The sequence below is a fragment of the Benincasa hispida genome, chromosome 1, assembly GCF_027475165.1.
Source record: "Benincasa hispida cultivar pf3 chromosome 1, pf3_genome.v1.1, whole genome shotgun sequence".
In the NCBI taxonomy this organism is placed as follows: Eukaryota; Viridiplantae; Streptophyta; class Magnoliopsida; order Cucurbitales; family Cucurbitaceae; genus Benincasa; species Benincasa hispida.
The window spans coordinates 76,416,899-76,488,987 of NC_143478.1; the positions used below are offsets into that span (position 1 = coordinate 76,416,899).

The 72,089-nt window shown below is 32.2% G+C and overlaps 4 protein-coding genes, 1 long non-coding RNA gene and 1 pseudogene across 14 annotated transcripts in view; 4 read left to right on the forward strand and 2 right to left on the reverse strand.

Annotated features, from left to right (window-relative positions):
• Nucleotides 1-7,097: 7,097 nt before the first annotated feature.
• On the reverse strand, nt 7,098-11,204 carry LOC150038732 (uncharacterized). Its single transcript, XR_016528341.1, has 2 exons — nt 8,526-11,204; nt 7,098-7,315 (listed from the first exon to the last, which is right to left on the reverse strand). It is a non-coding gene; the product is annotated as an uncharacterized LOC150038732 (long non-coding RNA).
• A 13,057-nt stretch (nt 11,205-24,261) lies between these two features.
• LOC150038733 (uncharacterized) lies at nt 24,262-33,496 on the forward strand (annotated as a pseudogene).
• A 531-nt stretch (nt 33,497-34,027) lies between these two features.
• Nucleotides 34,028-35,924, forward strand: LOC120070640 (dormancy-associated protein homolog 4-like). Its single transcript, XM_039022473.2, has 3 exons — nt 34,028-34,505; nt 34,581-34,698; nt 35,641-35,924. Exons 1-3 carry the CDS (start codon nt 34,259-34,261, stop codon nt 35,666-35,668), a joined length of 393 nt encoding a protein of 130 aa, XP_038878401.1. The 5' UTR covers nt 34,028-34,258; the 3' UTR covers nt 35,669-35,924.
• Nucleotides 35,925-42,525: 6,601 nt separating this feature from the next.
• Nucleotides 42,526-47,143, forward strand: LOC120072638 (25.3 kDa vesicle transport protein SEC22-1-like). Of its 6 annotated transcripts, none has more exons than XM_039025077.2 (6): nt 42,526-42,679; nt 43,542-43,751; nt 44,327-44,487; nt 44,596-44,742; nt 45,534-45,610; nt 46,626-47,143. In XM_039025077.2, the coding sequence occupies exons 2-6, from the start codon at nt 43,564-43,566 to the stop codon at nt 46,707-46,709; spliced, it is 657 nt and encodes a 218-aa protein (XP_038881005.1). In that variant the 5' UTR covers nt 42,526-42,679; nt 43,542-43,563; the 3' UTR covers nt 46,710-47,143. The 6 variants fall into 6 exon arrangements, 4 of the variants coding, with proteins under 4 accessions (XP_038881005.1, XP_038881014.1, XP_038880989.1 ...); XM_039025086.2 differs by having other exon boundaries at nt 42,546-42,679; nt 43,550-43,751; XM_039025061.2 differs by having other exon boundaries at nt 42,585-42,855.
• LOC120072613 (peroxisomal (S)-2-hydroxyacid oxidase GLO4-like) lies at nt 47,040-52,033 on the forward strand. Of its 5 annotated transcripts, none has more exons than XM_039025024.2 (12): nt 47,040-47,646; nt 48,564-48,712; nt 48,788-48,912; nt 48,993-49,039; nt 49,119-49,196; nt 49,308-49,432; nt 49,556-49,613; nt 49,842-49,904; nt 49,983-50,052; nt 50,227-50,327; nt 50,542-50,646; nt 51,757-52,033. In XM_039025024.2, the coding sequence occupies exons 2-12, from the start codon at nt 48,570-48,572 to the stop codon at nt 51,934-51,936; spliced, it is 1,095 nt and encodes a 364-aa protein (XP_038880952.1). In that variant the 5' UTR covers nt 47,040-47,646; nt 48,564-48,569; the 3' UTR covers nt 51,937-52,033. The 5 variants fall into 5 exon arrangements, with proteins under 5 accessions (XP_038880952.1, XP_038880978.1, XP_038880970.1 ...); XM_039025042.2 differs by having other exon boundaries at nt 47,373-47,646; nt 51,761-52,033; XM_039025032.2 differs by having other exon boundaries at nt 47,581-47,741.
• An 11,431-nt stretch (nt 52,034-63,464) lies between these two features.
• Nucleotides 63,465-72,089, reverse strand: part of LOC120085178 (peroxisomal (S)-2-hydroxyacid oxidase GLO4-like) — a 9,025-nt gene continuing 400 nt past the window's right edge. The window contains exons 2-13 of the mRNA XM_039041098.2: nt 71,031-71,185; nt 69,087-69,235; nt 68,472-68,596; nt 68,335-68,381; nt 65,801-65,878; nt 65,348-65,472; nt 64,940-64,997; nt 64,769-64,831; nt 64,616-64,685; nt 64,427-64,527; nt 64,114-64,218; nt 63,465-63,835 (exon numbers count right to left, since the gene is read on the reverse strand). Coding sequence (XP_038897026.1) covers nt 63,656-63,835; nt 64,114-64,218; nt 64,427-64,527; nt 64,616-64,685; nt 64,769-64,831; nt 64,940-64,997; nt 65,348-65,472; nt 65,801-65,878; nt 68,335-68,381; nt 68,472-68,596; nt 69,087-69,235; nt 71,031-71,177 — 1,248 coding nt within the window. The 5' untranslated portion in view covers nt 71,178-71,185 and the 3' untranslated portion in view covers nt 63,465-63,655. The remainder of the gene's footprint in view (nt 63,836-64,113; nt 64,219-64,426; nt 64,528-64,615; nt 64,686-64,768; nt 64,832-64,939; nt 64,998-65,347; nt 65,473-65,800; nt 65,879-68,334; nt 68,382-68,471; nt 68,597-69,086; nt 69,236-71,030; nt 71,186-72,089) is intronic.

Below are 72,089 nucleotides of genomic sequence, written 5' to 3' on the forward strand. Positions count from 1 at the left end.
CACTGTATACTTGATATCTTGTTGATACACTTAATATTTCACTAATACACTTTATATACTTAATATCCTATTGATACACTTAATATACTTCACTATTACATTTGATATGTTTTATATGTTTAATACACTTGATATACTTTGTTGATACGATTGATACATTTTGTATACTTGAAATATTGCTCATATCCTTCGTATACTTCACTAATACATTTAATTGATTTGGGTATACTACACTTGATGGTACTTATACACTTAATACAATTAACTATACACTCACTTTATGGATTTCATATACTTGATGAACTTGATATTGTTGTTATATTCGATATACTTGATACATTTTATAAACTTAATACACTTGATTGATAATGCATTTGTTTGTGTTCATGATAAACTTGACTACTTCAATTGTTTTCAATTTACTTAAATAGGATAATGTTTTATCGAACCTTGGAAACAAGGTTCATTACTATGCGAAGTTGCAGATATTAGAATGACTGAAAAACAAATGAAAATATTTAGGAATGGACCGTATAGGCACCTTCTTGGTATTCAAATAAAAAAATGTCCTAGACAACTATTAGTTTACCTGATTAGAAGATTATCAGATAAATCCACTAACAAGACTTTGATTTTCAATCTAGCAAGCAATATTGTGAAATTTGGACGGAGAGAATTTTATTTAATAACTGGACTAAATTTTCAACCATTTCCTCAATCCGCAACCTCCAATATCCAAGATGAATTTCATAATGATTTGAGAATTCTTTTTTTTTAACGGTATTGAAACTTTAGACCGGAACCAAGTTATTGCAACTTTTACTATAGGACTACCTAATGACTAACTCATGGCCAAACTAGCAAATCTTCTTATTTTAGATTGTTTCATCTTTTGTAAACAAATCCACAATTCAATAGATTGGAAACAACTAAAAATAATAGATGATGAAGAAACTTTGCTAAACTTTCTATGGGGTAGATTGTCCTTTAGCTTAACTGTCGAATTTGTGAATTCAAGTGATGTAAGCTCTTTTTCTTCTATGATTTAATCATTGTTATACTTCATTTGAGGTATTTCACTTAGTTTATAGACTTGATTTACTTCATATGAAGTATATCAGTATTATCTAAGTTTCTTAATCAACTTTTTTTTTTTAAATATAGTTTACAATTATTTCTCTCACCCCAACTAATGATGAACTAACCTCTCCAAACTATCAGTACTTTCTAAATGACCCACCAAATGAACTTTTGTTTTAAAAATGTAGTTTACAGTTGTATGTATTCATCATCTAAATATTGCACTTGTTTAATTACATTTTCTACATATTCATTAAAGAATAAAGTAGAGAATGAGAGTGAAAAATGGATTGAAGATAAAAATGAAAGTGAAGCTCCAAATGGAGTAGAGGGACCAATTATAAGTAATTTTTTAAACATTTTGATACACTTTGATAAAATATAATATTGGATATATCATCTGACCGATTCATTTTTATGCTATTACTTTAAAGATTGGAGAATATGAAGAACAACCAAATGGAAACAAATTACATGGAAAAGACTTAATGGAAACAAGCCTGAAATTAGTTGAAGATGTCCTTAAAATTCAAAAGATCGAACAATATATTTGTTTTTACATTTTTTGTTAACATTTTTGTTATTATCACTGATATATATGTTTTAGATAGTAAGTATATAAAATTAAGTTTACTTATACACCTTATTTCTTTTTAATAATTAACATATTACAAAGATTCAAGGGCAAGGTAGAGAAGAAAAACAAAAATTAGAAGGGGAGGAAAAAAAGATGAAAAGGAACTACACATGGTAAGTAAAAATAGTTATAATTACTCTAATTGTAATATTTGATATAATATATTTATTTTATATGCATAAGCTTACCGATACACTATTTTTATCAATACACATTGAATGACATTGAATTTTGGATGATAACACAAGACAAACACCAAGAAATTGAAGAAAAAAGTATAAAGAAGAATAATGATAAAGGAAAAAAAGTGGTAAAAAAATTTTTCTTGACTATATTGTTATTAATATTCTTTTTATTCTTTTGTATAATACTAATAAATAAAATTGTATTTTTTAGGTTATTGAAAATAGAATACTTACAAGAAAACTTCAAGACAAGTTGATGATGCTGAAAAATTTAATGTGGAGAATGAACGGCCAAAAAGGAAATTGAAACTCACACCTAAAACTATTAATTTGGAATTGGCTAAGAAGAAGAAATCTCCAGAAAAAAAAAAAGCATAAAAATCAATTGTTGAAATCGAAGCACCTAGTTTTGATTTGAAAATTTCACAAAACATATGATATACTCTTGATAAAACTTTTCTTTTTGAATATGTTTAGACTTTGGTGTTAAGACTTTGATGATAGACTTTGATTTTAGAATTTAGTTAAACTTTATCATTTTTAATTGCTAATGTATTGAACTATTATGTTCTTATATATGTTATCATACAACACTTATCATGAAATTTGATGTTAGGTTCTTTTTTGAAATTATAGTGTCCTAAATTGTTGAATAATCAAGAATGAAATATTACTATCAAATTTGTATGTAGTATATCGTCTCTCGAGTTTACTATCATCATTAAACTATTTAGATAAATCAAATCACGAATAAAGTATATTAGTTAAGAACAAATATGAATTAGGAACAAAAAGCTTTTGTGCATTGATGTACCTTATTTTGGGTATATCACCTATGTATCTTTAAACTTGATATACCTTATATCAAGTATATCGATTAAGAACAAATATGAATTAAGAAGAGGAAGCTTCTATGCATTGATATATCTTATCTTGGGTATATCAATTATGTACCTTTGAATTTGAAATACCTTACATCAAGTATATCAATTAAGAACAAATATGAATTGAAGGAAATCGAACATGAGGATTTCCATGAGCAGTGAAATAGATCATTCCAAATTACAATCATATATGAACATTAAAAATTACAGTTGAACCAGAAACAAATGGTTATGCATTCATTACAGAAATTACAGCATGATACAACAAGAAATCAAAGAGAATTCTCTATGCACGTTTGTAGACTCATCTGCACGGTCCTTGATCATGAACGCTCGAACATAGCAACCTCGAATGCTCGAACAACACGGCCGCTACATAGCACGAACACCGCCCACTCGTCCTTTACGATCGCCTCGGTTATGAACACTCCAACAACACGAATGACCTCTACAAAACCTCGACGGTGTCGAGTTGGGTATGATACCACCAAGAAGGTTACCTTGGTATTCTTGGTGTGAGAATCCAGAGGGTGGGCTCTGAGGCAGAAAAATAGATGAAACAACAATCGTGTAAACGATTGAGCAAGTGAGAGAAGACTTAACCTATCGTATAGGTCGATGCCCAATCGTTTAGCAAAAGCTAAGCGATCGTCTAGCAAAAGCTAAGCGATCATTTAGCTCATCACTTAGTTCCATGTCTATCGCCTACAAACACTACACGATCATTTACCTTTTGTCAAGCTGTCGCTTAGTAAATCCATGTTTACTTGACAGCTTTCGTGAGATTCTTTTTCTAAGAAAGAAATCTTAAAAACCAATTTTTACAAAAAACTTACTAAAATTAGGAACACAATTTTCCTTTTATCTCGCAGTTATCATGAAACCACCAATAACCTCTCATTCAATTGGTTATTAGAGAAAAAATTTAATTATTTAATCATTAATATTATTATAAATATAAATGATAACCAAATTCATACTATATTTATAACCTATAATTTTAATATTTCATCTCATGAAACATATAAACACCATAGCTCTTTTTCTATTCCATGGCACTTAATGTAAATCTCATTTACATTAATCCTCCACTAGATGTATCTCATACATCATATCGATCATATCATATATAATCAAATTACCTCTTGTCAATTCGAACATTTCAAATCAACATCAAGAACTGATCCTCAACTGAATCCATTGAGCTACCAAGGGGACCTTATGGACCTGTAGCTCAAAGCTCCAATAGTACGTGAATAACTAACTAAACTCTTTAGTCACGAGATCCACCATCCATTAACTGCCAGGCACTCCATTAAAGATCGACAGTTGAACTCTCCTTACCACAGATATATTATGTGTCCATCTTAACTAATCAGCAGTACGACAACCCTTCACAGATCGCTCAAAGTACAGCTGGGTAACCGTTATGCCCATGTAGTTACATCTAACTCCTTAAGTACCACTGATCCCTCTAATGAACATAAGTCATAATCCTACTATGACTGAGTCCTCTCTTCCAAAGAGAAGTTGTGGCCACTATGTTCAAGCCCTAGAATCAGCCCTTAAGGGAGCAATCTCTCTACTTATCCCTACTTTGGGAAAGAAGTGAATTCTATCTTGTGAATTGAGTTCCCAGCTCCTAGATTAGACAAGTCCCCAAAAAGGTAGGCATGTTGAGTTGGTAATCTGACCACTCTCACCCAAACAATCAAAGGACCGCCCTGAAAGGCAAAAGTTCCCAAAACACTCGGATTGAGGTCGTGCCACCTATGGTCGTTTAGGTGAAATGTAAGTCTTTAGTATCAACGGCATTATATACATAGTCTAGTCCATTTCGTGGTTCGGGTCTTATACAAACTCTTTGTATAGGACACCCCCGCTCGCACGTCTCCACATGAATGGTTAAGATCTACCATCTGTAGTAGTTTACAACACTTGCAAACTTCTACAAAGTGGGTCGTATCCATAGTGTCACCAGGATCAGGTATCCCACCTTAATCCTTATACTACAGACCTATTTAGGTTATCACTTAAGGCATGATCCACTTGTATATCACATATACATGCTTAAGTTCACATAAGATAACCAAGGAGCTTTGTTTATTGGATATGAGTAAATGCCATAATGAAATAACAATTATTTTATTCATCAAACAATGTGTATCTTTACAAAACAACAAGACTCCGAGAGAATTAGGACACCAATCCCAACATGAATAATAAAAGAAATAAATCAGAGAAAAAATATTCGCAAACAAAACTGCTAATACACCATTGATAATTGCTAAACTTTAAAACTATTAATGTAGGGGGATCGAATCTCAAGCGAAAGTGTTAGGATCGCCTTGCATTTGTTTTTCAATTTTATAAGAAACAAAAATAGCAACTAAACAGAATAGTAATAGGATAAACATTATACTAAGCATGCATTAAGAAAGAGTAGCAAAAGGGAAGAATGATTCTTATCTTTGTAGACTCTCGAGCCTCTCGAAATTCCTCCTTTTCTCCACACAAATGTGTTCTCAACGATCGCCGACACTAACACAAGACTGCCTTGTTATTCTCTAGGAATCCCAAGGGTTGGGTGAGTGGTCTCTAATCCTCGGAAGAGGAAGAGATAGAGAGTTTGTAGAGAAAGTGTAGAGAGGGAATTTTGGTGGCTAGGGTTCGTTTTTCATAAAAAACAATTCTTTTCACCAAAAGAATGCTTGCCCTAAATGAGCTAATAAGGAGAATTTATAAGGAGAAGAGCTGATAAAGAGATTTTATAAGGAGAAGGGTTTTACCATTTATCCAAGTAATTCCCTTTTTACCCTTGATGTTAATTAATTAAATAACACCTTATTTATTTGGCACATTAATTAAATAACTACATATTAAATCTAATTTAATATGTATAGTTATTTAATTAATATATATAAACATCATATGTTTACATGCTTCCAACTCTCTATCATTTCTTAATCAATTAATTAACATTGATTAATCAATTAAGTAACTATATTAAATCATATTTAATATAAGTTAATTAACATATAAATATCGCATATTTATATGTATACATCTCTTTAGGAATCCAATTTATAAAAATCCAATATTTGAATCTCATTCAAATATATCTCTCTTACATAATTTTAACTATATATCACATATATAATTAATTATATATTAATCACATTAATATACACTTTTCTCAATTGATTTGAACAATTCAAATCATTACTCATTAATATCCTTTAGTGAGCTAACAATAGAAGGAATCCTTTTTTTTTTCGAGGTCTTTCTGCTGTATGTCAAAAATTGGAGGCTACATTGTCGTTCACTTCTATAATACTCCAATTAGTATGGTTACCAATAGGGCAAACTAAACCACCATAAGTTGAAGACAATGCACTAGCATAATAATACTTCAAAACAAATGCATAAAGATTCAAATTAAGACTACAAATCACAATAAGAGCATGAGTACATGGAATTTCTTCAAAATCCCAAACACGACAATTACAACTAATCCAACTTATTAGAACACTGTTACCTCCATCAACTACTTGATATTCAAATTCACCTATAGTATTAACCTAAAAACGAATTATTAAGTAAAAATAAGAAATATAAGAATGAAATATAAAAGACTGATATACTCCGATAAAGTATATCAGTTCTATATTACATAATTATTACACTTTAATATAGTATATCAATACTTTACTATTATATGCAAAAAAATAAAATGTAACACTTACAATGAAACTTCTTGATTCATCAATTAGCTTTCTTATCACTCCTTCAGCCGAAGAACTCAAAAAGCTCTTCAAACATGACGTTGATTTACTCCTATCATAAAACTATTGTTGAAGCAACTCTCTAATTGGCTCAAGCAATTAATGATGCAATAGGTAAATCCCTATCAACCTTCAATGTAGAATTCAAGCTCTTGAAAATATTTGTTGTCATCATTTGATATCTTCTTTGTCTAGAGTATACACGTGGCCATCTCTCAAAACCAACTTTCTTAAGATATCCTCTAATAGATGGTTATATTGACTTAATCTATCTTATATACAACTCAAAATCATCTATTGTATAAGCATGTACAAATTGATGAAAGAGCCTATCAATTAAAGAGTCTTTGAATGACATCTTAACACTCTTCAAAAAATGTTCCTCACAAACACAATATTCAACCGATGGAAATAAAATCAAAACATCATTCGGAATACTTATATATCTATCAGAAATAATAACTAATGCCTCTCACTCTTCCAAATAAACTTTTAAATGCTCAAAAACCATCTCCAAGAAGCATCATTCTCTTAATCTACTATATTAAAGCAAAAGGGAATTTTGACTGTTACCATCCATCATTGACACCATTAACAAAGTTCCACCATGTTTACACTTTAAAAATGTCCCATCAACAGATATATTTGGTTTACAATATCTCCAACTTTCAATTGATGATCCAATAGTCATTAAAACATATTTAAAATGTCCATTCGAATCCATTTCATATGTAGTAAATAAACCTGCAAAAAAAGAAAAGAAAAGAATAGAACGAATTCAATAGATGCACTTAATAGTAAAACTGATATATTATAGATTTTATAAATCTTTTTATAGATACACTTTATAATAGGTATATGAGAGACTAATATATCAATTGTCCAGTATATCAATTAAATAAGTAAAATACTGAACACATAATATACAATAGTATAAAAATAAATAAATTGAACAATATACTAAATTAAGTGAAAAAAAACAAATCTAGATTTATTTCGTGTAGCTTTGGAAAGAAATTTGGAATCAAAAGCATAAGAACCATTAGTATCTCCTTTCAACAACTTCATAACAGATCCTTTTGCTCTCCAAGCCTTATAATAACTAACAGAAACCCCATAATTCATATGCATATAATGCATGATATCTTTTTGGCGTTAAGCGGTCGTAATTATATCTTAAATTCTCAACCGTACATTGACTAATAAATTGTGAAAATGCTTGTTTATGAGAAGAATGAACAATTATGGAGTAATTATAATCACTAATGTACTTTCAAATCATCCACAATTCATTATTTTTATAACGTGATGCTCTAACAAACCAATGACAACCATCTTGAGTACATTCCAACTCAATATATCTTGAATTGGATCTCAAAGTTCTAAACTCAAAATTAGACTTGACAGCTATAAAATGAATGAATTCAACAAAATTTCTTTACTACAAAACAAATCCTTCTCCTTAAAAGCCCATTCATCTTTAATATTATGAATATGAATATCTCTAATAACTGCTAATTCACCTCCCAAATCAACCTCAACTATGGAAGAAGAAGAAGAACCACCAATTGAAATATCCAAAAACGTATTTATAACATGAGCGACTAAAGGATATTTGGTACATTGATCCTTAACCAATGTTAAAAACCAAGAAACATCTTTATCTTCAACAATCTTAAGAACATGTTGAACATCCTTACTACCTATATCCAACAAAACTGAAAGTTCAATAGATGACTCAATCTGAAGTTCTTTACGTATCAAGGTAACAAAAGAATCAAATATCATCCTTCCATCAGCCATAACATAATTAGTTTTAGAATCCACATAGTAGTGTCTTGTAGGATTGTATCAATAGCAGCGGAAGTACAAAGATCATATAAGCATTCAAATTCATTAATTTTGGCATAATATAAAGCATGCTTCTGTAGGAAAAATGGGTTTCAAGACATACCTCTTGTAGAACTTCCTCAAAGCTTCTTCTCCAGCTACAATCTTCTCCATATCTTGTTGTAGACCACCTCAAGATATTCCCCACTATTCTCTTGGTGCTCTAGATTGAGTTGTGGGACTCAAAACAAGCTTGAATCAAGAGATGAAGGAGAAAAACTCACTGCAGCAACCTTTGTTGAAGAACCATTCTTCAAACCAAATTTTCTCTCAAAATTCTGTAGATTGCATGCCCGATTTTCACTCCAATCTTCTCATTATATTGCATATCAACATGCAAAGAGAAGAGCTACATGAGTTGCAGCTCATACTTGGAGAAGACAAGGCAAATATATATCTTCGTGTGTGAGCTAGTTAAATGATGGATAATGGAAAAACTGATTTTTCCATTTTGTGTTTTGATTTTCCAATTTTCCAATTTTATCTAAAAATCAAAATTTGATTTTATAAAATCTATTTTGATTTTAAAAAATAAAAAATTTAATTAATTTCATAAATTAATTATTAAATAAAACTTAATTAATTTAATATAAAATATTAAATTAATTTTAACACATATCAATCTTTATATATTTAAATCATATTTAAATATACAAATTCTCCTATTCCGTTTAATTCTAAAATTAAACATAATTATATCTCATATAATTACTAATTCCCTTAATTCTAATTTGAACGTTTCATATTAACTTATCACGCTATTCTAGAGCTAGTCCGTTACGAGCTAGTAGGGGGACCTCGTGGATCTACAGATCATGGGCTCCAACGATCCGAGATTAATTGGCTAAACTCATTAGACCAAATTAATCTCCATTCTTTAACTAATGGGTCATTTCATTAAAGCCCATAGTTGCTTAGATATATTATGTCCACATAATTTAACCATAATCAGCAAGTCGACCCTTCACAGGTTGTTCGTAATAACGACTGGGTCAAATATATGTTTTACCCCCGAGATTATGTCTTATTCCTCAAGTCCCTACTGATCCTCTAATGAACAACTGGTTTGTGATCCAATCACCAAACCAAACTCTCTCAGCCCAGTAAGAGGGTAGGGCCCCTTGTTCAAGACCTGGATTCAGTACTTGAGAGAACAACCTTTATCCTATCCCTTAAATCGGGTAGGCATGAACTCCATCTTGCACCCTTTGTCCCCAGCTATCTATCTGGTCTTACCCCTGAAATGGGACTCTTATTGAGCCGGCGCTGTTGAGCCAACCCTCAACTATGCAAATCTTAGGGCAATCCCGAATAAACAAGAGTTCATAGTTAGCTCAGGATTAAGATCGAGTTACCTAGGTCATCTAGGTGAAATAGTCAGTCTTAAACAGTAAACAGCGTTATAAAGTAAGAGTGACTTATTTCTTGGTCCTGATCTTATGCAAACTCATTGTATAGGACGTCCCCACTCCTCACGTCATAACATGTACGAATTAGGATCACATCGTATGTAGCACTTTACAACTCTTTGTAACAATTACAGAGTAGGCCGCATCCAATGGTGTTACTAGAATAAGGTACCCAACCTCATTCATGTACCATAGATCATTTTGACTATTTACTCGAACCTGATCCACTCTTATGTCTCCACATAAAGTTCAAGTACTCATACAATAGTCATGGGTTTTAGTTTATTGGATTTAGACTTTCATACAATTTATGAGATCAATAACAAGTATATTGATAATAGAAAATTTTTATCATTTTACAAACAGCGAGTTTTAGGACATGAAACCCTACATGTCTATCATCCCATTAACCACTATGAAAAACAATTACGGGAAGATTAACCATAACTATAACAAACTGAAAAAATATAAAAATTAAAATCAGTTATAACTCAAATTCAAAAGTATATCAGTTCATGATACATGTAATATAAATATAGCACATCACTAATATACTATATAACAGAAAAACAAAACCAAAGTAAGAAATGGAACAAAATCAGTGTCAAGAACATCTTAAATCAAAATCAACTCTAAAATTCATATGGAAACAAACAGAGAACAATCAAACAGTAAGTTAAATTTCTCATATTACCATCTATTATATGAAAAAAAAAAATAATATCTCAACTTTATATTAAACACAATTTAGGACTAAATCATAAATAGAACTTCATATAAATACGAATGGTTCCTATAAAGAAAAGGAACAAAAAAGAACAACAACAACCAAGAACAAGAATAATAAATTGTGGATGGCTAATTGCAGTACTTTAACTTCAAAACCAGAGAAAACAAAACAAAACAATCAAATCCTAAATAGTTAAAAAAAAAAAAAAAAAAATTGAACCCAAAAGTTGCCAGGATGAAATAGAAATTAGAAATCGAACTGCATGCATAAACACAAACGATTCCTACAAAGAAGAAGAAGAAGAAGAAGAAGACCTTACTGATTTTGACTAACTGATTGAAATCTTTAGAATACCTTACCGATTTTGACTTACTGATTGAAATCTCTATAAATATGTAGATTCAAATGAGCTTCACCAAGAGAAAAGAAAGAAACTAAGGACGAAGAGACAAAATACGCACATGAAGAAAAAAAGTCAGGAATAAATGAGCCTCTAGAAATATGTAGATTCAAATGAGCTTCACAAAGAGAAAAGAAAGAAACTAAGGACAACACGCACGTGAAGAAAAAAAATCAGGGATAAATGAGCCTCAGAGAGAGAGAAAAAAAAAAGAAATTAAGAAAGAAGAGAACATTTGCATGAAGGAAAAAATCAAGGGTAGTTTAGGAATAATAAAAAATTAGAAAATATCTCAAACGTATTTGGTATTTCTATATTTGAAAAGTTTAAAAAGTGGGAGCCATAATTGTTAAACCCTATTTTGGTGTTGCTACCCGATACCATTTCCCTATATATATTGTAATTGTTTAGGTATTAGGGTTTTTGTCTTTGAAGGTGTGGTACAACTGTTTCTCTTCTCCTCAATTCCTCTCTCCTGTCGTCTAGCTCTCCATCTGTCATCTACCTCTCCTTTGTCCATCGTCTCCCTTGGTCGTCTCTCTTTCGAACTTTCAGTCCCATCTCCTTCATCTCTCTTTTGAATCTTCAGCTTCAACTTCCATTTCTTGTCTATTGCACTGTCTACCTTTCCAACTCTTCTTCTTTTAAGTTCCAATTTCGTGTCCCTCTCGTCTCTAGCTCTCTCTTTCGATTTCTATGCATTTCAACCATTCCATCTACCTCTCAATATTTTGCTTGGCTTCATTCGTTATGTTCGATTTCACGTTGATTTCATGTCCGCCGCATCATCTATCTCTCAATCTTTTTGCTTTGGATATTTTGTTCGTCTGCTTTTATCATTTCGCTCGTCTACTTCAACCCAAAATCCCTACCTAATCCAACCCAAAATTTAAGGGTTGGGTTGGAGACCCTATTTAGTTCATTCAAGTGGTCAATCCGACCGATCCGAAAATTCAGGTTGGTCCAAAAAATTCTCCTAACCCAACTCAACTCAACCTACGTACATCTCTACATACTATTGAGTAGTGAAGACTGACCTAACAATCATTTAAATATTAGTTATAATCATATCATAGTATTGTTTGAAATTCTTATTGAATATAGAAGAATTAATTGAGGATTTTCTTTGAAGACAAAACTTTTATATGTTTTCCAATCATTATTTAAATATAATGTACCTATTTTAAGGTATTTTAAAGTACATACTTGTTGAATAGTGGTTTTGAACAATTCAAAATGAACCCGTCCCCTACCTCAAATAATATTTTGATATTGCGACATTCATATGACAAGAAGAAGCCCGGAAAAGACAAGTTTTATGGAATTACAAGAAATTAGATTATGAAGAAGAAAGAGAGAAAGAGAGGGGGGGAAATGAAAGAAAAAGAATTTTGATTGGATTCAAATGAGATCCAAAACAATTTAAATGCATCATAGGCTACATTTATTTTTATACGTTTTGTGTATTCCATTTAATTGTTGAATCATAGTTTGTCACGTGACAATCTCTTTCTTTTGTTTAAAATATTTTGATATATCTTTTTTATGTTTGAGATTAAAGAGTGGGATGCAGAAAGATGAATGCATCCAAAATTTAAAATGTCGATGTTAACGAGAATGTCAAAGTCTCAATTTTACGAAATTATCGATGAAGATATCGATAAAATTGACGTTGATGTCAATAGATATCTCTAAAAATATTATAAAAATAAAAAATTCAAAAAAAATTAAAGTAACTTATAAATAAATATTTCACGCATTTTAAACAACTTAACACGTTAACTCTTTATATTATACATACATTAATAACATTTTGATATTTATATTTTATAGATTTATAACGATATAACGAAAATATCAATTCCTATCACTCGTCTCGATAATATCAATGAAAATTTCAACATGTGAATAGAAATTTAACATCAAATTGGGATAGACTTTTCACAGGGCAAAAAGTCAAAAGAAGGCAGCCATAAATTAAAGGATGAAAAACAAGAGGGGCCTAATAGTTGGAATATTTTGGTGAAAAATACATGTGTGACTGAGAAGTGAGAAGTATGTCTTCTTGCTATCGGTCTGTCTCTCTCACTTTACTCGGTTAATACCCAACACTCATTAAAAACACAATAATTTAGATGTATAAGATGTTATTATATATTTAATATTTATAAGTGTTTTATTGTGGGGTCATTCTCTTATCCCTCTTTGAAGAAATTATGGGTTGAGTGAATAAATGTACATACTTTAAGGCAATGGACCACCTTTGGATGTTTACATTATAACTAATTCAAAGGTTATCACAAATCTAAACCAAAGTTCTTCCACTAAAAAAGGAGGATTAGGTTAGATATGGTTTTTTTTCTTTTTTTTTTTACTCCTTTTTTTTACCATGTCTATGTAGTGATGACTCAAAGGTATGTTACTTTATAATAAATTTATGATATGTTGAATGTGTTAACTATATGTTTTCCCTTTGTCCCATGGATAATAATTTTGAAATTTTGGAAAATGTTAATATTGTGGTATTGTATACACGTCAAACTAAACAACTTCATTCCTCTTTAAATGCTCCCCAAGTTTTTGTTTTAAACATTTTGTTTGTAAAATTATAAATATATGGATTGTTTTTGAAGATCATGATCACTTTAAGTTATTACTGAAAATGTGTTATTAAATTGAAAATATTTTGAAAGAAAAATCTTCAATCAAGTGTAAGTGTACACCGTTTACAAAATAGTGAAAAGATTGGAAGAATTTCAAGTTATCTCTTAAAGGAATAGTTTTTCAACCAAATTTCTAAAAACAACAAAAATATTGCTCAAAATTACAATTCTAGTATTGAGAAAAAATTTGTAAATATGTGATTTAAGTATGTTAATAATGTATCAGTAATATATTTACATTCATTCAAAATGCAATTACAAGTATACTATTAGTATATTAGTAGTTTATTAATATTCAAAATTCATTTTAAAATATAATATTAGTGTATTTATAGCATATCAATACTCATTAAAAATAAATTTCAAATATACCATTAGTGTATTAGTAGTGTACCAACATTGGTGTATCATTTAGCATAACGATACTTCTTAAAAATACATTTGTTCTAATATATTTCAAGTGAATATTAGTATATCAACATTCATCAAAATAGTTACCAACAAGACAAAATAAATCATTATGAATTGATGATAATGTGTAGTAGAAAAATAATACTCTAAAACAAATGAACAAAAATTCAAATTAAGTCTACAATTAATAATAGACGTATGAACCCTTATTAGTATAATAGGCATATTTTCCAGGTATAGAATCTCAATAGAATGAAGTACAAGGTTTCAATAGATCAAATAAAAGACCTCCTCTAAGTTTGCAACCAAAAAATAACCAAGATAAAATTATTTGAATTTGTTGTGTGTTTTGAAATAAAGATGATGAACAAAAAAATAAAATGCAGAAGAACAAGTAAATTATGTAAAAGGATAATGAGAAGGATTCAAAATCATTAGGGGTATTGTGCTCACCTTGTGCCCCGCAATTACTTTGCTCAACTAGAACCATACACAATTTGACATGTGATTATATACGCTCACATCTTTTTTTTTTCAAGTGAGATCAAGGGTTAAACTGTATGCGATCAAATTGCACCCGCAATATACACTAACTGACACTTAGCAACATGAATTAAATTTGACGCCTATTCAACCTTTTTTTTATAATTACTCTAGGAGAGTAAATAGTGAAACACACTTTTTATCGTTAATTTAAAACCTAGATAAATGAACATGTAATTTGAATGACTCTATAGGAATTACCTTATTTTTAGGGGTCAAACAAAATTATATTCAATATAGTATGCTAACCTAGGTGGTTAAGCTAGTTTAACAATAAACAATAAAACCAATAAAAAGGGAAAAAAAAAAAAAACAAGTGAATAGTAACAAAAGTAAAGGATCACAAGTGGAGCTTTTATTCCATATTTATTTGAATCTCAAGATAATAACAACTGTAAATTTAAAAAAGTACAAAAAGTGCTCCAAGATAAATGAAAATAAAACAATAGGTAAATGACAAACTAAAACTCCTCAAGAAAAAGAAAAGTACAAGGAAGATGAAAAACAAAACAACTCTCCATGTTGCTCCATAATCTACAATATTGAGTTTCTCGAAAGAGGTGACACTTGATGATTTGGTGGAAGAGATTGATGTTTTTTATAAATCTACAAGAGCTATGATTCCCTTATATTAATGGAGATTTAATTTGATTTGATTCTGAAAAATATTCTAAAGAGATTAACTATTTTTGTGAGATTAGGTTGTGTTTGCATCTTGGGCACATCCTGATTCAATATTGACTCTTTTCAGCTACTTACATTCGATCTTCTAATCGGTTGCAATTGCAATTGGAGTACAATTTTGATAACTTTATGTAAATTAAATAGCATTAAAACATAAGAACAACTCAAAATTCCTACTCGTTTGGCACTTATTAACTTTATTTTACAAATAACGGTTAAGAACACATGTTGAGCTAGTTTTTACATAAAATCACTCACAATACTATAAAATATGACATTAAACTCATACTTTTTCACTTAATAACTTAAAATTTTAAGGCCGAATAACTCTTCTAAAAAGAGTTATTAGTTTATAGATAGTAAATTTGGTATATCAAATATATATTACATGATTTTTTGTATATTAGTTGACTATATATCAAATATAAAACACATTAGTTGATCGAAATATTAAAAATAAAATATAATAGATACGTTGATCAATGAGGTAAAATTGGAATGGTAAAAAATGAAAATTAGATTTAATATTCTTTTCAATATTTGCAAAATTCAAAAAATTATTGTTGAGTTTACAAATGTGAAAATGTTGTTTTTGCTATCCTTGCAACTTCTCTAAAAAAAAATAGTTTATATATCTTACTTTTTTTTAAGTGTTTTAAATAGCAAGTTTATATAAGTAATTCGTTGATTATAAATATAATATATGCTTTTCTTTTCCCTTATTTTCATATTTTGTTGATTTTTTATTAATCAATTTAGATCATTTTTTATAATCCTTTTCTGGAGTATTTCTTATAAAACAGTTTTTAATTTAATTGTATTTATAACATACTTTTGATCACCCTGAGATTTAAGTTAGATTTCATTATTGCATTTGGGTCCATAATTTTATTTTAGTCCTTAAATTTTGGGATAATCTCGATTATAGTCCCTTCCTTTCCCTTTTGGTCCTTACGTAAACATTTTGTTTTATAGGGCTGATTAGATCATTTATTATTGTTATTTTAAAATCGATATGGCTAAATAATAATAATTTTGACTTGTATGCATAGTTCAAAATTTTGGTGATTTTTTCCAAATTTCTCAAAAATTTTCGAAATTTCATAATTTCCATCGATATTTTGATATTTCCATCGAAATTTCGTTTTTTTTTCTTTTAGTAATTATCTATACTACCTCAAGAGAAGTACTAGGAAAGTTTTTTCTCTTTTGCCATAAAAACTTTTTATTGTTAAGCAATCACATAATTTCATTTGAATATTTTTCATTGAATTTTCATATCATTTCATCTCAAATTTAAATTAAGGTGAATTCTTTTAATTTTTTTCTCAGGCTCTATATATCTACTTGTAGAGTTATTTTTTCTTTTTTCTTTTTCCTTTCTTTTCCATTATGTTAGGTTATATTTGATGTTGTGCTTTTGATCTCCCTTTTACGTTTAATGTTACGATTTTTCTATTTTTATTATGGTATATTACACTAGTTTAATGCTATAATTTTTAATTTTTATATTCACTTCATTTTATAATAAATAAATTACAATTATTTTATATGCAAATACTCCACGTCCTTAAATTTTGTAATTAATTTTTAATATTTTATATTTTTTTGTAATTATTTTTCATTTTTTTAATTTTTTTTTTTTTTGTTCTCTCATCAACATTTACACAAATATTTTACAATATACATCTAAACGTTATCTTATTTTATATAAATGGTGATAAAAAATTGTCAAGTATAGTTCGATTAAGCCACAATCAAAGTTTTATTAACTAATTATAACAATTTTCATCAATCTCTATAAAGTTTCCCAAAATTTACATCGACATCAATATTAGTATAAAATTGGGACCTCGATATTTTCATGGATATCTGTATTTCGAACCTTGCTTATAGATTGTTGATTTGGCAAAAATATTATTGTTATTATTATTAAATAAAAATAGATTTTTTTTTCTTCCTTTTCCTTATTTCATCTCCTTTTCTCCCTCATCCCACATCCTTGCCTGTCACAGCCCATCGCTATCACAACCGCTTGCATCTTCTTCTCTTTCCTCTTCCTCCTTCCTTTCTCCCCCTTATATTACCAAATATTATAGAAACAAATGGTTTTAATTTGTGTTCATTTCAAATCTCAACTTCTTTTCTTTTCTGGAATATTTGGGGAAGATGAGGAGAGGGGAGGGAGGAAACAAAAGAAGGAATAGTGAAAACAAGAGCGAGAAGAAGAAGAAGAATATGAAAGGAAAAAAAAGAAATAGGTGATGACCAAGGATAAAATAATAATAAAATACATTTATTTTTCAGACCAACTTCTTACAAATTTAAATTAACATATATCTTTTAGCCCTATGTCACATAAAACTAACAGAACAAAAAAAAACAAGATTATCCCAAACTTCGAGAGTTAAAATGTCGAGTTTGAAAACTTAAGGATCAAATACAAACTCACTCTAATCTTAGAGATAAAAAATGTAATATTTTCTTTTATTTATTAAGATTTAAAAATAAACATGTTTGATCATCTAAAATTATCCAAACTCGTATGATCGTCTTGAATGAAATTTGAAGGAGAGTGTAAATTGATACACTCACGAAAGTTTTTTATAGTTTAAATTAGTACAACTATTAGTTTTTTTATAGGTGAAATTGGACCTAACGAAATATGCCTAAAGTTAGTAAAAGAGGTTGGACTTAGGCAAGGTCAACCAATCATTGATCCAAGGAAGTATATCCCTAACCTATGTAGGATAAGTAAAAATACACATCATCCTCATTTTAAGAGGAAAAGATAAACTCCATATATTATTATAACTCTATGTGAGGGACTTGAACTTGAACTTCATATGGAATTGAAACTTCTGACTTCTTCTCCATTCTATAATTTTTCATCTTCGACATTAGCATCAGAGCCTTCTTTGTTTTGTAGGTCCTTCCTTCTCCAAACTATTAATTTACCATTGTTGTTGCGTGGAGGTTATGTGCATTTTTCCTATCTAGATTTTAACATCAATAGTTAGCACTCTCTGTGAAGACGAGAGCGCTCTACCTATATATTCTAAAATTTAGAAAAACACAAGACCTGCAATTTGTTCGCAATCAACCAAAGGGAAAAAACCTTAGGGCAAAGAACATTGGGAAATTTCAAATTCGTAGCCATAAAACTAAAGAAAAGATAAACACTATACAAGAAAAATCTTATGGTAAAAGACATTGGAGAATTTCACCCCATAATTAAAAAAACAATAAAAAAGGTAAACCCTGGAGATTAAAATAAACAAGATCATGAAAGAATGCAAGATAATAGGGACTTAGATTGGAAGAAAATATTGAAGTGCCTTTCACCTTGATAATTCTACCAAATTGGGAATCCCAGATAAGTTTTACTTTAAACTCAAAATTTTCTAATGCTACATTGAAAATTCATAATAAGTTTGTTTAAACCTCATATTATTAATTAACTAAATCATGCATGACATATAGTTATTTTATTATAATCCTTCGTGCAAAATTATGTGCTCTAGAAAATAGCTCCCAAGTTGAACTCTAAGCATCCAATTAACATTTGAAAAGTTGAACCATGAAGTCCAGCTTAGGAGTGGGACTAATGTTGAAGGCAAAATTGGACCTCACGAAATACGCCGTAAGTTAGGAAAATAGGTTGGATTTAGGCTCAAATAAGTCTAAGGCCAATTAATCATCGATCCAATCAAGCCTACTCCTAACTTATGTAGGATAAGTAAAAATACACCCCATCCTATTTCTACAACGAAAAGGTACACTCCACGTAATTCTCCCTATAAATATGTTATAATAACTCCTTGTGAGGGAACTTGAACTTGAACTTCATTTGAAACTGAAACTTTTGGCTTCTTCTTCATTCTTCAATTTTCTATTTATGAATTTGGCATCAGAGTCATTTTTCTTTGTCTTGCAGGTTCTCTCTATACTCTATACTTTTAGAGAATGATAATTTTCTTCATTAATCATAGTAAAGATACATATATATAAGCAAGTTAGAAACCCTAATCTAGGAAATGTAAAATTACAATAAATGATGAATATACATAATAATATAAATTTTGTATTATAACATTCCCCCTCAAGTTGGAGCAATATGTCAATCATACCCAGCTTGTTGCATAGATAACTTATTCTTACTCGATTTACAACTTTGGTAAGGTTATCTCCCAATTACTCTCCAGATTTCACATATCTTGTATATATTAACCCTTCTTATATGTTTTCATGAATAAAATTATAATCCACTTTAATATGTTTAGTTCGTTCATGAAACAATGGGTTGGATGCAATGGGAAGTGCAGCTTGATTATCACACCATAATTTAGCTGGCATGGTAACGTTGAAGCCATCTTAGATAAAAGTTGGTGTATCCACACTATTTCACATATAGATTATGTCATAGCTCTATATTCAACTCAGCACTCAAACGTGAAACTACATTTTGTTTTTTACTTTTCTATGACACTAAGTTTCCTCCTAAAAAAACACAATATCCGAGGATGATCTCCGATCTTCTCGAGATCCAACCCAATCAGCATTTGAAAAACATTCAACCCTTGTATGACCATGATATTTATACAAGATCCTACATCCAGGAACAACTTTTAGATAACATAGAAGTTGTTCTACTGCAACCCAATGATCCACTATAGGAGAAGACATAAACTGACTCAAAATACTCACAAAATAAGTGATGTCTAGTCGTGTCACTATTAAATAGTTCAACTTTCCAACTAATCTTCTATATCTCTCGTGATCTTTAAATAATTGTCCTTCTCTAGTGAGTTTCAAATTTGGTATCATCGAAGTACTACATAGTTTGACCCCTAGTTTACTAGTCTTAGACAACAAATCAACATATTTTCATTGTGACAAATAAATACCTTTCTTGCTTCTCATTACTTCAGTACTCAATACTTCAATTGCCCCCAAATCTTTGGTATGAAATTGACCCTGAAGGAATTTCTTGAGAGAAGATATACCTGATACATCATTTCCAATGATATCATCAACATATACAACCAACAAAGTAATACCATTTTCAGGTCGTCGATAGAATATGAAATGGTCAGATGTACTTTTCTTCATACCAAAATATTCAAGTGCTTGACCAAACTTACCAAACCATGCATGGGGACTTTGTTTTAGTCCATATGAATATTTTCTAAGGTGACACACCTTATCACTCTTCCTTTGAGCAACAAACTCAGATGGTTGCTCCATACAAACTTCCTCCTGAAGATCACCATGTAGAAAAGCATTCTTAATGTCGAGTTGATGTGAAGACCAACTATGAGTAGTAGCCATAGAAATAAATAATTGAATGGAAGCTCATTTTGCAACGAGAGAAAATGTATCATAATAATCAGTCTCATAGATTTGAACATAACCTTTGGCAACAAGAATCACCAAGACATTGTTCCGTCAGGATTGACCTTTATAGAATGGCCAGATCATCGAGTCAATAAGCCTACCATTTTGGCGATTCTTCTAATTGGGGAGTTGAGAACATAACTACACAAGATGGAATTCGCTCCTTCCTCAATGTCAGGGTAAGTAGATAAATTGCTCCCTTAAGGGCTAATTCCGGGGTTTGAGCAATGTGGCGCCACACTCTTTCCTGACCCGAGAGGGGTTTGGTCATAGTTAGACTATGACTTATTGTTCATTAGAGGGATCAGTGGTATATAAGGAGTTAGATGTAATTACAAGAACAAAATGGTAATTTTGGTCGAGCTGTACTTACGAGCAATTTATGAAAGGTCATCGCACTATTGATTGGTTATATCCAAAAGATACAAAAATATATATATAGTGCGAAGAGTGCAGCTGTCGGTCTTTAGTAGAATGTCTGACAGTTAATGGATATTGAATAATTTAATTAAAGAAGTTTAATTAATTATTCAAGTACCATTGGAGCTTCAATCTACAGGTCCATGAGGTCCCCTCTGTAGCTCAACAAGAATTTAATGAGAATCAATTTTGGATTAATTTGAATTGTTTAAATTAAATGAGAGAATTAATTCTATGTGATATAATTAATTTAATTTAATTATATATGATATAATTACTATAATGTGTTTGATACATTATAATATAAAATTTAGTTAAGAGGAAATAAATATTTGAATATGATTCAAATATTAACTATGTGAATTGGATTGATATAATTGAATTCAATATAAATGAGATTTATATTAAATACCATTATTGAAAGAATTAAAACTTAGGTTATATTGTATATGATACAATATTAAACCATAGGTTATATGTTATATATGATACAACACACACACACACATGTATGTATGTATATATGTATGTATGTATGGTTTTAATTTTCAATTAAAATTAATTTATTAATTATATTAGTTTTAATTTAAATTTTGAATTTTAGGGAGGGAAATAGTTTCTCTCCCCTAATCTCTCTCAACTCACGTAATGAATGGGAGGTTACAAGAGATTTTGTGAGTGATTTTCTTTTTTACAGAGGGAATTACACAGAGAACAATACAGAAGGATTCTCTGGAGAAATCCAAAATTCCTCTCTCTCTCTCCTCTCAATCCTTCTCTCTCCCAAAATTCCAAGAGCCTACAACTCCTTGGATTCTCATCCTAGAGAATACAGGAGACTCCAATTGGTGATGGCCATTTGGATCGATCGTTTTTTGTTCGTGGCATTTTGGAAGAGGGAATTTATGAAGAAAGGTTCTTCAAGGGTAAGTTTTCTCAAACCTAATTTTCCATTTCTTTAATCTTATTAGCATGCTATAAATTTAGTCTAATGTATAAATTTGTATTCTGTAAAATTTGATTCTAGGAAAACAAAAAAATTGGACGATCCACGTTTCCGCTCAGGGCCATCACAAGTTCCTTCAGAAGAACATCCCAAACAAAATAAACATAACCAAAGATCTTAAGGGCAATAAAAAAATAAAGATTTCATAGGAAAAAGAACATCACCATTAAAACATGTATTTGAAAGTAAATACATATATCAGCCTAAAAAGGCTCTAAAACATATATTTGAAAGGATAAGGCTCGGGTTGTTTCAAGTAGATGTCTATTCTTTCTTTCAGCAATTTTATTTTGGGATGGAGTGGCTGCACAAGAGGATTGATGAATGATGCCATGATCACGTTGTTGGGGTTGATGCCCTAAAGTCTCGTGTCCTGTGGTTTGTAAACAATATATACGAACACTAGTGATTGTTAATATATGATATTTACTTCACATCTTGCTGTTTTGCTCGGTTATTTGTTTTATTTTCTTTACCACAAACCAATAAACATAAAATCCCTAGTTATCTGTATGTGACTCAAGCATGTATGTGGTGACATACAAGTGGATCATGTCTTGGGTGATAACCAAAATGGTCTGTAGTATATGGATATAGAAGGGAAACCTTATCCTGGTAATGCTACAGACGCAACCCGCTTTGTGGAATGGTCACAAGTGTTGTGACTTGCCACAGATGGTCTAATCTTGATCATTCGTGTTGGAGACATGCGAGCGGGGGCGTCCTATACAAAGAGTTTGTATAAGACCTGACCACAAAGTGTTAATGTCTCGTTATATAACACCATTCATGGCAGAGACTTCACTTCACTAGGATGACCACAGGTAACATGACTTCAATCCTGAGTGAGTTGGGAACTCCTGTCATTGAGAGCGGTCCTTTGATTTGTATGGGTGCGAGTGGCCAAGTCGCTGATTCAAATCTACTATTTTGGGGATTCGTCTGATTTGGGAGCTGGGAACTCAGCTACACAATATGGAATTCACTCCTTCCCTGAGGCAGGGGTAAGTAGATAAGGGCTGATTCCGGGACTTGAACGATGTGGCGCCACACACCTTCTCTTAGCCCGAGAGGTGTTCACACATAGTTGGACTATGTTGTATTGTTCATTAGAGAAATCAGTGGTACTTAAGGAGTGGGATGTAACTACAGGGGAAAAACGGTAAATTAGCCCAGTTGTACTTACGAGCATCTTTGAAGGGTCATCGTATTCATGATTGGTTATATCCGATGGACACAGAAATATAGTTGTGGTAAGAAGAGTTCAGTTGTTGGTCTTTAATGGAATCACTGACAGTTAACGGATGGTGAATCTCGTGGCTAAAGAGTTTAGTCAGCTATTCCCGTACCGTTGGAGCTTCGAGCCACAGGTCCATTAGGTCACCTGCGTAGCTTGGATAAAGTTGAGAACCAATGTTTGTGTTAATTTGAAATGTTCAAATTGACTAAAGGAAGTTCAATTATATATGATATAATTGGACTGGTTAATTATATATGATATAATTGGCTAAATGTATGAGATACATTATTTTGGAGGAAATTAGATATAAATATGATTTATATCAAGTAGAGGAGAAAATACTATAGTAGATATATGATATCAAACTATAGGATATAAATATAATATGATTATATTTATTAATTAAATTAATTGATTAATTATTTGATAATTAACTGATTAATCCACATTCGGACGTGGGAAGTGGGCTGCGAAGGTTATGGTAACCGGCGGGTTAAAGCTATGAAAATCGTTTTCATTTTGTTATTCAATCGTGCATTCGTATCGCCCGTGCCTAAAAAGAATCCGTGAAAGAGCGATCGCGAGAGCCTATACGATAGAAGCTCGTTCGTCTAAACGATCATCTAGTTCACACGTTCTCTAAACGATCGTATACATCTTTCCTAAACGATCATTCAGTTTTTCCTAAACGATCGTGTAGCTCTACTATACGATAAGCATTTTCGCTATACGATAACAGAGTTCATCTCCCACTTGCTTATCGTCTACACGACGTCTTCTCCTCCATCCTCTACCAAACTCACCAGAGCCCACTCTTTGGGTTTTTGACACCGAGGATACCCGGGTTTCTCTTGTGGTGGTGTCGTCCTCACGGCATTGTTCATGTACGTTCAGATCATGCTGTTACAGTGGACAGACTCGCCGGGTGCTGGTAGATCGGTGGGAGGTTTTCCGCTCTTTTTGGTTAAGTCGTTCGAAGAGTGTTTTCATCTGGTATGAACCCTTTCCTTGTGTTTTATTGTATTCTGAGCATGCCGATTATGAGTTTAATATGCATAACTGTTTGTATGGAATGTATATCGTTTATGTTTTGATCACTGTAAAATCGGAGCGATCTAAGCCCGCTCATAGAACTCTCGGTATGAGATCTTTCAATCAGTATCATAGCCAGGTTTTTGATACTCCAATTTCATTTGTTGCAACGCGAAATAACGTATACATTCATGGTGGGTGCATTTCTACGCTGTTTTAAATGTTAATACTGTTGTGGATGTGCCGATTAATGGATGTTTTCGTGATGAATTGCCTCGGTCTGTTTAATTTCCTTTTACGTTTGTGGTTGTTTATAAAGGCCCCTATGTTTTTGGGCATAAATAATCGTAATCAAGTATGTATTCAAAGTGTTTGAAGTCTTGAGTCATTCGTCGAAATTATGGGCAAAGGTTGCAGCTTTTCGAGGAAGGAGATGATCTAGGGTTGATCGCATCGTGCAGAAAACGTTCTATGTGATCGTTGTCCATCGCATAGTGAAAATGAAGGACTATGCGATCGTGGTTGAACGCATCGGTTGAATGATGGGATATGCGATGAAGAGTTGGTCGTATCAGGTTGACGATCGGGCACGCGATCACTGGGTATCGTTTAATGCACGCGTAAGCTAGACGATCGTTTAGGTCAGCAAGCTTCATCGCTTAGTAACTGACTAAACGATCGCTTAGCATCGCAAGGTAAATCGTTTACCAAGTTGCACACGTCGGTTAGACGATCAGACGCTCGCGTATCGTTTAAAGCGTGCTAGACGATCGTTTAGGTCAGCAAGCTTCATCGCTTAGTAATTGACTAAATGATCGCTTAGTAACTCAAGGTAAATCGTTTACCTATCATCGCGCTACACGATCACATGGACGATCAGCCTTCGCAGCCTCGTCTCGTCTACGCGATTGTTTACTAAAGTTTCTATCGTCTAGTGCGCACTGAACATCGTCTACCTACTGAAGATTACTACATAATGGAGACCTCCTAGCGGTTCAAGACCCGGTTCGCCTGTGAACCAGTTTGCTCGATGAAAAATGTAATAGATAGGGTTTCATTCTGATTTTTTTTTTGTTTAAAGGCTCATCCCGATCCATTAATCTATTTTTTTAATACATGTGATGTATGTTTTATATGTCATATAGTATGCACATATAGTAAATCCCACCTTAGGTTATGCATTGATCATGCATCATCTCTTTATTGTAATTGTTATAATTTAGAGAAGCATGATTTTAATTATGTAAGAGCATGCTCATGCATCATATAATATAAGAGTTATATTTATGCATGCATAAAAAGCATTGACATGCATCATCTTTATATTATAATTGTTATAGTATAAGGGTGAATGATAGCATGTTTGCTAGGTTATTACACGTTATATAAAAGTTATATAGTAATGACCGGACATTGCATGAAGCATGACACATAAGTTACTTTATAATTGTTATAAACGCCTCGTTATGCGCAATGTTTTTTAGTTGTTTCTTTTTAAGAGTTAAAGAGAAATTAGAACTAAAAGAAATAAGAAAGACATGCATGCTAACTTAGGTTTAATTCATGTTTTAGAATGTTTTAAAACTTGGATCACATAGACCTAAGATCACGGTTCTAATATGTTTAGCAACCCTAAGGCTTTAATCTTTTAATCAGTTTAATAGGATTAAATTGGCTAATAAAACGTAAAGTATAGCAAATCTATCTATAAGGGAGCTTTTGTCTAAGGCAGGTTCTGTTTAGGCTGGGGTATTTAAGTTGACGGAAACGTAATACCCCTTCCTGGGAACTTACCTGGAAAGGTGAATTATATAGATTTGATGCATGCATGCAAGTTAAGGATAGTCCATTAAAGTGTTTAAATGTGACTACTTGAACTTGTTTATATTTCATAAACAAACGTTGTTTACGAGCAGGCTTTAAAAAGACCACTTAGACTAAAATCAGTAGCCAGTAGGCTTTAAAAAGATCAAGTCGTATGGCTTTGACTAAAACGTTGATAAACCTTGTGTCTACAAGAAGATCATCAACACTTCAGTAGTCTTCTTAGTGTTATATGTAGACGATATCCTATTCATTGGGAATGATGTAGGTCTACTGACTGCAGTTAAGAACGGGCTAGCGACCCAATTCCAAATGAAAGATTTGGGAGAGGCTTAGTTTGTTCTAGGTATACAGATCCATTAGCTTTAACCCAAATCTTTCATTATATGATCATCCTCTAGGAAAGTAGCGTTTGTTGAAACAAACACCCTATTTTCCGTCGAATCATAAAAATAACCCCCTCGTGTACCTTTGGAGTAGCCTACAAAGAGGCATAACCTCGACCATGGTTCCAACTTCTTGGGATTACCCTCAAACACATGTGCAGTACAACCTCAAATGCGGAAGTGACATAAACTAGCTTTACGCCCGTTCCACGACAATAGAGGTGTTCTTGCAACACTCTTGGAGGGAATACAGTTGAGTATGTATACCACAGTCTCCACTGCCCAAAACGAGTCCGGTAAGGAAGCGTAACTGATCATCGAGCGAACCATGTTTAACAAGGTCCTATTTCTCCTCTTCGCTACACCATTCTGCTGAGGTGTACCCAACGCTGAGAGTTGGGAAACGATTCCATGTTCTATCAAATAGTCCTGGAATGCCGAGTCCAAAAACTCTCCACCTCGATCTGATCGAAGTGTTTTAATCTGTCTATCTGATGCGTTTTCAACTTCAGCCTTGAACTTTTTGAACTTTTCAAAGGATTCAAACTTCCGTTGCATAAGATAAATATACCCATACCTGGAGTAATCATCAGTGAAACTGATAAAATACTCAGCCACCTCGGGCTCGCACATTCATAGGACCACAAATGTCAGAATGTACTAACTCAAGAGGCTTCTTGGCTCTATAACCTTTTCTAGTAAAAGGTCGTTTAGTCATCTTACCCTTAAGGCAAGATTCGCACACAGGTCAAAAATTTTCTTCTAACTCACTTAGAAGTCCATTCTTCACCAATCTTTCAATCCTATTGAGATTGATGTGCCCTAAACGAAAATGCCAAAGTTGGGCATTTTCTTTGGGAGAAATTCGTCGACGTTTTGATTGAGTTATGGCAGTTCTGAACAATTCAGTATTATGGAGGGAATTAATGGCTAACGGCCTTAGCACATATAAATTTGATTCCAGATTTGTTGTGCAAATAAAAACACCATCTTTATGAATAAACGCTTTATCCACATTAAAAGAGATAGTATATTTATATTGCAATAAATACTTTACAGAAATAAGGTTCCTCTTTAATTCAGGAACAATATAGACATTATTTAAAAAAAGAAACCTATTCTGTAAAGAATTGGAGTCCTCCCACTACCACAGCTGAGACGACGTGCTCGGTTCCTACTCGCATCATCATCTCACCAGCCTCTAGTTATCGCCAAGATCTAATCCTCTAAAAAGAAGAACAAACATGGTTAGTGGCGCCTGAATCAATTATCCAAGCTGAATCATCATTCTCCACTAAACAAGTTTCAAGAACAAGTAAATCACATTTACCTGTATTGGCCTTGGCCTTAGTCTTGACTGCTTTCTTCTCTTTCAGATACCGAGGACAGTTCCTCTTCCAGTATCCATCTTGGTTGCAATGGAAACACTTTCCCTTAGCAACCTGTGGATGCCAACTTGGGGCGACAGACAGTGGGTTAGCAGGTGCCTTCCATTTTCCTTTACCACCCTTTTTCTTCTTCCCCTTTGCAGAGTTAGAAACAGAAGGTGCAGACTTCGTTCCTGAGGTCAAACCTCTATGGAACGTCCTTGAGAATGAAGCAACATTTGCCTCACCCTTCTACCTTTCCTTACTTTTCAGTAAATATTGGTATGTCTGCAACTCGTTGAGGAGAGTTGTAAGGTTACATTTCACTTTGTTAAGAATCACATTGCTAACAAAGTGCAGGAAGCTCTCTGGCAAAGAATGCAGGATTATGCTAACCTGACTGCCCTCATTGATGGTAGACCCATTCAACTCTGCCACATTGAAGCGACCATCATGTTTTGCACATGTTCACGAACAGATGTGCCTTCTTCCATTTTGGAGTTAAATATGTATTTAAGAGCCTCATGCATAAGCTGTTCAGAAGGTTGTCTAAACATCCCTTGTAGGGATTCCATGATCTCACACGCTGAGACCTAGGCTCATGTTTCTTAGGCAAGACTTCAGAAAGACTTGCCAAGATGTAGGCTTGGGCCTTCTCATTCGCCTTTGTCCATCGTTCGTATACCTCCCGAACATTTCAAGCGGCATTCGGAGCTGGAATAGGAGGACAAGTCTTCGTGAGAGTGAACATGAGATCCTCGATGATCAGGATCGTCGCGATCATGTGTTTCCATGTTTCAAAATTATCACCAGTAAGCTTTTCGGCGCTTAACAATGATAACAGCAGCACAAACCCAACTGAGGATAGTTGAAAAAGATGCCTCACGCACCAGCGTGTGGTGACAGAGACAAATCCTTCTAATGGCCTGTGAGCTTCATGTGTTGTGTTTTTCGGCGATGGAAAATAACACGGCAAAATAGGAGGGTGCTCCTCTTGATTTGGGTGATGTCGACAAACGGTCACTCAATCTCGATGACCCAAACGTAGACCCTAACTTTGTGAGAAGCATAAACCCTAACGCAGCCGTCAAACGAATATTCTAAGCCCTAGAGGACTCTGATACCATGTACTCTGTACTTTTGGAGAATAATAATTTTATTCCTTAATCAGGGTAAAGATACATTATATAGGCAAGTCAAAAACCCTAATCTAGGAAATGTAAAATTACAATAAAGGACGAATATATATAATAATATAAATATATATTATAACACTCTCTTCTCCAAGTTACAAATTTTTCGTTGTTATCATGTGGAGTACTACAACAAAATGGATATTTCATGACACATAAATAGTAGCAAATTATCCATCATTATACATATTTTATTGACATTTCACAAATGTAATGAAATGTATAGATATGACATTGGGATATTGACATCGATTAAACTATTTTGTGACATCCAAAAAGTGTCACAATTAAAGTATTATTGACACTATAAATTTGATATTGTTCATTTTTTTGTGATAGATTCACAGTATCAATATAATAGTTTAATTGATAGAGAAATCAACTTTTATATCATTTATTGACAATGAAAATTTGTCACAAAAAATATTATCATGACATATAATAAATGTCAATAAATACTTATTATTAACTGCATTGAAAAGTCATGTAATATCCAATAATACAAATTTTTATGTGTCATCAATACATTTTTCTTGATGGTAGATCCAAAGACTAGTCTAGATATGTGTTAATAACAGTTTTTTTAGAGTCATAAAAATTTGTTTTGGTTGTGAAGTCAAGTGCATTTTTGCCTCTCTGAATTTTGGCATCAACCATTCCAAAATTTAGAGATATAAATCTATTTTTTTTTCAATATATATTTTTTTTAAAGCAAAGATAAAGAGCTAACAAATTATGGGTCTTCTAGGTGAAGACAGACGGTTGAGATGATTTTCTGATGTGTTTCAATTTTTCATTTTTATGAACTTTTCAATTAAACTGTTTTTATTTTCATTTAAAAAGAAAACGAGAAATTAAGAATGATAAATGAAAAAAAAAAAAAAAAAAAAAAAAACCCTTAGTTTTGCTTTCTCTGTCAAAATCATAATTTCCAAAGTATATATTTATTTTGAATATATATATATATATATATATATATATGTGTGTGTGTGTGTGTTCTATAACCAAAAATAAGAAATTATAAGGGTTGAAATAGAGGGTAGGTGATAAGGATCTCAGGTAGAAAATTGATGGTCTATCACTACAATCCAATTTGTATTTACATTTTTCTATTCTATTTTACTCTACTTTATTTGTGCCGTTGGTACTTTTTACGATTTTGGTTTTGTCTCCTTGTTGATCTTAGACCATAATAAAAAAAATTAGAATATTTAAAGTGTTGAGTTGAGTTGTGAAGTTTATAAATTTATGAAGATAAAATTTTTCCATATGTACAAAAGAGAGAAAAATGAAAAGATGAAGATTACTCGATAATTTACAAATTTTAATAATAAATATTATTAAAGTTAGTGGAGTTGAGTTCTTTAACATCTACTTATGAAGTTGGTAGGCCAAACATCCTTTTTTATATTTTCTCATAAATGGGAAAACAAAGAAACAAACATTAAAAAAAAAAAAAAAAACATTAGTTATTGATATGATATTTGAATAAGATTTTTCCTTTTTTTAATAAATGATATTTGAAGAGGTTCTTATATATTTACCTAATATTTAAAATGTCGATACCAATATAAATTTTCATAATTTTATATAAAAATTGATCAAAATATCAATAAAATGTCAATTTAGAACAAAGTTATTAAAACTATATATAACTAATAAATCAACCTTTTATGTTTTTTAAATAAGTTAAAATAGTTATTATTTATATAGCTTTTCTATATTCATTGATTTTCTTAGAAATAATAGAAATAACGATTTATCGGATGTCGAAGGGATAGAAATGGAGAAATATTGAGATATGACAAAAATTTAATACTATATAATATATGTATAATAATATATTATATTCATTCAAAGTTAAAATGATACTTCCTACCATGATGCTGACATGTGTGGGCCCGATTCCTGAAAATAAAATTTTCAAATTGTTTTCTATAAAGAAAAAAATTAAATGGTTTGAAATCTTATCCAGTGACGTGTAAAATAAAATATAAAAATGAATGGTCGGATTTCTATTTGCCATGTCGCTGTCGATGTCACTGCTTAGTGGGAAATTTCTTTCCTGCTTAGTTGCCTTCCCATTTTGTTGTAGGTGAGACCCCTTCTCATTTGGCTCGGCTGGCTCAGCTGGCTCAGCTGCAACTCAATTTATCAGCTCCATTTCAATTTATACCCTCTGTCACATTTCATTTGACTATTATTTTGTGAGACTTATAATTTGAGTCAATTAGACTCTTAAATTTTCATAAATCAATCAAGTTAAATAATTTATTATGACCACTTTTTAAAATTATCAATGTATTAATTCTCAAATGTGCATAGACTTCTTCAAATATCAGTTTCACAAAATTATTTATTAGAGTAAATGAGAAACTTTTGTCTAAGAGTCTTAAATTGATTCATTTATGAAAGTTTAGGGGTTTAATTGATACAATTATAAATTTTGCCTTATATTTTTTCAAAGAAGGTAATAGATGGTGTAAATTGATATACTTACAAAAGTTTAGGAATTAAATTGATAAAATTATACCTGATATTTGACTTTAAAGACACCGGTATTTGAACAATCACATCCTATTAGGGGTGTGTGTGGGTTAGGCTGAGTTAGGTTCGGAGATTTTTGGGACTAACCAAAAAATTCGGGTTGGTCAAGTTGGCTACCCGAATTACCCAAATAGGGTCTCCAACCCAACTCAACAACCCTTAAAATTCGGGTTGTTGGGTTGGGTTAGGTTGTCTGATTATTTGTTTATTTTCTTTTTTTCTATTACATTTTTTTTCTTAACTTCAAATACTAAAATTTGTGTATAACAAATACTAATAATTAAAATTTCATAAAACTCAAATGTTAAATATCAAAATCCAAGATATCTATTACAAGCTTCATATAAACATCATAAAATTATATATGAGTTATAATCTTTATAAGTTATAATGTGTATATATATATATTAATAATACTATAAATTCGGGTTAGGTTGGGTCAACCCAAATTTTTAAAAATGTAACCCAAATCCAATCCAACAAAAAAAAAAAAAAAAATCAACCCAACCCAACCAAGAATTAAAACTAATCCAACTCAACTCTTACAATTAGATTGGATAATCCGGATTGTTCGGGTTGTCGGGTCATTTGAACATCCTACATCCTATTAGTGATTGACAAATAACCTAAAAGATACTCTATTGTCTCTCAACTTTCCGTAAAATGTCTACAATTTTGTAGATGATATCATGTATAATATTAATATTTTTACTTTATACATGAATCACATCTTTATGTGTGTGTATATATTTTAAGAGAGGTTATATAGGAAGAATATTTACATGCTCTTTTACGGTGAAAAATAAAAGTAGTAATTAATACAGTGAAAAATTCATCCACTCGTATGACTTCATAGCAGATATATAATGACATTAAAATAAAAATTTTGTATTATATACATATTACAACAATATAATATTAATATATTAATTCGATAATTTAATTACTTTAACAAATTTGTTATGCACACTTTGTCCAATTTCTGTACAAATGGTCAAAACATATGGCAGACGATAAATCCTCTCATATGTTTTCACATTGATGAATGACATCTTCCTGACAGGGTGATGAGACATTTCGATTTTCAGCAAGATATCCCATTGTCTTGTAATACTAAACCCTGAACTGGAGATTGGTCTGAAAATGTTGCACATTTGGTAGTGTGATAGTACTATCGTGTAAGGTGTATTGTAGTGGGATTTCTATTGAGTAGTTTGACAAGGATGTCACTCAAAACTACATCAACTGGTATAATAATATCACAAGGCGTTATGTTACTCGTTTGGGAGCAGCTGTGTGTCATCTGGTAAATAAATGAATATTATCTAATTATTTTTAATATAAACTTATTTTAAATATTATCTAATTGTTTTATAATTCACAGAGATCGAATAACAATAGACTCTGTGATGCAGCAAATGATCCGAACCAGGTTCTTGCTATATGCAGTGACAACCAGAGCTATATGGAGAAGATACATTATATATACGATATACCTATTGTTCATCCACCAACTCCTAGACGTAGAGGACCTGTTCGAGAAGAAGAAGATGAGTTCGATGAGGTTGCCCACAATGTGGAAGAATTGCCCCCTATGATGCAGATGCAGAGCCAAACTGATTATGTTAGTCCGATGATGATGATGCTAGCATTTGGTTTAGGATATTATGATTCAGAGGGTGGTCCATCGTCTTCATACGTGTATGAACATGATCGCGGTCGTGGAGAACATAATGAATATTTATATTATGAAGCGTCTGCATAGGTACCAGAGCAACATTAAGAGGAATTAGAGCAACCTCAAGTTCAAAATTGACGACGGCAACTAGCTCGAAATCGATGATGTCCGCCTTGTGAGACACATTGATTTTTTTAATTATTTTTATATAAATGAGACAATAGTTTTATTAATATATAAATATTTTAATTTACACTTTATTATTTTTAAATTATGAAAGAAAACGTGAATGAGATATTATTTTATATGATATTTTTTAGAATTAAGTTAAGAAGATGGTGATAAAAAATAATAACAAAAGGAGGTGTAATATTAAAAATAAAAAATGGAAAATAAAAAAATTATGGTAAGTCGAATTTTGAAGACCCGACATCCTTTGTCAAGTTTCCAAGACTCGACAAACTAAATTAAAATATATATATATATATATATATATATATAATATTTTTCTAAATTGTTTTCAAATAACCTTATTTTTATAAATAGTTTAAAAAAGGACAATATTATCCTAATTTTTTCAGTTAAAAAGTTATTAATTAAAAAAGGGATTATATAAATGGATGTGAGTGAGAAAATCCAGATTGGAAGCTGCAAAGCCATATAGAAGCCGGGAAGGAAAGAACGCCACTCAATCCCAATTCAATCATTTAACGAGAAGACTTTATTTATTTATTTATTTTTTATTATTATTATCCCTTTGTCTTCGTTCCTTCATTTTGTAGTTGATATTGTTCATTATAAAGCAAAAGCCTTCACCAGGTTCTTCTACAACCTTCTTAGAAGAGAGATAATCATAATTAATTAAAAATGAGTTTTCTCCAAAAATTATGGGACGAAACCCTCGCCGGTCCGGCTCCAGATTCCGGCCTCAGTCGGCTACGTAAGTACAATTCTTTCTCCGCCTCCAGATCTCCGCCGATGTTATCCAACGACGTTGTCTCAAATATTCCTCCAAGTATCCAAATCCCTAGCCCTACGCTCTCTCAGAATCAAACCTCCTTCCCTGAATCGCCGATCGCCTCCTCATCCACGCCGCGGACTCCACCTTCCACTCGTAAGTAGTTCAATTATAATTTTCTGTTCGAATCGAATCTCTTGATTTTGATGGAATCCGACGGTGCTGATGCAGCGCCAGAGACACCCCGAGGAGACGATATGAAGAGACTTGCAAGAAGAAGATCCATTGATTATCCTCGCCGCCGTCCTCTCGAAGGACCTGAACAAACTAGCCCTTCTGTTTATGATTGGTTAGTTTCTTTCCTCCTTTTCTTTTCTTTCTTTTTTCTCTCTCTTTTTTTAAATTATCAAAAATACCCTTAAACTACTAAATTAAACATATACTAACGTATTTGTGAACCATACTTATAGCTGTATCCCATATTATGAGATTTATACTATTTTTCACTGACCTTGATTCGACATTTACTTTCTTGATGTTTGTTGTTTTGTTTACTTCAAGCAATTCATAACTAGATACAACTTATATGAATTTAATAGCAAAAGTTTTCGAGGGTCGTTTTGAAGAAAACTTCAAACTTCAAGAGTTAATGAATTTTTTTAAAAAAAAAATTAGGGGTATAAATGAAATAAACTTCATAATTGAAAGGTATTTTTCATCATTTAACTTTTTTTCCTAATAAAATTATAATATTTTGTTTAAGAAATTATTAATTGACAGTCCATAATTTTTTTAAAAAAGTTTTATAATAGATCCATAAACTCTTTCAATTTTGTGTTGCATAAATTCTTAAACGAATCAATCTTGTACTTGATTAATAGATTTTTAGCTTTCAATTTTGTGATTAATTGAACCTTAACTTGGTTAAAATAAGTTAATCATAAAATTAAAGTTCAAATCTTCAAAACTCCACTTATTGTATTAGAAAAGACCATTAACTTGTTGACATTTTCTAATTAAAAAAAATGAATATTTTATGGCTCTGTGAGACATTAAATTGATATTTATAAACTTTTGAAAATTTAGGAAGTAGACAAAAACTGTTGTTATAGAGTTGTCCCTCTTAGTACAATTTTTTCAATATATCTGGTTATCATTTGAAAAAAAAAACCTTTAAAAACTATTTTTGGAAAACAACTACAAAGGTTTTTTAATTTTAAATTGTTGATGTAATATATTAGAAAGTGAAAGATATAAATGAATTAACATAATTGATGTGATAATTATATAGGATCGTAATAACTGCATTGGATCGTTGACGAACAAGAGAGAAGACCAACGGAAGAAGAGAATGAAGGCTGTAATTTCATGAGGATAAAGTAAAATATCTCTTTTTCCCACTACTATTTTGTTAATATTAGAAGGAACACAAATTTCCATGTACAATATATGTACAGAGTATAATTAGTATATAATAGGAGGATGTACCCGAAAAGACGGATAAAAGGCTTTTTGTATTTGTATATTCAAACTTTCAGTTAATCGCTTTCTAATTTGTATTTTGTTCATTTTCCATTTTCTGTGCAGAAATTAGTCTATTTATTTCTAAATATAGCAAAATATTATTGTTTATAACTGATAGACACTAACAGAATCTATCTTAATCAATCACTAATAGATAATATCATTTTGCTATATTTAAAAAAAATTAGGAATTTTGTCATTTAAAATAATTACTCTGATGATTCATTTCAGTGTTATATGTTTTACTTTTTACATTCTTTCAAATTATTATAAATTAATTAATAGATATTAATATTAAAAATTGATAGCAAAGTGTAGTAAAAATTTAAGGTTAAGAATGTAAATCTTGAAATTTTAAAATCAAAGTAAAAAGAAACTCAAAGTTTAATTATAACATTTTGAGACTTAAGAAATAAATTAAAATAATAATAATAAATTAAAAATTAAAAATGTAATATTTTGAAATCTAGGGACCATGTTAAAATTAGACCGAAAAATTAGGGATTAAAAGTTATTGTTTCCTTATTTAGATGAGTTTGTCTTATTTTGGGTCTCGTTGGTTTACAATTTTTTGTTTTTTTTTTTTGTTTTTTTGGTTTTCTACTTTTTTTAATTAATTGTGCGATTGGTTTCTCCCATTTTTTAATTATAACTTATTTTTTTAGATAAACATTTGAATTTTTAGTTACTTTCTTTAAAATATTTATATTAGAAAAACTACGCCCGTATTGATAACTATTTTATTATAGGTTTCTTTTTAAAAAATATATTTTTTCAAACACTATGCCTCTTTTGATAATCATCTGATCCTATTTGGTAACCATTTCATTTTTTTTTTTTTTTAAAATTAGATCTATTTCCTCCCTATTTCTTACCATGATTTGTATATTTATTAAGTACAATGGTTGAATTATTAGCTAAATTCCAAAAATAGAAACAATTTTTTAAAAGCTATTTGTTTTTAGTTTTCAAATTTTGACATGATTTTTTAAATCATTGGTAAAAAAATAGATAACAAATGAAGTAATTTGGAGGTAGAAATAGTGTTGAATGTCTATAGGCTTAAAAAAAGAAAAAAAATCAAAAAATCAAATGGTTACCAAATGGGGTCAGTTTCTTAGTTTTTGAAATTTGTAATTGTTTTCTATGACTCTTTACTATATGTTTCTTCTTTTCTAACAAAAAGTTCGAATTCTTAGTCAATTTCCAAAAACAAAAATTACTTCCTAAAAATTATGGTTGACAAAATTCCTCGTGGGGTCCCGTCCAATTGGGGTAGGGAATCTCCGGTATGATTGGGGATGGAGTCAAACCGAGGACCTCTTTAGGGTCCCCAAACCGGGGATGGGGTGAGGATAGGGAGGGTATCCCCGCCCCGTCCCTGACCCCGCCTCAATTAAATTTTTAATATATTTTTCTATATATATAAATAAAAGTAGCTATTTTGCAGTTTGTTTTATGCAAACATCTTTTGCTTAGGATGCCCCACTCGCATGTCTCTACACGAATGACTTTTGAATCACATTGTTTGTATCAATATACAAAGAAGGCCGCATCCTATTGTGTTCCCAATAGATCATTTTAAGATCATTTTGGTTATATACTTAAAATTTGACCCTTTTTTATATCTCTACATAAAGTTTAAGTATTCATATTATAGCCATGAGTTTGTTTATTGGATTTATAAATAAATGCAGTTCAATAACACTTTTATTGAATGAAGTCTCAATAATACCTTTTATTTTTTTTTTGTAAATAGAATATGTTCAATATTTACAAACTACGAGTTTTAGGACATTTTCAACACTTCTCATGCAATGTCCAACGCATAGGCCTCCCTTAGATGTCACTCCGGCCTATTGCATGCTTATGCTCCCCAAGTTTCCTCACATTAACGCATGTAACCTAAGTTGGGCACATGGTTAGTTCAACAACCAACCTTCATGCGTCCAACACCTCCCTCATATGTCCATGATGGTATTCTCAATGCATGCTCACCTAGACTTGGATGTTTGGTTCCTCAACTCAACCCCTAATTCAACTCATAGATTCTTCTTGAGCCTCAAGCACAAACATGCGTCCACCTTCTTCCAAACATGCGTCCATCTAGGGTTTTGGGCTTCTTTGGTGTAACTTCCTCCCAAGGGTTTGCCTTATGCTTCCATCTTACTCCTCCTAGGGTTCCAATGGAATGCATTAGTCTTCCCATTCACTAACCCTAGCCTCTATGTGCCCATCATCTCTCTATGCGCCAAATCTTCTTCCTCTTCCTTCTCCTTTGGCTCCTATTTTCTCTTGTTAGGCATAGTCTTCCTTCATACTCAAGGACTTATCCATATGTTCCCCTTATCTTACTTCTCATTCCATGTATGCGCTCATCTATGCACCCATATGGCCCTGGATGTGCCAATTGCTCCATCTATGTGTCAAAACCTTCTCTCTTTAATGTTTCTTCATCTTGTGGTGTCTTATGAGGTCCAACACTTAGCCAATTTTCTCCTTCCAAGAGTCCTATGTGTCCATCAAGCTTTCCTTATGCGTCCATCTAGTTTTCAATGCATGGCTCACTTAATTCCCCTCATAGCATAGCTTCCTACATCCCCTAAGCATCCAAGGACTTCATCTACTCCCATGCTATGAACTCAACCGTTACTCTCATGGCATAGTTTAGACACAGTCAAAATTTTGGCTCCAAATCTTTCAAGCTTTCAACACTTAGAAAGTTTACTTCCTCCACAGTTTAGAGACTTAGCCAAACTTCTCCAAAGCTTGCACTCCAAGCTTCTTTTACTTCTAAGGGAATTCTATAAGAATGAGGGTGTTACAAGTGAAAGAACTCATATTGAAGGAGATCCTTGAGTAGAAGCGGATCGTCCAAATTCCATTTTTATTGAAAACATAATTTACAGTAAACATACAAGATACGCATTCAAAATAAATTACAGCATGCTTAAACAAGAAAAGGGTTCAAGATACATTACCTTTGAAGACATTTTCTCTTCACGTATCCCTTGAACAATCACGAGCCTTGAACATAGCAACCTTTTGAAGACTTTCTTCAAGAACTTCTCGAACCAAACGGGACACAACCACAATGAGCCTTTGGTATTCTCAGGGTGAGAACCCAAGAGTGGTGGACTTTGACTATTTTGGTTAGGAGGGATTGTTTGAGTTTTGGAGGAAGAAGACTGAAGAACACACAAAACACTTCTGTAATTCTCAATTGTACAACAAATCGCAATGTTCAAACGCTGAGGAAGAAGAGAAAACTATTTTCTTTTATTCCTTTTGCCACAAAATTGAATAACCACCCACTAAGGTGGTTGGAGAGAAAAGAGAAAGTTATTATCCAAAATAATAAAATAATATAAATAAATATGATAACTAACTTATCGTATTATATTTATATTAAACTATATATTATATCGTATAACATATAACCTATAGTTTTAATATCGTATCACATACAACATAAACTATAGTTTATTTTCTCTATTTTATGACATTTAATATAAATCATATTTATATTAAATTTAACCACTATGAATCACATTCATAGAAATATATTTGAATCTCATTCAAATATTTATTTCCTCCATTAAATTATAATGTATCAAATACATTATGACAATTATACCATATATAATTGAAATAATTTAATTGTATCATATATAATTAAATCTCTCTTATGAATTTGAACAATTCAAATTAACCCAAAAACTAATTCTCAACTAAATTTTTTTGAGCTACCAAGGAGACCTTATGGACCTGTAGCTTGAAGCTCCAACGGTATGTGAATAATTAATTAAACTCTTTAATTACATTATCCACCATCCGTTAACTGTCGAGTACTCTACTAAAGATCGATAGCTGCACTCTTCGCACTACAGATATATTTCTGTGTCTATTAGATATAACCAATCAACAATACAATGACCCTTCACAAATTGCTCGTAAGTACAGTTAGGCCAAATTACAGTTTTGCTCCTGTAGTTACATTTAACTTCTTAAGTACTACTGATCCCTCTAATGAATAATACATCATAGTCTCACTATGACTAAACCCCTCTCGGGCCAAGAGAGGGTATGACACCACATTGTTCAAGACCCGGAATCAACCCTTAAGGGAGCAATTTATCTACTTACTCCTGCTTCTGGGAAGGAGTGAATTCCATCTTGTGTAGCTGTGTACCCAGCTTCTCAATCAGACGAATCCCCAAGGCTTGTTAAGTCGGCGATCTGGCCATTCTCACCCATACAAATCAAAAGACTGTCCTCATAGGCAGGAGTTCACAACTCACTTAGGATTGAGGTGAAATGTAAGTCTCTATTATGAACGGTGTTATATAATGAGACTAAACATTTCATGGTCCGGTCTTATATAAACTCCTTTTTATAGAATATCCCCGCTCGCATGTCTAATACATGAATGATTAGGATCATATCATTTGTAGCACTTTACAACAATTGTAATACCTACAAAAAAGGTCGTACTCATAGTGTCACCAGGATAAGGTATCCAACCTTATCCATATACTACATACCATTTAGGTTATCACTTAAACATGATCCACCTATATGTCTCCACATACATGTTTAAGTTACAATGATAATTTTGGATGTTAGTCCATTGATTTGTGGTTAATGCAATTAAAATATCACATATTTTATAGATAAAGTGAATAAAATATCATATATTATTAATCACATAAGAGTTTGTTCATATAAAGTTTACAAACTATAGGACCCTACGAGATTTAGGACATCAACCCCAACAACAAGTACTTTATTTCCTTTCCTAAAAACAAAGTATATATTTTGAAGAATGGGATTGAAATTGGTTTTTCTTCAATAGAAAGTAACTTGTATGTACTAAGGTCATTAGTTACAAAGGCTGTCCCAAATACTAAAATGTTTAGAACGACAACGATAACTAAAAGATAGAGTTTCTTCTAAAGAAAACACCTAACTTTGACATCTAAAGTTAGGTCACATTAATTTCAATAAGATTGAGAGATTAGTTAAGCGTGACCTTCTAAATGGTTTAGAAGAAAACTCTTTACTAGTATGTGAGTCATGCTCTGAAGGCAAAAATGACAAAATGACCTTTTACTAAAAAAGACTATAAAGCCAAAGAGCCCTTGGAGCTTATACATTCAGATTTTTGTGGTTTAATGAATGTAAAAGCAAGAGGATGGTACTAATATTTCATCTCTTTCATAGATGATTATTCAAGGTATGAGTATCTTTATCTAATTCAACATAAGTCTGATGCTTTTGAAAAGTTCAAGAGTATAAGACTGAAGTTGAAAACTTGTTAGATAAAAAGATAAAAAAATACTTTGATATGATCAAGGTGGAGAGTATATGGACCTAAGATTCAAGAACTATATGATAGAACATGGAATAACGTCCCAAATCTCAGCACCTGGTATATCTCAACAAAATGGTATATTAGAAAGCAGAAATAGAACCTTGTTGGACATGAGTCGGTCTATGATGAGCTATGCACAACTTCCTGACTCATTTTGGAATATGAAGTGAATACTGAAGTTTACATTTTGAACAATGTTCTATCAAAGAGTATTTCTGAAACACCTTTTGAGTTTTGGAGAGGTCGTAAAGGTAGTTTACACCACTTCAGGATTTGAGGATGTCTGACACATAAGCTGATGACAAATCCAAAGAAGTTGAAACCTCGTTCAAGAGTGTGTCTATTTGTAGGCTACCCTAAGGCAACGAGAGATGGGTACTTCTTCAATCTAAAAGAAAATAAAGTATTTGTATCGACAAATGCCTCTTTTTTGGAAGAAGATTACATGATGGACCACAAACTACAAAGCAAAATAGTATTAAGTGAAATTTCTAATGAAACTACTGAAACTTCGACGAGAGTTGTTGAAGAGACTAGTAAATCAACACAAGTGGTTCATCTAGTTAAGTACATCCATCTCAAGAGTTGAGATTGTCTTGACGTAGTGGAAGGGTTATGAACCCACATGTTCGCTACATGGGTTTAACAAAAACCCAAAAACCCAAAAACATCACATCTGATGATGGGCTTGAGGATCTATTATCTTACAAGCAAGCAATGGAAGATGTTGACAAAAATGAATGAATTAAAGCCATGAATTTATAAATGGAGTCTATGTACTTCAATTATGTCTGAAAACTTATAGATCAATTTGATGGGCAAAACCTATAGATTGCAAATAGATCTACAAGAGGAAAACGAGTGTAGATGGTAAGGTATAAACCTTTAGACTGGCGGCAAATGAAAGTGACATTGTATTCATTTTCATGCAGAAATATGTACACAGGGAAGTAAATAAATCCTAACAAATTAGCATGTATGCTTTCAAAAAACTTCTTAACTAAATAACAACTTGTCCAAAATTCATACAATATGACCTAACCTTTGTTCTATTAGTAAAAGTTATGTTACATTTACAAATAATTTTAGATGGTATTAGATTTGCTATTATTTTACTGAGATTTTTGTAAATATTTTTATGATTGATGATTCGTTCCTTACAAACGTATGAAATCTAGCATTCTGCTTAAGTCAGAGTACTATTGTATTAAAGGGGTCATATCTATGATATATGATGGAGTAGTGCATTCTAATGTAAGTAAAATGTTAGATTTTATTGAGGACATATCGCTAGCAAATAGGTATCTTAAAAAAGGGAAAAAAGAAGACCTATTTTCATGGGCAAATGGATTTCAATCCCAATCACAACATGGTCCTAGACGTTCCGTGAAGTGTGAGGCAGTGGCTGCCCGCGTTGTGTAACGTGCTGTTCGTATGTATCGCAATAACAAATTCTTGTACACTTTAAAATTCAGTTTTTCACCATTCCATTAAAATTTCAATGCAATTCTTCCATTTAAATTTCTATCTTTTTGTTATTTCCTCGCATAATTTCACAATCCTTTAAATTCCTCTAAACCAAATCAAAACCCCAAATGCAATAATCAGGTACGATTGAAGTTTGCTTTACCTTACTGGTTTCTTTCTGATGTTGCATTTCTACTCGTGCAATTTAACATTGCAACGCACAATGGACAATCGGATAGTGTTTCCGCTGATCACGCTTTCATGATTTTCGTTTTCGAATTTCATTCTGGATTGATTTTGCATCGTTGTTTTCTTTGATGTAAATGACTTCGTTTTCGCTGTGAATTGTAATTGGGATTTCGAATTAGTCTGTGTTCTATGTAATTATTGTTTGATCGAGGAAACTATCGGTTAATTTTTCGCAAAACGTTATCCCAGATGAAGAACACACTTCTTCAGTATAAGTTGTAGTTACGTTGATAATCAGATGGATCTCATTCTTAAAGTATTTTCGTTATTCAGTTCGATTTGGAATTACAAGACTTGTTATTCTTCAGTCTATCTATTTATTTTTGAATCTGCAGTGAAAGGGGGAAGGGTCCTGGAAATATGACCTCACTTTAATGTTTGAAACAAATGTTGAACATTTTGAATCACTAATATGTAATGTCTTATGAAATCATTTTTTTTAACGCAATTTATGTAATTCGAGTAAACTCCCAAGCATATTCAAATTTTTGCTCCTTTTTTTTTTTTTGTGTGTGTGTGTGTGTGTGTCCTGAAACAATTTGACTAAGGTGCTGGTAGTGTTTCAAATTTTATAATAGTTGTGTAGGTGTTAAATCAAAGATGGTGAAGTTGACAATGATTGCCCGTGTTACTGACGGCCTTCCTCTTGCTGAGGGACTAGATGATGGTCGTGATTTGAGAGATGCTGAGTATTACAAGCAGCAAGCCAAAGCGTTGTTTAAGAACTTATCAAGAGGACAGAATGAGCCTTCCAGGATGTCCATTGAAACCGGCTCTTATGTCTTTCAGTATCCTTGCAACATGCAATATTGTTTACCGTGCAATCTTAGATTTGAGTATCAAATGCCTTTCTACTTTCTTGGGTTTATATTTGTATATTTTAATAAATTCATCCTTATCCATTCAGTATTTACTTGAGATGGGCTTTGAATTATTTTTTTTGTTTCTCCAGTTTGAATTTATGTGATGGATGATATCAATGCCCAAATGCTTTTTTAGTTACCTATGAATAACGACCCTTATTCTCTAATTTGTTCGGAAATGTTTTTCTATTTATTTTGGAAGGTTTTAGCTTTTAACCCTTTGGTTGACTGACAATGACTATGAAAGGGATGCTTGTTCTCCTCTAATTGGGTTAGGGGTCTCCGTTCTGTTCTTCCTTATTCTTTTGGACCACCATTTATGCAATACCAAGATCATAGTCTAAAGCAGACTTTGGACTTAACACCAACCATAATGCATGGTTGGAACTGAAACTTTCATGAACTATTGCACTTGAGTCCATTTCTTCCTATATTTATTGCCACTATTCATACTATTGTCGTAGAATTGTCGGATTTTATGCTTCCTTGATGGCATTCAGTTATATAATTGAAGGGCGTGTTTGTTATCTGACAATGTGTGACCGTGCGTACCCAAAAAAACTTGCTTTCCAGTACCTTGAAGACCTTAAGAATGAATTCGAGCATGTTAATGGGGCTCACATTGAAACTGCTGCTAGGCCATATGCATTTATCAAGTTTGGTGCGGGCTGACTTTCTTAATTCCCTTTGTCTTCATTTCTTCTACAAGAACCTTGTTCTCTGTGCCTCTTCTTCTGGATTTGATCTTTCTGTCTTTTATGTTTAAAAGATACATTCATACAGAAAATGAAGAAGCTGTACCAGGATACCCGTACCCAGAGGAATATTGCAAAATTAAATGATGAACTCTATGAAGTGCACCAAATAATGACTCGAAATGTTCAGGAAGTTCTTGGTGTTGGTGAAAAGTTGGATCGTAAGATGTCTTTCCCTATATGCTTCCTCTCTCCAGCTTTTCTCTTCACACACATGCTCATACAAACAAAAAACCAAGGGAGAGGAATAAATTTCTTGTTTAGTTGCTTCTTTCATTCTTTATTGTATTATGCCTATGTTAAGTTATAAAGAGCCGGTTCTGAAATTTGTGAATACAAGCAGTGTGCAAGGTGCAAGGAAGTGAATAGTTGACAACTTGTTTCCTGTTTCCCACAAGTGGGACTAGTTTCCTTTTTGTGATGGTTGGGGATTTTCGTTTTCTGGGTAGGTGGAGGGTTGTATGGGATTTGGGAAAGAAGACAAGAGCCTCTCGTCTTGCTTTACACCAGTATATCTGCGTTTTGTTTTGAAACACCTAAAAAATATAAATATAGAACTTTTACACCCCGTATTGCTTCTTCATGCATTGGCTGGTTATATCTTGTGGTCAATAGTTTACTAGATTGTAAAATACATTCTATTTCTACTTTTATTGAAAGCATTCTCAGCGTATTTGCATCCCTTGTGACTTGATGAGTTGGGAGGATTTCAATTTGAACTTGTTTGAGCAGCTCTTTTGATTAGGTTTGGTCTAATCTTCTGCTCATGCTGTTCTGATTAGCTTAAATATTATTGCAGATTTAAGTGAAGAGTCCTGCTTCCTTATTTTGTTCAGTTTCTGATGAATATAATTCCGTTAAGCACATGAAGTTTTATTTCTTTGTGCCTGGAGTTCTACTATAGTGAGAAACAATATGCTTTGGTATTCTCTTATAATTACAAATTCTGCAGAGGTTAGTGAAATGTCCAGTCGATTAACATCAGAATCTCGCATTTATGCTGACAAGGCAAAAGATTTGAATCGACAGGTTAGTTTTGTCATTTGTGTGGTTTTTCTCCCAACCCACTTATGGAAAAGTCTGTTTGTCTTATATATGAAATGAATGTATACTGTTGTTGCAAGTTTTAGGAACAGGTAGCCGCAATGTACATTACACACAAAGACTTCTCTAGAGATCAATGAAGTTCTCAAAAAAGATTTCTATTATATCCTGGTCATTTTAATAGCTCCCAATTTGTATCCCTCCTATATTATGTGTATTGTTTTGATTTTGGATTATTACAACTTTCTTGGAATGAATATTTAGTGATATGCATTGGGAAGTTGTGAAACCTTAAAAGATTAACTGAGATATTAAGTGTTGAAGCTGAATATGGACTGAGCTTCAATGCTAAATGTCTTATAAGAAAAAAAAGAGCTTCACTACTAGATGAATGTTGTTGATATAGACCTCTCCTGAAAAGATTTTTCTTTTCTTGATAGGAAACAAATTTTATTGATGTATGAAATTTACAAAAAGAGGCCATAGCCCAAGCCAATGGAGTTAAACATTTCTCCAATGGGTCAAAAGGGAAGAAAAGGTGTATGAATTAAAGAAAGAAGTGCTTTTACACCAACTCATAGCATGAAAGATAATAAGATTGAAATAGCTATCAAAAGACCTTCCTTTGTCGGAGAAGAGGCGTTTATTTATCTCCTGGAAAGATTTTCATTCCTAAATTGTGTTCAGAGGCTGTGTTAGACACAATGATAAGCTTGAATGACGCTTGTTTTCTACAATTTGAATAAACATTTATAACGATAACCTGTCAAGTGGGATTGTTTTGAAGAGACGTAAAGTTATTCAGGTCTGGGAGGCCATTTTGCTTTTCTTCATTGAAAACTCTGAGGGAGGTGTCTCTATGATATACTGGGGTTTCTAATCTGATGCTTCAGAAAATAACCCAATAAAACTATAATTTGCCTGGTGTTTTTAGAACTCTAGAATATACTAGTAGCTGATAAGTACTGTTTTAACGTTCTATGCTTTCTTCTATTTGTAGGCTTTGATTCAGAAGTGGGCTCCTGTAGCTATCGTGCTTGGAGTCGTTATTCTCTTATTCTGGGTGAAATCAAAGATTTGGTAACCCAATTCCCGATTCTTGTCCGGATTATTTTGGTGCTCCTCTTCAATGCCGTGGATTGCTGCTTCCATTTTTGGCGTAATTCTCCAGAATATGGAGTCCGTGTTTCAACTTCCAAATTGGGATTGTAGTTCTTGATGACTGAATTAGAATTTAGAACACACGTTTTGTATGACAGGGGAAAGGTGCTCCCTCGTCCACTGTGAGAATTCCTGCCGCTTAATAGTCAGGCTAGAGGAAAATTACATCTTTGTATGATAAGAATTGACCATTCGTATATCTGTGCCTTTCTTTTCTCCACTTTTGTGGTGGTGGGTGAGGGGGATGTGGATTGAACTGCACTACTTCTATTCTATATTTTCTATAGGATGGTATTCCTTTTGTGTTGTTTTACTTGAATGATATTGAATAAAGATATAATTCTGCACGCAGCTAAACCCAGAATCTACTCATTTTGCTTCTATTTTATGAATTTGTTTAAGGAAGAATTAGTCTTGGCACATCTCTGGAATGCAACAGAGGTGATTTTTCGTGCGATTGATAAGTGATAACGGGTTTTAATGTTTGGGCTAGGTCTATTTGATGTTTGGCCCATACTTATACGAGCTTGTTTGACAAGAAGAATAGCTGGCCTTGATATCGGGATTATCAATGTCTAAATTGTCTGGCATGCAAGGGATTATCAATGTCTAAATTGTCTGGCATGTTCCACCACTCATTGGCATCAGCCGTCAGCATCGGTAATATTTATGAATTTAAGACAAACCAGAGTGGTTGGGAAGGCACGTTCACAAAATTAATTTGATAGATATTTTCTAAACTTGCACGCTTTCGTTAGCGATATTTCTGTCTTCAACTGCTACTTGAACTTCCCGATCCATTCTCCACTGAAGGCTGCACTTTCGAGACTGCAAGCTTCGGTCCAAATAACGACATCAAGGTACACTGAATTCAGCTTTTTGAATTGTTTGGGGCAATGATCATGTTTTTCTGTTTATGCACAAGTGGCCAAGTGTTATTCCTTAGATTACATCTGTAAGCTCTACTCTCTGTAGATCTACTGTTTTCTTAAGTGAGTTTTCATGAAGCTTACTTGTATTCCATTTCATTATGAGTAATAAAGTTCGTGGGTCATCTTGCTTTTCTTTGGTTGTGATGCCTTTATAATGTTTATTGCTTCAGTTTTACCTGTCAAGAAAATCACCCTCTAAACTAATTATCAATTAATATTTGTGACTTTGTGTGTACTGTTAATTTGTCATGATTATTTTGGCTACCCATTACGTTGGTACTGTAAGTTTCAGTCGGGAAATTGGGGACCTCATATCTCCCCGTCCTCAATAAGTAGATTAAGATCGTTGTAGAGAAAATAAAGTTGTAATATTACGTGAGAAATTATTTCCAAAGTTTCTCTCTCTTTTTCTCCTCCCAAAAGAACATAAAAGAACACAACTCAATAGTTGAACTTTTGGCAAGACCCTCCTATATTCTTCAATTGTTTGAACAACATATTGATCCATCCTTATTCCTTACTAAAGAATTATAATAATCCGATTATTGACCAAATCGTAAAACAACCATTACAACTATGCCTTCTGTTCTGGTTTAAGTACTTTTCTTTTACTTGATTACTGGGTGTTGTGGAGAACTCACTCTTGCCTCAATTATTTGGATGCATTATCCAAAATTCATACTACCAAAAACTCTTATTATTAATTTTAAGAAAGTTGAGAAAATTCTCTTAATTCAAACCACTGTGCTTCAAGACCTTTCGTGGCTACTAGATCTTCTGTTACTCTTTTCCTAACAAATTTTAGTATCAATCACTGGAGGATGTTCTGGTCTCTATTTTGTCAGGGTAAAATGTCTTCTGAACCAGTGAATGTGAATGACTTCAAAGAATTGGCTAGGTTGGCACTTCCAAAAATGTACTATGATTTCTACGCAGGGGGAGCTGAGGATGAACACACACTTAGAGAGAACATACAAGCTTTCTATAGAATCACGTAATTTTGAAGCAAACTAATAATTATTTTGAAAAAGTCATGCTATATGTTATTCATGGTTTCTATGGTTTATAGGATCCGACCTCGAGTTCTTGTGGATGTGAGCAAAATTGATATGTCAACAACCATATTGGGACATCGCATCTCCACACCTATGCTAGTTGCTCCCACTGCTGCACATAAGTTGGCCTTCCATGAAGGTTAAGCCCTTTGATAATTTTGCTTAGTTAAGAACTGATTTTCATTCTACTTTGTCTTGATCATATATGTGATCTTTCAGGAGAACTAGCCACGGCCAGGGCAGCAGCTGCTGCAAATACTATAATGGTACACTAATGTGACTACAAGCTATAAGTTGATTTACTCGTGCTATTTGGTAATTGAATATAGATGCCATCGTTTGTAGGTTCTGTCCTACTCCTCGACCTGTTCAATAGAGGAAGTTGCCTCTAGCTGTAATGCTGTGCGTTTCTTCCAATTATATGTAAATGACACTTCTTTTGCACATTTTAATATCCCTTTTCAGTCCTTTCCTGTAGCAGCAATCCAATTGTTCCCAAATTTTTAATTTAGTTTCTCATTCTGTAATCATTAGATTTTCAGAAGGCGCGATATCTCGGCTCTGCTTGTTCAAAGAGCTGAGAAATTTGGATACAAGGCAATTATCCTGACTGTTGATACACCTCGGCTTGGTAGAAGGGAGGCTGACATAAAGAACAAGTACCAATGCTTCACATCTCAGTTTCTTTCCCTAGAATATTTTTTATTCCTATCCTGCATACCAATTGCATGCTATTCCTTGGTTTTTGTCTCATCTGGAAAAGCACTTGGTTAAATTTGTAGGATGATTGCACCTCCAGTGAAGAATCTTGAAGGCCTCATTTCTATCAACGTTAACACTGTGAGTAATATTTTGATCATCTGGTTTAGAATGTTAGAATTACCACTCACAAAAACAATGGAGGAATTATTTTTATCTTACTTGATCAGTAATCTGGGATGTGCATACATCCAAGTTCTCTTTCACTTTCCCTCAAGCGTACTACCATGTATCTTAATTCCATATCAAATTCTAAAACCTCATTTCTACTACTCCTAGGCTTATTTACAAACTCACGATCTTATGCAGGATCAAGGTTCAAAATTAGAAACTTATGCCAACGAGATGTTGGATGCATCTCTGTGCTGGGAAGTATGTCCGATGAACTGCTCAGGTTCCTTGTATATCTATTTTCTTTCCAGTTTAGTTATAACATTTTACCATCTACAGGATATAGGTTGGTTAAGATCAATCACTACTCTTCCAATTCTGATAAAAGGGGTTCTCACTCATGAAGATGGTAAGTTTAAGTTAGGTTTTTGAATCAAGTAAAGAACCTTCTTTTATATCATGTGAGTTATGTTTCTAGTTAAAAAACACGAAAGAAAAGAAAGAAAAAAAACAAGAAATAGGAAACAAGAGTTATTAAACGGGGCCTTAGTGTCTAGTTCTTTACATGCTTGATGATTGGCAGCAACAAAAGCTGTGGAAGCAGGTGTTGATGGAATTATTGTGTCCAATCATGGAGCCCGCCAACTCGACTTTGCTCCTGCCACTGTTTCTGTGATTGAAGAGGTATGTTTCATTATGTACTACTACTATATTAGCAAAAGATGTGAAAACAGGGAGATAAAATTAATTTCCACATGACTTCAATTGGATTAGAATGAGAGACAAGCTTTATGAAGTATAGTTGAAAAACATTATCCAACATCTACATGGTTGCTTTACTAAATAACTGTAATAATCTTTTATCAGTATGGTTGTTTTAACAGGAATTTTGATGCAGGTTGTTCATGCTGTCAGGGGTAAAATTCCTGTGCTCTTAGATGGAGGTGTGCGGCGAGGTACAGATGTGTTTAAGGCATTAGCCCTTGGTGCCCAGGCAGTCCTTGTAAGTACTATACCCCCAACTAAAACATCATAAATTTTAGGTAAATAGGCCCTGGATTTTTTTTTTTTTTTTTTAATTTTACTTTATGTCCGTTATTCTCTTTCTATTCAATTTTTTCAAAATTCACAAAGGTACTACTAAACACAAAATTGAAAGTTTATGGTTCATCAAATATAAAATTTAATTTTATATCTATTTGATACGCTAATTTTTAAGAAATTTGTAGATATTAGAATTTAGTGGACACAAAGTTAAAAGTTGAGTAACCAATTTGACATTTTTAAGGTTCAAGAACATATTTAATACAAAATTGAAAGTTTAGTGATTTATTAAAATACTTTTTAACATTAGAAACCACATAGATACAAACTTTGAAACTTGAGACACTAAACTTTTAATTTAAAATAGTTTTCATTCTAGGTTAAAAATCACTTTTAGTCCCTAAACTTTCATAAAAGTAACAATTTAGTTTCTAAACTTTTATTTGTAATGATTTAGTCCTTCAACTTTTTATTTTGTAACAATTTAGTTCATAAACTTTATTATGTAACAATTTAGTCTTTATACTTTAAAATTTGTAACAATTTAGTTCCTATTGTAGAAATTAGTGTTAAAATTTAATGAGATTTCTTTCATAAATAAACCGATAAACAAATTAGAGATTCGATATTTTTATGAAATACAAAGTCTACATCATAAAATAATAAAAATTGACATCATCGATAAATTTGTTTGCGTTAGAGACTAAATTGTTATGAATTTAAAAGTACAAGGATTAAATTGTTACATATTAAAGTTCAGAGACTAAATTATCACAAAATTGAAAGTACAGGGTCTAAATCGTTACAAACCAAAGTTCATAGACTAAATTGTTACTTTCATGAAAGTTTAGGAATCAAAAGTATTTTTTAACCTTCAATCTAAGACTTACTCTTCTATTCGCACACAAAAGGTATTCGATGTTAAATAAAATCATGGGGTTGTTGGTTTCAACTTATAATTTAATTATGTTTCTTGTCTCTGAGAAACAATCTCTTGAATAGTGGATTCTTTGATTATATGGGCGTGGATATTCTTTATCATGTTAGAATTGGCTGTGATTTGATTCAGATAGGGAGACCAGTTTTATTTGGGCTAGCAGCAAAGGGAGAGGAGGGAGTGAGAAAAGTGTTGGAAATGCTGAAGAATGAGTTAGAGACAAGTATGGCCCTTTCTGGTTGCCCATGCATCAAGGACATTACTAGAAGCCATGTGAGGACACACTATGATAAACTACAGTCAATGTTGTAATGTCTCTGTATATAATTTAAGCATAGTTGATTTAAGGTGTGTTTGGATTGATATTTTATATAATGAGTTTGAGAAAAAAAGTCATTTTGAGTTAAAAGACTAGAAATGAACTTTTAGAAGACAAAAGAAAAGAATTTTAAGTGACTAGAGATTGAATTTGAGGATTGGTGATTGGCGACCACTTCGTTGATTCGAGGACGGTGGTTGGGGCTTGAATTGTGACGACCAGGATCGTAAATTGGAGATCAACAATTAGAGACCATCACCCGACAATAATTGTTGTCAACCACCCCCAACTGCTGGCGGTCAGGACTAGTGAACAAGGACCTCTCTGACAGTGGTTGGGATTGGTGACTAGTGACCCCTTCGAAAATTGTTGAGACTTGTGATAGCAACCACCTCGATTTGGGAATCAGGACTGGGACTAGGAACTGATGACTAATGACCACTTTAGTGACAGTCAATGGTCGTCGATCCCGAGCCCTTTCCCGGTTGCAAATGATTGCTCCCCTGTACCTTGTCTTTGGTTGTTGGTTACCTGTCCTTAGTCCCATTTGCTAGGGGAGTTGCATGTCATTGATCCCTCGTCTTGGTCGCTGGTTTTCAATCTAGTTGTCGATCCCCGAATCATAATCATTGGCCACTAATTGTTGCTGTCAATTGTTGGTCACCAATGATTGGTGATTGGGGCTAGAGATCGGGATTGAGGATGGTGTTGCCTTGCAATATGGTCTTAAAATATGCGATCAATTATGTGCAAGTATACAAAATTTTAGTATTAGGTAGCGAGTAAGTTATCATTTCTACAAAGAATAATACCTAGTTTTTACTAGGTGATATCTAGTGGCCGTTTAGATTGAAGTTTTCTCAATGCCCAAGAATTAAGGATGTATGGGAATAAAATTATTTGGAATCAAGAATAATGCTATCAGAATTTTGTGAACAAAAATTGTGTTTGTGTTTAATTTATGAAATTAAGCATGGAAATCTTATTATAATTGTAATAGATTAATAATTTAGTGAATATAAATTGTGTTTGTGTTTAATTTATGAAATTAAGCCTGAAAAACTTATTATAATTGTAACAGATTAATAATTTAAAGAATAAATAATATTCAATATTTCAATAAAAAAATTAATTAATTATGAATCAATAATAATTTCAATTATAAATATTTGAAGATTATCATTATCATTATAAATATTTAATATTTTAATTATAATTATAAATAGTTTAATAATTTTATAATTAAAATTAACCAATTAATTCATTTTATGAATGTCATACTAATTATAATCTAACACTTAATCATTTTTATTATTAATTAAGTTCAACATTAGTAATTTTTTTTTTCTCTTCACTATTCATACATTCAAAACGTTTGCGAAAACCTTTTCTCCAAACCTATTTTCTAAAATTGTTTTCTCTTAAATGGGGGTGGAGGTCACTCGGTATTCCATCGGCGATCTGTGTTTGAATTGGCTAACTTGTTTGTGAGTGAAAACAAGTACCTCACAATTGTTAAGTGAAGCTTTTGAAAGTGCAATTGTGACACTTTGCACCATAGTGGAGATTTCATATTTGGAAATCTCCACTTTGTAATTTTTCAATTTTGTTTTTGTTTTCAAATTTTGTTTTAAGATTGATTTCTAAAACCAATTTCCAAATAAACCAATTTTATTTTTTTTTATTAGTTTTATATAAAAAAAATTCAATTAAATAATTTTTAAATAAAACTAATTAATTAAACCTTTTAATTAATTTTGTTAATTTAATATCTAATATTAAATTAATAAAATACCAATTTCACTATAATGAATTTAATTTCATATAATTAATATAACTTTTAATTAAATAATATAAGAAAATATATTTAAGTGGACAATATATTATATAAAAGGTGAAGAAAATGAGATAAAAATATGATATATTAATAAAGAATACTAAAAAGTATTTTGTAAATATGATATGTTTATAATGAACGGAGTAATAAAAAATAATTACAATAAATAACTAACTTTTTATAAATAACCCGTGATAATTATATGTTCATAATAAATGATCAAATTAAAATTAATCTTCATAAATTACTTGATTATTAAAAAAACAATAAAGTAATAAATTACTATTATTGAAAATGAAGTTATATGTGGGAAATGAGAAAACCCATAGTTTTTTAAGGGAATGGAAAACACTTATGAGCAGTTTGGTTGGAGGGAAAAGAGGGTGGGAATGTGGACTTACAAAGCCCATGTTTGGTTGGTGGGCTTTGTTCATTTGCCTTGGAAAAGATAAGTCCTAGGTTTTTTTTTTCCCACACAAAGGAAGGAATTGAATGCCCATTAAAAAGTGTGGGTTTTCTTTTCTTCTTCCCTTTCCTATCATGAAATTTCTTCCTTCCAGCCGTGAAAATCGACCTCTCTACTTTGATTGCCGGCCATCTCTCTGCTTCGGTGCTAGCCATTTCTATACATTGTTCTGCTTCGATCTCTCTTCCTCTCTTCTCGCCGGCGTGATTTTCTGCTCCTCTATTGGTACTTACAATCTTTCCATCTCCATTTATGTCTTTTTTCTCACTTCAATTTATGTCTTTATTCACTGTTGTCTCTCTTCCTCTCTTTAATCTCCAGTCACTGATTTTAGCATTTGGTACTTAGTAAATTAGAAATTAGATCCATGGTCGAAATTCACTACTGTCGAACACTACTATCTTTATTCACTATTGTCGAACACTGCTGTCTTTATTCACTACTGTCGAACACTGCTGTCTCTCTTCCTCTCTTCAATCTCCAGTCACTGATTTTAGCATTTGGTACTTAATAAATTAGAAATTAGATTCATGGTCGAAATTCACTACTGTCGAACACTGCTACTTTATTTACCACTGTCGAACACTGCTGTCCCTTTTCCTCTCTTCAATCTTCAGTCACTGATTTTATGTTGTAAGAAGGAGGAAGAAAGGGAGGCTAAACGATCATTGTCAAAGACTAAACGATCGTTGAGAGGTGAAGGCTAAACGAGGCTAGACGATCGTTGAGAAAAAGACTAGACGATCGTTGTCAAATATCTAGACGATCATTGGAAAAAAGGTAAACGATAGGACAAGCGTCTACACGATAGCATTTGGTACGTGGGGTCTTCGTGGGTGACCATTTAGTGTTACCCAGCGATCGTGTAGCAGAGCTAAACGATCGTGTAGTGGAGCTCAGCGATCGTATAGCATTTGGTAAGCGATTGTATAGCATTTGGTAGGCAATCGTCTAGCATTGGGTAGGCGATTGTATAGCATTTTGTTACTCAGCGATCGTGTAGCCGAGCTCAGTGATCGTGTAGCATTTGCTAGGTGATCGTATAGAATTTTGTTACTCAGCGATTGTGTAGCAGAGCTCAGCGATCGTGTAGATAATTTAAGTGATCGTATAGTATTTTGTAAACGATTGTGTAGTGGAGCTCAGCAATTGTGTAGATAATTTAAGCGATCGTATAGTATATTTTTAAGATATAAACTAGCAAAAAATAAAAAAATGATGAATGTAGAACAGTAAAAACTATAGCAAACAGTAAATCCTGTAACAATCGGGGATTTTGAAATAATGTTGATTGTAGCTAATTGAAAACTATAAAATAGTATTTACTGTAACAAAAAGTGGTTATTATAGCTTTAAGACCGTCCTTATCCAAAACGTCCCTTAAGAAATCAACTCTAAAACGAAATAATAGATGGAAAATATGGGTTGGGATTAGGCAGTTCTGGGTGCTTCTATAAAGTGAAATGTTGGAGCAATAAACCTTGCCGTCTCAAACCACCAGCAAATCTCATGGAATCTTTCCGTAAAATCACCAAACTGAAAGAGAAAAAAACAGGCATAAACCATCGTGAAAGAAGTCAAGGGGTTCAGCCCCACTTCAAATCTAATGAGCTGAGTTCTCATGTGCCAAAGCTAAACACTCGAATTCCTCCAAAATGAAATGTTAGACAAATGCTCCAACAAAAATAGTTGCTGGAAAGATGCTCCATCAAAAGCCCTACATCTTAACATATACGCTTACTTGTGAAAAACACTAAACATTCAATCAGGATCTTGAATGCTCTCATAGAAACCAAATGCTGACCTTCTCCTAAAAATAAGGAGAAAACATGCATAAATTAAAGGAACACTAGCTAAGATGTAGCAAATCACTCAAAACACTAAGCCTATAACTCTCTTTTTTGAAAGTTCCATTCTCAGAGGTGGTCGTCAGAACATGTTGTCGGAGTAAGGTGATGGCAGTCACCAACGTGGTTGTTGCTGGAATTAGGTGACAATAATCATCGGAACATGTTGCCGATGATGATTGTCATTGGAATTAGTCATCGGCAATAGCCAATGGATGGAATCGGTAGAAACATTGGAGTGAGAGAGAAGGGAAGATGAAGTTCCTAGATAAAAAACATATATACTCTATGAAACTTATTCGTGATTTCAAACACTTGTGGGTTGCTAAATTTGTAAAACCATTTCTCCGTGCATTGATGAACATTTTAGCACATAATTGCAATGCTAGAGAATTTGATATATATATATGCTGAAATGGTAAAAAAATGTCATATAAATATGTTAATGTACGAAATTCCGATTTATATGCTTTTGCTGATGTTTTAGGTTGCTTCTTCCTTTTTCCATCGTGTAGATTTGTTTCTTCTTCAGTCGAGGGTTTCCAGAATTGATTAACCTCAAAATTATATGGTACTTAACTTCCAAATGCGTCAAAGAGAACTAAAACCAAATAACTCACATACAACTATTAATGTACAACTTTGTTAATACATTTAAGTCTTATGGAGATCCCTTGGTGTGGTTACAATTATACTCATTTCTTCTTATTATACCCTATATAGCTTGATTGAAGGGGGTAGTTTTAGAGTCTTAATGAAGGGAAGGAACAAAAAATAAAAAAAGAGGGAAGTGTACAAGGATAACCTATAGAACAGATTCTCTTCAAGTAAGGTCGTAACAGAAAAGAGAGGAATGGAAGAGGAAAGTGATCATTGGGTGTAGATAATCGTTTTCTATTCATACTAACGATAGGGCATTTGTTAACTTTTTTTTTTTTTTTTGAAAGGTTCAAGTTATTAATGTAAAATTTGAAAGTTCATTTGTATTTTTAAAATTCTTCATTTCAAAAAAAATTTAAGAATATTAATGAAATTTTAAAAGTTGAAGAACCCTTTAAAACAAAAAGTAATTGATTTATGTAAGCTTGCTTTTTTTAAAAAAAAAAAAAAAAAAAATTAAAACTTCACATATTAGTTGACAAACTTTCAGTATGTTTACATTACAGAAGTTGCCTAATGTTGGAAAACATATTGAATTTTTGGAGTTACTGTTAATAACTTAAAACTGCAAATTAGTTTTTGAGTTGGTCTAGTCAATTCTTAGTTTCTAGGAAATAGTTGAAGTTATTTTTAGTTGTAGTTAAGTCTAAGTTCCTATTCTTGTGGAGTTAGTGGGATTAATTGCTAACATTGTGGAATCTATTTTTAGATTCAAGATATGTATTTATATGGAGTTTTCTAGAATGAAATAAACACACTTCCCATTTTTCTCATTTCCCTCTTATTAGTTAGAACAATAGTTGTAACAACCCAAATTTATACGTATACACTGCAGGAAATTAAATGTCAAATGTTAAGCAGGACGAAATTTTATTTAAAGGGGTGGTAAATGTAATACCCTAACCTTAATTTAGAAAGTAGGAAAACAAATAAAATATATAACTAAGAATGAAAAATATATAAACTTAATAGGAAAATTGGATGGAAATTTAGAATTGGAAAAAAAAATAGGAAATTTATTAATTATCCTAAAATAATGAATAAGGGGGCAGAATCAGGGAGGATTAATTAGAAGTTGGACGTTAGCTAATTCAGGAGACAATGGGCAGTAGATAACTTTTTGTTTGGGCACTACTCATTGGAAGAATTGAAGGTGAATTAATTGCCCATATACTCTTAAAATTTGAAAGAGTTAAAAAGGGTAAGTGGAATCCACAAGCAGTGAAGGCAACCCACGCGTGAAAACTAGCGAGATTGGAGAGAGCGAGAGTGGGAGCGAGAGCGAGAGTGAGAGTAAGAGCGAGAGTCACGAGAGCAAACCAGCGAAAAAGCTGGAGAGAGCGAGATTCTGAGAACAGAAAGAGCGAGATTTGGACAGAAGCATGGATTATGCGTTGAATTTGGCCACAATCTTATAGATTATACATGGAAAAACCCTAAAATTGAATACAAACAAAGAATGATGATGTAAGGGCAAACGTTAGCCAAGATTAGGTGTCTTATTGAGAGGAATCCTTAAACCCTAAGTAATTTTAAAGAAGCCACATGTAGGATGATTTGTCACATTGAGAAGAGCTGAAAACTACTATAAATAGGACCCTTTGCCTGAAGATTTAACACATTCTCAAACATATCTCAGTAACAAAGAATCGTGTGAAAGAGTAAGTGTGAGTGAGGAAGTTCTGTGAGGCTAAAAGAGAAAAGCTCGGGTAAGGTGCTGCCCAAATTTCCTTCTAGTTTAAAAAGGGAAAGCTTTACTAATCAAATCATAAAGAATAATAAGGAATAACTAGATCACAATAAGTAGTTTATCTCACCCTCTCTTTAAATGTTCTATGGTAGTGTACCTTTATTATGTTGCATGATTATGTTAATTATTATATTGCATTACATGTTTAGAACACGTTTCTCTACAAGGAACCCCATGCATTATGTTTGTTCACGATTACGTTAAAATCAAGTTTTAATTAGGTGTAAGTTATGCTTTCAGCCTAATCTTACGTTTATGTTAATGGTTGATGTTGGATGCGACTCTGGCTCTACTGACTGCATGACCCGCTAATCATCAGATGGGTTAGTTTTCGCTTAGGTCCTCATCTTCCTATCAGGGCGGAGAGATTTATGTTGGAAGTATAACCGACCACCACATGTTATTATACGTTTTCGGTCCCAACCATATGTTTTCATGACATGTTGCTTGTGATTGTGCATTTGGTCACTACCTTACGTGAGAACTACTTACTGGGTATATTATATACTCATCCTATATTTTTACAGACTTTGTAGGTAAGGACACAGCGTAGGTGGTAGAACTGGACGTCGCTCAAATGGCCAACCATCAAACTTACTATTATAGGCACATGCATTTTGTACCACCACGCTAATGTTATATGGATCCTGATGTTTTGATAAATAAACTTTTTATATAGTTTTTCTTTCTAATTAATAAAATTTAGATATGTGCTTTGAAATTTTCACCAAAACTCAACTCATGATAGAAAAGTCTAAGTATGCATGTCGTAGTGGTCGGATCATAATGTGTAAGGATCCGGTCGTTACAATAGTGGTATCAGAGTCCTCAATTCTTAAGTGATCTGTGAGTGAGAATCAGTGCAATATCTTCGAGAGAAACTGAGTGATACACCTGTGAGAGTTGTTAGAGATGGAATTAGGATCAAACGGTCTTTCTTCATTGGCTCCACCTGTGTTTGATGGTGAAAACTACCAAGCATGGGCTATCAGAATGCAAGCCTACATGGAGGGTTATGATTATTGAGAAGCTATTGAGGAAGACTATGAGATTGCTTCACTTCCTGATAACCCAACAATACATCAGATCAAGACTCACAAGAAGAGGGTCATTAGGAAGGCAAAACTTCGAGCTTGCCTATATGCAGCTCTGTCTCCCGCCATATTCAACAAAATTATGGCCTTGAAGTCGGCAAAGGAGATCTGGGAGTTCCTTAAAAGTGAATATGAAGGTGATGAGAGGATTAAAGGCATGAAAGTGTTGAACTTAGTGCGAGAATTCGAGAGATTGCAAATGAAGGATTCTGAGTCCATTGAAGAGTACTCAGATAAGTTGATTGGGTTTACTAACAAGGCAAGAGTATTAGGAACCGATTTATCTAACAATAGATTGGTTCAAAAGATTCTAGTTTCAGTACCTGAGAGATATGAAGAAACCATTGCTTCCTTAGAAAATACTAAAGATCTCTCAGAACTCAAGGTGATAGAAGTGGTTAGTGCTTTGCAAGCACAAGAGCAGAGGAGATTGATGAGATAAGAAGGAAGCACCGATGGGGCATTGAAAGCTAGAGTGCAGCAGGGAGAAGGTGAAAGAGAGAAGAAGGGGAAAGGGAAGAAAGGAAGTGGCAGCAGTAGTTTAGAGTCGGCTGCAAAGGATGCTGGTAGTACATGCAAGCACTGTGGGAAGCAGAATCATCCACATTTCAGATACTGGAGAAGGCCAGATGTGAAGTGTAGAAGATGTCATTTATTGGGGCACATTGAACGATTCTATAAGGAAGCAAAAACTTAACAGCAAGGAGGAGCACATGTTATAGTATAGAAAGAAGAAGATCAACTCTTTATGGCTACTTGTTTCTCATCAGTCACGCAATGTGATGGTTGGTTGGTTAATAGTGGGTGTACCAATCACATGACAAGTGATAAAGAGTTGTTCAAGGACCTTGACACGTCATTTAAGTCAAGGGTGAAGATAGGAAACGGTGAGTATCTAGAAGTAAAGGGGAAGGGCACAGTGTCAATAGAGAGCTGTGCTGGAACTAAGTTGATTACTGAAGTGTTGTTTGTCCCAGAAATTGATCAAAACTTGTTAAGCGTTGGTCAATTAGTATAGAATGGATTCAAAGTGTTGTTTGAAGAAGGAAAATGCCTCATTTCTGATTCCAATGGGAATGAGTTGTTCAAAATAAAGATGCAGCACAAGAGCTTTTCATTGGATCCACTTGAGAAGGAGCATATAGCTTTCAAGTGTCAAGTGAATGACACTGAGTTATGGCACAAAAGGTTGGCGCATTTTCATCAGAAAGGGTTGCAGTATCTGCAGAAGACTGAGATGACACTAGGAGTACCAATTTTGAAGGAGCTGAAAATAAACTGCAGAGCTTGTTTAACGGGGAAGCAAACAAGGCTGCCTTTCAAGAAGTCACAATGGAAAGTAACTGAGAAGTTGCAGCTCATCTACGCTGACTTGTGTGGACCTCAACCAACTCTCTCACTAAATGGTAGCAGGTATTTCATTATCTTTATTGATGGTTATACCAGAATGTGTTGGATATATTTCATGAAGTATAAGTCTGAAGTAGCTAAAGTGTTTCTGAAGTTTAAGAGATGGGTTGAGAATCAAAATGGCTGTAAGATTCAGGTGGTAAGAACTGATAATGGGATTGAATATACATCGTAAAGGTTTAATTCCTTCTGTGAAGAAGTTGGGATAAAGCATCAACTCACTACTCCATATTCTCCACAGCAAAATGGAGTTAGTGAGAGAGGAAGAACAGAAGTATTATGGAAATGACAAGATGCTTATTGCATGAGAAAAACTTGCCAAAGGAATTTTAGGCTGAAGCAACAAACACAACAGTCTTTCTATTGAATAGACTACCTACGAGGGTATTGAGAAGAAGACACCTTATGAAGCTTGGTTTGGTACTAAACCAAAATTGACAAATTTGAAGATGTTTGGCTGCTTATGGTTTTCTTATGTTCCACAGGTGAAAATAGACAAGTTGAGTGAAAATGTCGAACTAGGAATCTTTGTAGGCTATAGCATGGTGTCCAAAACCTACAAGATCTATCAACCTCACACAGAGAAGATGGTGATTAGCAAAGATGTTCAATTTTTGGAGGATGAGGAGTGGGATTGGATAGAAGAAGCAGAGGTGAAGCAACAAGAAGTCTCTCTGGATCCTAATGAATTAGTTGGTGATGCACCAGTTAGAGGGACTAAACTATTGAGGGAGATGTATGAAAGAAGTAGTGTAGATGCATTAGAGCCTGCAGGATATGAAGAAGCTAAAAGCGATATGAAATGGATAGAGGCAATGAAGGAAGAGTTGAGTATGATAGAGAAAAACAATACATGGGAGTTGGTGGAGAAGCCTGCAGACAGGAAAGTGATTGGAGTCAAATGAGTTTTCAAAACCAAATTGAACCCAGATGGCTCTGTAAACAAGCTCAAGGCCAGGTTAGTGGTAAAAGGGTATGCACAAGTCTGGGGAATTGAGTTTTTTTTAGACTTTTGCACCAGTTGCAAGAATGGACACAATCAAGTTGCTACTGGCTGTGTCAGCCCAACATGGTTGGAAGGTGTATCAACTAGATGTGAAGTCAGCATTCCTAAATAAAGTGTTAGAAAAAGAGATATATGTTGAGCAACCAGACAGATTCATCATACCAAGACAAGAGCAGAAGGTTTATTTGTTGAAGAAGGCTCTCTATGGGTTGACGCAAACTCCTAGGGCATGGTACAGCAAGATGGATGATCACTTGCTGAACCTGGGTTTTGTGAAGAGTCTAAATGAATCCATACTCTATGTGAAGAAATCAAATAATGCTATTGTGATTGTATCTCTTTATGTAGATGATTTGCTAGTGATAGGAAGTGATGATGTTCAAATAAAGATATTCAAGCAAGAAATGATGAAGGTGTTTGAGATGACTGATCTAGGTCTGATGCATTACTTCCTAGGTATGGAGATTCAGCAAAGGCAAAATGAAATGCTCCTCTGTCAGAAGAAGTATGTAAGAGAGATATTGAAGAGGTTCAATATGGAGGAGTGTAAGAGTGTGAACACTCTAATGATTTAGAAGGAGAAGTTGCAAAAGGATGATGGAGAGGAACCTGCCGATGAGAATGTGTACAGAAGTCTAGTTGGATGCCTCATATATCTCACATCCACTAGGCCTGACATTATGTACATTGTAAGTTTCTTATGTAGATTTCTTCAGTGTCCAAGCAAGAATCATATGGTTGCTTAAAAAAGGGTTATGAGATATCTGAAAGGCACACTGTCTTTTGGGATAAAATTTAGTAAAGTTGAAAATTTTGAGTTGCAAGGCTACTCAGATAGTGATTGGGCTGGGTCATTAGATGATATGAAGAGCACCTCTAGCTATTGTTTCACTTTTGGCTCAGGATGTTTCTCATGGTGTTAAAAAAAAGCAAGATATAGTGGCTCAGTCAACTGCAGAAGCTGAGTTCATTGCAGCGACGACAACAGTCAACCAAGCTATTTGGTTGAAGAAATTGATGCATGACTTGCATCTGAAGCAGGAAAAGTGTGTAAAGGTGTTTGTGGATAATCAAGCCACTCTAACCATTTCATTGAATCCAGTCTTTCATGGAAGGACCAAACATTTTAAGATCAAGTATTATGTTATGAGAGAGATGCATAAGGAAGGAGAAGTGCAGCCGGTACATTGCAGCTCAGAAGAACAAATAGCTGATATCTTCACTAAGTCTTTTTGTGTGAGTCATTTTCAAGCTCTTAGGAGCAAGTTAGGTGTTTGCAGTATTTGAGTTAGGAGGAGAATGTTAGTAACTCGAAATTGCAAATTAGTTTTTGAGTTGGTCTAGTCAATTTCTAGTTTCTAGAAAATAGTTGAAGTTATTTTTAGTTGTAGTTAAGTCTAAGTTCCTATTCTTGTGGAGTTAGTGGGATTAGTTGCTAACATTGTGGAATCTATTTGTAGATTCAAGATATGTATTTATATGGAGTTTTCTAGAATGAAATAAACACACTTCCCATTTTTCTCATTTCCCTCTCATTAGTTAGAACAACAATTATATATTAGTTTTGCATAATTCCTAGCCCTCTTTCTTCTTTTTGTAAGCCAAGCAAGGTAAGAGTTGCTTATATTATCAAGCAAACACATCAAAGCATTGACTGTAGCTTATCATAGTGTGTCCTCACATGGCTTCTAGTAATGTCCTTTACACATGGGCAACCAGAAAGTGCCATACTTGTCTCTAACTCATTCTTCAGCATTTCCAACACTTTTCTTACTCCCTCCTCTCCCTTTGCTGCTAGCCCAAATAAAACTGGTCTCCCAATCTGAATCAAATCACAACCAATTCTACAATCAGAGAGAATATCCATGCCCATTTAATAAAAAAATCCACTTTTCCGGGGAATATTTCTCAGAAACAAGAAACAAACTTCGATTATTTAGTTAAACTTTCAACTTTGTATCCAAAAGATTCTCGATATATTTAAATTTCTTTAAAGTTAACTTTAAAATTGAATTTTATGTTGAATGAAACTCTAAACTTTCAACTTTGTGTTTAGTTCGGGAATTTTGAAAAAAGGTTGAGCAGATAAAGGAATTTTACAAGAACTGCATGAGCACCAAGGGCTAGTGCCTTGAACACATCCGTTCCTCGCCGCACACCTCCATCTAACAGCACAGGAACTTTACCCTTGACAGCATGGACTACCTGCATCAAATTTTCTGAGTTTAAAAAAGCATGCACCACTGATGAATTATTACTACAATTATTGGTAAACTATACTTGATAAAGCTTGTCTCTCATTCTAATCAAGTTGAAATTAGTTTAAGCAGAAATTGGAGTAATTTTTTGTATCTCCCTATTTTCACATCTTTTGTTAACTCAGATAAGTGTAGTAGTACATAATGAAACATGCCTCTTCAAGAACAGAAACAGTGGCTGGAGCAAAGTCTAGTTGGCGAGCTCCATGATTGGACACTATAATTCCATCAACACCTGCTTCCACAGCTTTTGTTGCTGCCAATCATTGAGCATGTTTAATGACTCATAAACCAGAAGGAAACTAAAGAAGCCTCAGTTCTCGATTCTAATATCTTAAGCTTACCATCTTCATGAGTGAGAATTCCCTTTATCAGAATTGGCAGAGTAGTGATTGATCTTAACCATTCTATGTCCTGTGGATACTAACATATTACAAACTAAACTCAAAAGCAAATAGACATACATACAACAATTCAAGCAGTTTTATTGCACATACTTCCCAACGCAGAGAAGCATCCAAGGTTTTGTTAGCAAAAGCTTCGAATTTTGAACCTCGATCCTGCGTAAGTTTATTGCAAGACGTAAATAAGCTTAGGATTATGCTTGAGGGAAACTAAAAAGGCATACCCCAGATTAAAAACTTCCTCCATTTTGTATTTGTACTCACACAGCCAACGTCAATACTTATGAGGCCTTCAAGGTTCTTCTCTGGAATTGCAATCATCCTACATATTTAATCAAAGATTAGACAGAAACCAAAGGATAGCTTAGGCCTCCTTGGTAACCATTTTATTTTTTGTTTCTTGTTTTTTAAAATTAAGCTTATTTCATCACTAGTTCTTAAAATGATCTGCATCTTTCTTTAAATATAATGATTGAATTTTTAGTCAAATTCCAAAAACAAAAATAAGTTTTTAAAAACTACTCTTTTTAGTTTTCAAATTTTGACTTGGTTGTTTAAACCATTGATAAAAAATAGATTATAGAAGAAGAAATTTGGAGGTGAAAATAATATCTATAGACTTAATTTTAAAAAATAAAAAAAATAAACAGAGAATGTGAAAGGTATTGGTACTTGTTCTTTATATCAGCCTCCCTTCTACCAAGTCGAGGAGTATCGGCAGTGAGTACAATTGCCTTGTATCCAAATCTCTCTGCTCTCTCTACTAGTTGCCTCGAGATATCGCGCCTTCGGAATATCTGATGATTGCGGAATCAGAATCTAAACTAGGAATATGTTTGGGAGTGATTCTGAAAATAGGTACAATCAATTTTATCATTTTAAAAAATTATCCTTCAAGTATATTTTTGATCATTCAAAAAACCAACTTTGATAATATGAAACTACATTGAAAAGTGTAAATTAAAAAAAAATTGAATTAATTTTGAGTGATTAAAGACATGTTTCGAAATGATTTTTTTTGATAAAAGTGATTTTAACAATCTCAAAATCATTCTCAAACATGTCCGGTTATAGTAAAGGATTGAAATTGGAATAGTAAAATGTGCAAAGGAAAGTATTATTTACATATAATTGAAAGAAACGGACAGCATTGCAACTAGAGGCAACTTCCTCTATTGAACAGGTTGAAGAGTAGGACAGAACCTACAAACACAAACCAAAGTAATTTCAATCAACCGAATTACACTAGTAAAATAACTTCTATTTTTTTTCCTTTTACTAAGTACAATTTAGGGTAGAGGGATTCAAATCACTGACCTTGTGGTTTCGATTTGGCAAATTAACTTCACTAACTTTTAGGACTGTTTAGATTAAGATTTTATAGATGTTCGAGAATAAAGAATATATGAGAGTCAAAGACGACTATGTTTGGTTATATATAGGAATGAGAATAGGATATCTGAGAATTTTTTATACCTTTTTATGCGATTATAAAGTTTAAAACCTTCATTTATTTTTATTACATTAAGTTACTAAATCAATTTTAAACCATTAAAATTTAATAAAATTTACCCACTTAAATTTAATAAAATTTACCCACTTACCCTCTAGTTTAATATATTTATTGTCAAATGAAATTTTTATATTGTACATTTATATTATCAAATTTTATCAAAAAAATATTGGTAATTAATTTAAATATCAATTTTTTTTTTGTTAATTGAAGAGTTAATTTATTAATTGTTTAATGTCTATTATAAACCTTATATATATAAAAAAGAAGTTGATATAAACCAATTGATTTTAAATCATCAAACAATGTTTTTAATTTTAAGAAAATGACTACGATTATAGATTAAAATCAAAAGTACAAGTGTACAAAATTGTTTAATTGAAAAAATTAACTTATTTTATCATTAATTAATTAATTGATATTTTTTTAAAGACTAATTAATAATTTTAATAAATAACTAATTTTGTTAATATAAATTACCAATAAAAAGGGATTTAAGCAAATACAAAAATGGTTATTCATATTTTTTTCGAAAAGATTATGATTTTTCATATTAATTCATAATAATAGAATAAATTATTATATTAGTATTATTATTAATAAAATTAACTATATATGTCAATTATAAATTTAATTTAGATATATTTATAAAAATTAAATAAATTAACCAATATCAACGAAGATAAAAACAAATAAAATGAAAAGATAAAAAATAAGAGAGAGAAACCATTGGAAATAGAGAAAATCCATCTATTGGGGTGGTTATAAAAACTTCCATAATGGGAATATGAAAGGTATTGGAATAATATATTTTCATTCGCTAAGTTAAAAACTTGTGCCAAACATGGTAATAGAATATCATTTTCCATTCCCTCCCATGAACCAAAGTCATGGTGATACTAGTAAATTTTATTTTAGTATAATAAATGTGGGGGAATTTAAACCACAGATCTTGTAATCGCTGACATATATGTTATGCTCACTTTGACAATGATACTAGTAAATGATTACGTGTACATGTGTAATATTTTTTTTCAATGATTTCATATATTCTTTGAGTAATAATATAAATTTAATATTTTTGGTATGATATATTTACCAAGAAGGTTACATTTGACAATATTCAATATTTTACTTACAAAACTTAGATTTACTTTTAATAGAAAAATCTAGATTATCATATAAAAGAAAAATGTTTGGTATCTCTTGAAATTATATATAGTATTAAATTATTTTGATTTCATATTTTAACACTTTGATTGTAATATATGTCACATTTTTTGGATAATAAAATATCTTTTGGATTTCTTAAAATTATAATAGTTGCGTAGAAAATAAATAAATAGCAACAGAAAACATTCATTTTAAATTTTGGTTTGAAGGGATGATTGTTAAAATCAAATTTAATTTCTGTTTTGAAATTGAGTTGTTTTCAAATATAAAAAAATGAACCAAAATATATTTATAAATATAACAAAATGTCACTATCTATCAGTGATAGATATTGATAGACGATTATTATCTATCCCTGATAGACACAAATAGATTGTAATATCATTTCTCTTAATTTAATTAATTGATATTTTGTGAAAATTTGAAAATTCATGCAAGTTTTACACTTTTTTCAAGATGTTTCGAAAAGTTGCATTTTATGGTTTTTACTTTAACTATCATTTAATACAAACTATTGTTAATTATTAATGTCTAATTTTTTTTTTTTTTTACTTAATTGAATCTTTGTTTTTTTTTAAAAAAAAATCTACGTGACATTACACTCTTCAAGGTGTGATTTAAAATGAATAATAAATAACTAATAATTAAAGTTGAGTGTAAAATGGATAGATATTAAAAAATAAAGAATAAATGAATACAGTAGATTAAATATTATTAATTAGTTTCAGTTAATTTTGCTCTCCATATTTTCAAAAAGTTTATTTCGGTCATTTTAGTAAAATAATTATTTTAATTCTTTATTTTTAAGATATCAAAATATGATTACTATTATAAAGTTGAAGGACGACCAAATGAACAAAACCAAGATGAACCAAAGTTCAAAGGAAAAAAACGAAGGTTCTAAAAGTACAAAGTTCAAAATAAATCAAAGTTTAAAATACAGAGACCAAAAATAGTATTGAACGAGTAGTACCATTATAGTTTTAGCAGCAGCAGTTGCTCTGGCTGTGGCTAATTCTCCTAAAAGAAAAGATATATCATATATGATGAAGAAAAAGTAGAATGAACATGATTATCAACTTAAGCAATATACCAAAGAGTTGGTTTAACCTTCATGGAATGCCAACTTATGTGCAGCTGTGGGAGCAACCAAAATAGGTGTAGAGATTCGATGCCCTAATATGGTTGTTGAAGTATCAATTTGGCTAACATCCACCAGAATTCGAGGTCGAATCCTATATATATAAACCATGAATAAATAATATAATATATAGAGGTTTTTGGTACAGATAATCCAATCTCAATCCTCCTAAATTATTAATAAATTCTAAACTTCTGCTTATGTGTCAAAGTGCACTACCACGTTTTATACAATATTGCATTAGAGATGACCATGTCTATCACGATCTTCATTTTTCTCAAACTTTGATGTGCTTTCACCATGGATATTATACGGTGGAGTGGAGAAAAATGAATATCGGGATAGGCATGGTCATCGCATTAGAACTACGATAGATATTATCATCTCTAATATAATATTGTATAAAATACGATAGTACGCTTTGAAATAACTTGAAGATCAGATCTCATTTGTTTTTAGACAAGTCATTAATCATTTAGAAGGCTGAGAATAGATCATCCGTATAAAAAAAACTCTAATAGATAGCATGTCACTTTTTCAAAGTAATGAATAATCATTAGTTAGCTTAAAACTAATTTATTTACGTGATTCTTTGGAAAGCTTGTATGTTCTCTCTAAGTGTGTGTTCGTCTTCAGCTCCCCCGGCATAGAAATCATAGTACATTTTTGGAAGTGCTAATCTTGCCAATTCTCTAAAGTCTTCCACATTCACTGGTTCATAAGATATTTTACCCTAAAAAAAACAAAAATATGCATCATCATTCTTATAAGGATTCTTATAAGGGTTCATACTATTAAGATTCGTAGAAAAACCCACATGTCCAAATTTTCATTTTCTAAGATTAGTTTTGAAATGTTTATGAAAAGTCGACGGTAATGTTGTAACTTTTGAAAAAATAACATATATTTTAAAAATAGAGCGGGATGAATTTAGGGTTTCTTTCAAAAAAAAAAAAAAAGAGAGAGAGAGAAAGGAGAAAAAGTGGCACAAATGCCCTAAATGCCCTCTTAAAGTGCAATCAATTGTAGTAATAATCAAATTTTGCTAAAAAAAGAAATTATAGTAGTCAAATACTCAAAGTACAATTAATTCTAGAGACTTGATATTTCTAGACAAGTATAGAATCGAAGTAAGAAACATGAAATCTTTAACTAACTTTGGCTAAAGAGGCGAATCATTTTTAGACTATGTTGTCATTTTACCAAATCTTAAATTTACAACATTATCCATTATTTTTAAAATAAACTTAAATTTCCCTTGTCAAGTTGTTTTAAAAGCTAAAAATTGATATTTAGAAGAAAAAAAAATCTTCTTACCCACGTTCTCATGATTTTTTTAAAAATTATTTATTACATATATTTTGTTAGAATTGTTTTATTATTTTTTTAAAAATATAATTGAGATAGGAGGATTCGAACCACGGATCTCGTGGTTTTAGCACACTTGAATATTAATTGAGGTATGCTCGGTTTGACATAATTGTTTTATTAGTTATTATTACTTAATTAATATAAAAATAAAAATTAACATTAACATTTACTATTCATTATTTTTGTTCACATGATCACATCCGTACAAAACCTAAAAGTATTTAAAGAGATAAACAAGGTAGAATATGTAAAGTTCTATCTATTTCTTTTTATAATTTAATTTCTAAAATTTACGGATTTACCTTAAATCGATGTATAATCAATTCTTAGATCTTCTACAACTATATAAAAACCCTTTCAACTTTTTTTTTTTTTTTAAACAAATATTTGAATATTCATTTCTATTTAAGTGTGTTTTCTTTTTACTCACTTTGGTGTGATTTTCCTAAAAACTTCTATCAAATTGGTAAATATGCCTTCATGTTTTGTAACGATTTATCGTAAATCATTACTACTTGTATGATAGTTTAAATATGAAACCAATGGATAAATATTTATTCACTATTTCCCTAAATAAAGTTGATTAATGAATAAATAATAAAACATCTATAAACAAACCATTTTAAAACCAAATTAGCTTTTCTTTATTCGGATCCCCAAAACATTCTTTCTTTCTTTGTTTTTTTCTTTTGGAAATAATCCCCAAAACATTCCATCAAGGAAATAAAAGCATAACTATTAATTCTAGAAATCTAAAAGAATAAATATTGAAATAGTTTTAAAATGCAGAAAACAATGTCACTATTCCCACTTGGAATAATTTTTTATCGTCAGGTCGATATTTTCATCAATATTTTCACATATCTACATACGTATTCAACGTCAACATAAAAGATGAATTGATATTTTCATTATATATTATAAACAATAGACATTTCAACATGCATAAAATGTTTATTTATTAATCTAAATACATCTTTTTTAAACTTTTTGTTTTTATGCCCGTCCTTTCCAAAACTCCATTGATATTCAATATTTTATCGATATTTTCATTAAATCAACCTCGTAAAACGTTTTGAACATAGCACAGTTTTACGTTTGAATAGAAGAGTGATAATAGATCCTTTGAAATGAGTTGAAATATATATAGAGCTTACAAGGACTGCCTGAGCACCAAGAGCTAATGCCTTGAACATATCTGTTCCTCGATCCTCACGGCCTGCATAGTAATCGTAATACATCCTTGGAAGTGCCTGCTTAGCCAATTCTTTGAAGTCATCCACATTCACTGTTTCACTTGACATTTTCAATCCTAATAAAATAGACAACAACATTAATATATGTAGGAATAATTAAGCATATTATATATGTATATAATTAGCAAGTGCATGTATGATATGCATCCAAACAAATATCAAGCAAAAAAAAGTAAGATATATAATGTTCTACAACAACCTAGCTAGCAATGAAATGAAAACTCAAATACAAGATGTTGCATACCCAAATTAATACATACAACCATTGCGTTTTACTCTTTCTTACTTATTTTGGGCAAAAACATTATTAGAGAAAATATCTTGCCGAAATCCAACAAGTGAAAGTCAATATTAATTGGGAGGAAATAACATTGCAAGGTTTGAAGAACATAGAATCTCGTTGACCATCTGCTCTGGTACCATCTTAAATCACCCATTGAACAAAAAAAATTTAAGCTTTTCAAAGAAGACAGATTTAATATTATATCATCTAACACTACAAAAAAAATTAAAAGGTCCTCGCAATGTTATAATAATATACATGAACTACTCTCATTATCAATTAATTTTGAGACTGAACTTCATGTTTATCAAACATGATATCATATCAAAGTCCATTATGTCCAAATGGACATCCGATCTAAAAACATGATCAAAGAATAGTACACCGAAAGAGGCACTATCTTGACAACCCTAAATCGAACAAGTATTTAAAAGCCTCCCAAAATTATAAGATACGTAGAATATTCCTCTCATTACATATTTATAGCGGCTTAGTTAAAGTCTTGCATGTACAATGCCTTCAGATTTCACGTTTTAGCATCACATGCCTACAGATTTTGGCATTCTACTGTTTGGCTTGAATGCCATCCTTTAATGGACGGATTCTGCTATTCATTTTGATCTCTTTTGTCTTTGAACATTCTATTTTTTGGCTTGAAGACCACCTTTCATGATAGA

Coding starts and splice junctions, on each gene's coding strand:
- LOC120070640 (XM_039022473.2), top strand. CDS start 34,259: ATGAGTTTTCTCCAAAAATTATGGGACGAAACCCTCGCCGGTCCGGCT. Junction 34,506..34,580: donor GCGGACTCCACCTTCCACTC/GTAAGTAGTTCA, acceptor GTGCTGATGCAG/CGCCAGAGACACCCCGAGGA. Junction 34,699..35,640: donor AGCCCTTCTGTTTATGATTG/GTTAGTTTCTTT, acceptor ATAATTATATAG/GATCGTAATAACTGCATTGG.
- LOC120072638 (XM_039025077.2), top strand. CDS start 43,564: ATGGTGAAGTTGACAATGATTGCCCGTGTTACTGACGGCCTTCCTCTT. Junction 43,752..44,326: donor ACCGGCTCTTATGTCTTTCA/GTATCCTTGCAA, acceptor GATGGCATTCAG/TTATATAATTGAAGGGCGTG. Junction 44,743..45,533: donor TGTTGGTGAAAAGTTGGATC/GTAAGATGTCTT, acceptor CAAATTCTGCAG/AGGTTAGTGAAATGTCCAGT.
- LOC120072613 (XM_039025024.2), top strand. CDS start 48,570: ATGTCTTCTGAACCAGTGAATGTGAATGACTTCAAAGAATTGGCTAGG. Junction 48,913..48,992: donor TAAGTTGGCCTTCCATGAAG/GTTAAGCCCTTT, acceptor GTGATCTTTCAG/GAGAACTAGCCACGGCCAGG. Junction 49,197..49,307: donor TGCGTTTCTTCCAATTATAT/GTAAATGACACT, acceptor TGTAATCATTAG/ATTTTCAGAAGGCGCGATAT.